This window comes from Anabrus simplex, chromosome 4 (genome assembly GCF_040414725.1).
Source record: "Anabrus simplex isolate iqAnaSimp1 chromosome 4, ASM4041472v1, whole genome shotgun sequence".
NCBI classification, from domain to species: Eukaryota; Metazoa; Arthropoda; class Insecta; order Orthoptera; family Tettigoniidae; genus Anabrus; species Anabrus simplex.
In genome coordinates, this window is record NC_090268.1 from 17215453 (window position 1) to 17287541 (window position 72089).

General features: G+C 40.6%; 2 non-coding genes across 2 annotated transcripts; both read left to right on the top strand.

Annotated features, from left to right (window-relative positions):
• The first annotated feature begins 3322 nt into the window (after positions 1-3322).
• Positions 3323-3394, top strand: TRNAP-AGG (transfer RNA proline (anticodon AGG)). The gene has a single exon. It is a non-coding gene; the product is annotated as a tRNA-Pro (tRNA).
• A 4992-nt stretch (positions 3395-8386) lies between these two features.
• TRNAG-UCC (transfer RNA glycine (anticodon UCC)) lies at positions 8387-8458 on the top strand. The gene has a single exon. It is a non-coding gene; the product is annotated as a tRNA-Gly (tRNA).
• The last annotated feature ends 63631 nt before the right edge of the window (positions 8459-72089 follow it).

A 72089-nucleotide genomic window follows, 5' to 3' on the forward strand; every position in this document is an offset into this window, starting at 1 on the left:
ACGCGGACTACCGATGACTACCCTGCATGTGTCAGCGGAAAATCTACTTGCTCAATACAGTCTCGGTTCAACATAGCCTCGATTGCAAAATAATATGTCAGCTCATCTGGCCAGAGTTACAAGCCACAGCATGACTATTTGAAACTAACAAATCTCACTTATTAATATACAGAATAATTGCAAACAAAATTCACTTCTCCTATGATTAAATAGTATAACATGCGTGATACCTAATTATTATAGTCTGAATGATGAAAAACAGAATATAAAATCTAATGAATTGGCTCAATTAATGATAATAATAATAATAATAATAATAATAATAAATGATGAATGAAATCTGTAACCCTGTTGTACGGTCAGAATGTACACAAAACAAAACAAAGAAATCCATTCAGTTTAGGAAACTTTAACATAACATATTACTTAGTTATTCAGTAGTGACTGTAGTGACCGACCAGCAAGTAACGGGATAGGAATATCAATTGCCACTAGCCTGTTACAAAAGTATCGCTCGCGCCTGCGCAGGAGTGCACGCTTAAAGCGAGCTGCTATGCTCGTTAATACACGTTAGCCAATCAGAAACTCCCTACCCTTCCCTTGGTTTCGCTGAGACTGTTACTTTAGTATTAGGGTCACCGGAGGAACATAATATTTCTGCAACAGCTTACTGTAAAGGATTAGGATACAGTATCCTGTTACGATATGTAACTCCCATCTCTAGTTATTACTATTGCGTGTACCAAGTGAGTTTCTCGTGCGGTTATGGACGCGCAGCAGTGAGCTTGCATTCGGGAGATAGTCGGTTCGAACCGCACTGTCGGCAGCTCTGAAGATGGTTTTTCCATGGTTTCCCAGTTTCACACCAAGAAAAACTGTTCCTTAATTAAGGCCACGGCCGCTTCCTTCCCACTCCTTGCCTTTTCCTATCCCATCGTCGCCATAAGACCTATCTGTGTCAGTGCGACGTAAAGTTCCTCAAAATAAAGAGTCTGCTACTCTCTCCATAACTACTGAGATGACTAACGTACGCCAATTTCTAAACACCACCGCTCAAACACAACAGGGCACTACGCGCAAACACGAAATAATTAACATCCGGGTATTTTGAGCTCCCACGTAAAAGCATCTAGCTACTCAAATACGTCTTTATTAGTATTCAAAATCACGAAGTAGGCCTAAGATCACAAGCAGACTTGAAATAATGATTTCACAATAAATTACTCCAAACTCGTAACCGCGATCACATACAGCCCGCGTTCACGGCCATATTGTCGCTAATCGAAACCTGCCTTAAGGTCTGAGTATTGTAGTGCTACAGTATTTCTCCATGGCTGATGTGCTGCGATGACGTTATGTGCTGTGCTGTGTAGGACTCCACTCGCCTAGGTCGGGTAATACCAACTCGTTAATTTCTCTACAGCCTATTGACATCTGTTTTCCACAACAGCCGTTGGTACACTTTCTAGCCAGGTGGCACTAGAATAACTTTCACGTGGCTTCCAAGCCAAGTTGAGATTGCGGGAAATGAACTTGCGGATGAAGCGGCACTCTTACCACCTACACCTTTAAACGCACCTGCTACGGATATTTGTTCTCAGCTACGTCGAACCAACCTGAGAATCGGAGTGGCTAGCTATCCGAACCCCCAACAACCTGAGACCAATTAAGAAGACAACTATCGTCTTATTTAATTTACTTTTTTCCACTTAATTTGTTCCGAGAGGATGGTTGCCTAGTTGTACTTCCTCTTAAAACAACCCCCACTGCCACCTCGGTCTAGAAAACCAAAAATAACCGCTGAGAGGATTCGTCGTCGTCCGCCTCTGTGGTGTAGTGGTTGGTGTGATTAGCTGCCTCTGGAGGCCCGTGTTCGATTCCCGGTTCTGCCACGAAATTTGAAAAGTGGTACTAGGGCTGGAATGGGGTCTACTCAGCCTTGGAAGGTCAACTGAGTAGGCGGGGATACGATTTCCTCCTCAATCATCCTTGAAATGGTTTTCCGTGGTTTCCCACTTCTCCTCCAGACAAATGCCGGAATGGTAGGCCTACCTTACTTAAAGCCACGGTCGCTTCCTTCCCTCTTCCTTGCCTTTTCCTTCCGATCTTCCCATCCCCCTGTTCAGCATAGCAGGTGAGGCCGTCTTGGCGAGGTACTGGTCCTCGTTCTCCGTTGTATCCCCAGACCGAAGGTCTCCCGCTCCAGGTTACCGCCCTTGAGGCGGTAGAGGTGGGATTCCTCGCTGAGTCCGAGAATGAAACCAACCCTGGATTGTAAACGGATTAAGAAGAAGAAAAAGGATTCGTCATGCTGACCACAGACAAAACCAACTTCCGGGCTGCCGACAGTGGGGTTCGAACCCACTATTTCTCTAATGCAAGTTGACAGTGAAACGACCCAAATAGCGCAGGCACTCTCTTGGTATTGTTAAGATTCACCGAAATTACGTATGTACCTCATCCATCTCTCTTATCAGAAACAACAACTTTCGTATCTCAGAACATAAGACAAGGCCAGTTTAAGTGAGATACAAATCTATACGGGGAAACTTCATTCATGATCTTGTGTGATGGCGGTGTAATGGTGAGCATAGTTGCCTTCCATGCAGGTGATCCGGGTCCGATTCCCGGCCATCGCATTCGTTTTTTTTTTGTTTTTTTTGCTAGGGGCTTTACGTCGCACCGACACAGATAGGTCTTATGGCGACGATGGGATAGGAAAGGCCTAGGAGTGGGAAGGAAGCGGCCGTGGCCTTAATTAAGGTACAGCCCCAGCATTTGCCTGGTGTGAAAATGGGAAACCACGGAAAACCATCTTCAGGGCTGCCGATAGTGGGATTCGAACCTACTATCTCCCGGATGCAAGCTCACAGCCGCGCGCCTCTACGCGCACGGCCAACTCGCCCGGTGCATTCGTTTTTGAAGGCACAGCTTTGTGATAGAATATCTGAAGCATTCAATATCTCTTATAAGAAATGGTTTGTGAATTGTTGTCGTAGTGAGAATGAGAAATGTTGTTTTGGCCATCACTGTACTATACTATGATTTTCCGTCGACCTGCTTAGTGATTCATTTACCACTAAAACACGTAGCGACCTCTGTACAAGGCCCCTGGAGGAGTGGAAGGCTTCCACTATTAGAATTTCGACACGAATTGAGGTAGAGTTGTTGGGCTGAGTGACTGAGAGGAAAGAGCGAAGGCTTTCTGAGCAATCCAAAGACAGAGGAGAATGGTGAAACGTGACGTTAGTCCGACCTACTTATTCTCCACGCGGCCAGCATGTTTGTTAAAAGTTAAGTATCCATATACCAAGAGGTAAGTGGCTCGTTGGTCTAGGGGTATGATTCTCGCTTAGGGTGCGAGAGGTCCCGGGTTCAAATCCCGGACGAGCCCTGATCTTTTAATGTTACAACTTACAATAACGTTTTACATTTTCCACGATATGTTCAGTTCCCCTGAAAGCTGTAAGTGTGACGTGCTTACGCCGGAGTGTGTGGCTGAAAAGGTAAGAGCTCTGTTCAAAATTGCGAGTTTATGGGTTACATATACAGCCCACATACGTAAGTTGTAGTGGGTAGTGTGACTACCTGCTAGCCCCGGAGGCCCGGGGTCGATTGCAGGCTCTGCCACGAAATTTGAAAAGTTCCGAGGTGACATATTATTATTATTTCCTCCTTAATCCGTTTACTCTCCAGGGTTGGTTTTTCCCTCGGACCCAGCGAGAGATCCCAACTCAAGGGCAGTGTCCTGGAGCGTGAGACTGTGGGTGGGGATACAACTGGGGAGGAGGACCAGTGTCGTCTGTGCTGAACAGGGGCCATGTTGAGCGATGGGAAGATTGGAAGGGATAGACACGGAAGAGGGTGGAGTGGAAAACCACGGAAAACCATTTCGAGGATGGCGAGGTGGGAATCGAACCCGTTCTACTCAGTTGAGCTCCCGAGGCTGAATGGACCCCACTCGTACCACTTTTCAAATTTCGTGGCAGAGCCAGGAATCGAACCCGGGCCTCCGGGGGTGGCAGATAATCACACTAACCACTACACGACAGAGGTGGACAGTTTTCTTGTTGTTTAAAATAAAATCATTGATATTTTCTTCGCATATTTTCTTCAGAGATAAAAGTCTGCAACAACTTAAGAAAAATGTTACGTTTTGTCTTCCCTGCTCTTCCGCTTTTTTGACATAATACAGTAACATTGAGAGAGCGTCCTTAAAAGACATCACTGCTCTCATTTCATGACCGACGAAAACATGCAAATGTTAATTCCAGTTTCTTCTTCTTCTTCTTCTTTTATGACCACATAGGATCACTTTAGTCAGTCCGTCGTTCAGGTCTCTTTGAAGGGATTGTTCGGGCTTTGCGGTCCTCCCAGTACTTCTTCAGACGCTCCGATCTTCGTGCCCTTTCCTCAGTTGAAAATGTGCGTGTTGTTGGTTTGTTTTGTGTAAGGGTAAAGCGGAGGTTTGTATTCTTGAGTTTTGTATTCAATTTTATCTTATTTTTGGTGTCTTCTGTTGTAAGGCCTATTTCCTTCAGATCCTCTCTTACTTCTCTGATCCATTTACATCCTGTTGTGGTATTTTTTGAGACGAGATTGTGTTGTACTAGTTGTTTCAGAAGTCTTGAGTCCTGCATCCTCATGATATGTCCAAAGAATCCCAGTCTCCTCTTACGCATAGTATCTGTAATGGGTTCTAGCTCTTTGTACACGACTTTGTTAGGTATTAACCGCCACTGTCCATCTTTCTGATATTTTTTGTTGATACAGGTTCTTCCAATCCTCCTTTCAATTTTCTGAAGTCTGTCAGTCTTTGATTGTTTATTCAGGTAAAAGAGTGTTTCTGCTGCATATGTAGCTTCCGGTTTTATAACTGTGTTGTAGTGTTTTATTTTTGAATTTATTGATAGACATTTCTTTTTGTAGATATCCCATGTTAATTTTTGTGCTTTAGCTAATCTATTTGTTCTTACTTGGATTGAGATTTTTTCATTTAAGTTATGTGTTATTACTTCTCCAAGATATTTAAACTGAGTTACTATTTTGATTTTATTACCATTTATGGTGACTTCTTTTAGCTGTGTTGGTTTTTGGGGCATAATTTCTGTTTTTTCAAATGATATTTTGAGGCCAATTTTATTTGCAATGTTTTGAAGTTCTGATATCTGGGTTTTTGCTTCTGTTATGTCCACTGCTAGTAATGCTAAATCGTCAGCAAAACCCAGGCAATTTGTTTTGATTTTTCGGCCAATCTTTATTTTGGGGGGACATTTTCTAAACCATTCCCTCATTACCATTTCTAGAGCACAGTTAAATAATAGTGGTGAGAGCCCATCTCCCTGCCGCAGTCCAGTTTTAATTTCAAATGTCTCTGATGTTTCACCCCTAAACTTCACTTTTGACTTGGTATTGGTGAGAGTCAATTTTATCATGTTTATTAATTTGGGGTGTAGTCCAAGGTGTCTTAAAATTTTAAACAGAGATTCTCTATGGATGCAATCATAAGCTTTCTTGAAATCTACAAATGTTATCACCATATCTCTGTTTCTTCTCCTGTTATAGTCCATTATCAACTTAAGACTCATGATCTGATCAGGACAGCTCCTCCAGGGTCTGAAACCTCCTTGATATTCTCCTAGTTCTTTCTCAAGTTGTAAACTTATCCTATTAAGGATGATTATTGAAAATATTTTGTATGTTATGTCTAGGAGAGAGATTCCCCTGTAGTTATTAGGGTCGGTTTTGTCCCCTTTTTTGTGCAGAGGATGAATGAGGGCTGTTGTCCAGTGTTCTGGTAGTTCTTCTTTAATCCAGATAGAGACAAGTTGTTGATGGAGGGCAACTTTTGCTGAGGTTCCTGCATATTTCCAGATTTCCGCAAAGGTCTGATCTTCTCCTGGCGCTTTGTAGTTTTTTAATTTATTCAGAGCTTGGTAGACTTCCTTTATTGTGGGGGGATTGATGTTTTCTGGTGATGTTTTTATCGGGGTGTTGGTGTCCAAATGAAGGAGTTCTGTAGGTTCCTCACAATTTAAAAGCTTGTTGAAATGTTTAGCCAGAATTTCTGCATTGTCTTTATTGTTATGGGCCAGCTTACCATCTTCATCCTTCATCAGTAGGGTCGGGGGTTCATATTTTTGGAGCTGCTTTCTGAAGGTTTTGTAGTAGTCCCTTGATTTAGTTTTACTGAACTGTTCTTCAATTAACTGCAGGGTGTCCTTATGATGTTGTCTTTTTATTCTTCTTAAGACTTGGGTAGTTTCTTTTCTCTGTTTTACTAGCTTTTGATAGGATATTTCTGTCTTTTGGGACTGATGTAATAGCCATGCCTGATGTCTTTTCTCCACTGTTTCATCACATTCACTGTTCCACCATTGGTGTTTTTTACGTGGTTTAATTGGAGCTAGGTCTTCTGCAATTTGTTTAAGGTTGTGTACTAAGTCTTCAAGTTTGTCTGTGATTTTTATTTTTTCAGTTGCTTTCTGGTAATTTTTGTTGTTGATTAGCTGGGTAGGATCTATTTTTCTTTTAGTTTTAAGGGCTTGCTTTTGTTGTCTCCTCTGGGGAGTGAGTTTAATTTTAATTTTAACTACGTAGTGATCTGAACCTGTGTCTATTCCTCGGAGGACTTTGACGTTATAGATCTCTTTGTGGTGGTATTTGTCCATGCAGACGTGGTCCAGTTGCCATTCTCCTTTAGTGTAGTCAGGGTGTTTCCATGTTTTGAGTTTTTGAGGTTTCCTCTTAAAACATGTAGATTTTGAGATTAAATTATGGTTTCTACACAGGTCAACTAGTCTCTCTCCATTTTTATTTGTTTTCTTGTGTGCTGGCCATTTTCCGATGATGTCACGGTATTTTCTTTCTCTGCCTAGTTGAGCGTTGAAGTCACCTATTAATAATTTTATATGGTGTTTGGGGATGTTATCTATGGTCTGGTCCAATAGGTCCCAAAATTCTCCTGTTTCCTCCTGGTCTTTTGAGGAGTTGTTTTTATCATTAGTGGGAGCATGGGCATTTATTATAGTATAGATTTTATTAGATGCCTTTAAGGTGAGCGTTGAGAGTCGTGGAGACTGTGATCTGAATTCTTGAACTGAGTTTATTATTTTAAGGCTGACCAAAAATCCTGTTCCAAATTGTGGGACATTCTTCATCACTCTCTTCCCGGGTATACCTTTATAAAGTCTGTACCCTTGAGATTCCAAGGCATCCTGGTCAGTGTTTCTAATTTCCTGTAATCCCATGATAAGAATTTTGTGTTGGTCCATTATGTCGGTGATCACTTTTAGTTTACCGGTTTGCATGAGTGAGTTTATGTTGTGTGTAGAGAAGTATGTTATCTGCTTTGGTTTGATTCTTGATTTTGTCTCATTCGTGTATGTAGTACTGGGGTATTTCCGTGCCTCCGACTTCACGGTATCTTTCAGGTGGCAGCCCACCGTATCCGAATGCTGCCTTCTCTGAACTCTTGGTTCAGCCGGTGGAGTATTCCTTAAAAGACCTTCCATGGTTGACTGTCAAGGTGTCACCTGTGTGGGACTAGGTCCCGAATTACAACTCTGGATGTGATCCAGTGAGGTTATAATGAGGCCGCTCCTCTGGAGTACAGACGCCTTGTGCAGCCGCCCCTAACCTGGAGAACAGACGCTGCATAATGGATTCCAGTGGCATTTCCTCCACTGTGGGGACCATCACCCCACCCAAAGGGGCTCATTCGCCCGAAGCCGTTGGCCCCCTTAGGGAGTCAGGTTATTTCCCGCCGCCCAACACTCGGCGTTGGCAATTTTACAGCTGGGTGCCAGACCAGCAAACCCTCCTCCTTTCTCATTCCGGACTTGGGACCGGACAATGGCGGAGTTTAATTCCAGTTTATTGTAAAAAAAAAAAAAAAAAAACTAGCAGAGCGTGGTTTCGATCCACGGACCTCTGGGTTATGGGCCCAGCACGCTTCCACTGCGCCACTCTGCTGCTCTTGTACCAAGCTATACTTCTCAGGTGATCCACTTGATACGTCGTTAATCTTGATTACAACGGGCGAGAAAGAGTCATGAACGTGTCTCCGACCTTCTCAGCGTAAGGTCACCGCGATAGGGAACACAGCTGTTACCTGATACTGTCCTATAAAAGTAGCGGTGGCTTGGTGGATCCCAAGCATTGGCAAAGAAATCATCTCTTCCCTACGAGGTTAAAGTTCCGAAATTCATTCGCTCGAATTACGCTGAGGAGCTATTGTATAGCTTTACGCACCTCTTTTGTCACAAACAACACTTCTCAGTACAACATTAATCTCTGATCATAAATCAAGATTAGTGAAATTAAAACACAAAGCTACATGTAAAAAACTTGAAGATGTTCAGTTGTCTGCTCATGAACGGCGTGTGCGATGGTGGTGTAATGGTGAGCATAGTTGCCTTCCAAGCAGTTGATCCGGGTTCGATTCCCGGCCATCGCATATATTTTTGAAGGTTCAGCTTTATAATCCTTTCCAACAGAACTTTTGAAATACCGAACGTGTATAATATCTGTTGTTTAATGAGTTGATTGAAAAATAATATATGCAATAAAAAAGCGCAAAGGCTATATTATAGAGTGAATACTGGGGGTTTTGCGATGGTTATTTCCATAAATGTGTTACATAATTTTTTGTACGAAAACGACCTAATCTAACTGATGCAGATGAAAATGACAGTCTTCCACATTTTGTTTGGGGCACCGCCTTCTGGAAAGTAGTCTATATAAGGTAAACGCATATTCTCAGAAGGCGGTGATCTCTTGCTGTCGAGGTTACAAGGAATGCATTGTTAATCACAAAAGCACATTTTTTGGTGGCGGTTTTACTGACGGAAACACCGTCCTCCGTAGCTCAGTTGGCCCATACCGAGGATCATTCTCGGTACTTTCTTGCTTGTAAATTCAAACAATAATAATGGCGTGTGGCCTCCAGAGAGTTCTTTAGAGTTGACCCGTAGATGGTGACCTGCGTGTACAGACACGCAGCCTCTGAGTCATCGAAATGAGCCAATTAAGGTTAAAACCTCTGTGGTGTAGTGGTTAGTGTGATTAGCTGCCACCCCCGGAGGCCAGGGTTCGATTCCCGGCTCTGCCACGAAATTTGAAAAGTGGTACGAGCGCTGGAGCGGGGTCCACTCAGCCTCGGGAGGTCAACTGAGTGGAGGTGGGTTCGATTCCAACCTCAGCCATCCTGGAAGTGGTTTTCCGTGGACTCTCACTTCTCCAGGCAAATGCCGGGATGGTACCTAACTTAAGGCTACGGCCGCTTCCTTCCCTCTTCCTTGTCTCTCCCTTCCAACCTACCCATCCCCCCACAAGGCCCCTGTTCAGCACAGCAGGTGAGGCAGCCTGGGCGAGGTACTGGTCATTCTCCCCAGTTGTATCCCCCGACCCAGTGTCTCAAACTCCAGGACACTGTCCTTGAGGGGATAGAGGTGGGATCCCTCGCTGAGTCCGAGGGAAAAAGCAACCCTGGAGGGTAAACAGACCAAAGGCCAGCACGCTAAATATTTAGCCATGGAGCCGGACAACAATAGTGAAAAACCAAGTTCGCTGCAGCTATTGTTGAATGGATATTTATGCCCGAGTGCACCAACCTCGGTAAAGAGAATACCGCGGTAAACTTCACAATTTTACCAGGGTAAAGTCGTATTTCTGTTGCACCAAGCTCGGTTTCGAGTTTACCGGCATTTTACCGCGGTATAATGTTTACCGCGCGTGAGCGAGCGGTTAACTAAGAAAACCGCGGTAAAGTTGTATTTGTGCTCTGTGGTTAAAGATTCCAAGATGGAGCTTAACAACTATAGGTTATATCTCCAGTATCTTAATCAGTTTGAAAGAAATGAAGGGAGAATTATAGAAGAGAGACGCGATTTATTTGAAGAATTAAGCGATGTTTCGTTCCAGAGAAGATTTAAATGGTGAACAATTGGAATGCCCGACTGGGAGAAACTGTCCTATGTCGCCTAGAAATCGTCTTTTAATAGCGCTGCGGTTCTATGCAACTGGAACATTTCAAGGAGTGATCGTTGACGTCTGTGATGTTGACAGAACAACTGTATGCCGCATAATACACAAGGTTTCTGATCTACTTGCGTCGTTATCGCCACAGTTCATTCAACTTTCACTTACGCAGCGAGAACAAAGAGAGGTTATGGAAGGGTTTCATACAATAGCTGGGTTCCTTGGTGTATTGCGTGCGCTGGACTGCACTCATGTGCGAATACAGTCTCCCGGAGGTGAAAATGGGGAGGTATTTAGAAATAGGAAAGGTTATTTCTCGCTAAACATGCAAACTGTGAGCGATTCGAACCTCACGATACGAGATATTGTAGCAAGATGGCGAGGGTCGACTCATGTTAACACAATATTTCACAATTCTCGGCTGAGAGCGCGTCTCGAGACGAGAGAAATAGCTAATGGCTATATTTTGGGTGATGGAGGTTACCCGTGTAAATCCTTCCTCCTTACACCTGTTCAGAATCCCCCCCAGCAGAACAACGATATAACAGAGCCCATATTGCCACAAGGAATGTTGTCGAGAGACAATATTGTGTGTGGAAAAGGAGGTCCCCTTCCATGTCTTTAGGACTTCGATGTAACATTCAAAACATGTCGAACATTACTTTCCATTTTAAGGAGTCGATAACTTGCTTGCGCTGTCACAAAATGTAAACACGAGGGACAAGTGACTGTCGAAACGATCACTGCCGGCTGGATAAACTAAAGACAAGTGACTATCGAAATGATCACTGCTTCCTGAATACTACTTCGAATTTCTTCCGAGGGGAATAATAGCGAGAAAATCAAGCGTCTAGAAACCGCGGTAACGAAACCGGGCGATAGTAATGGTGCACTGCTTTTACGACAATACCACGGTAAAAGTTTTACCACGGTTTCGTAAAGGCTGATAATTACCGAGCTTGGTGCACTCGGGCATTATTCTCTTTAAAAAACAGCGAGTACCATGAATCAATATCCTGTTTTTTTTTATTCCTGTAAACTTTGTATGTATGGTGTTAGTTCGCCAGTTCCTGGCGTATCTACCGGACGAAAACTTTATAGACCAATATTAATTCAGTTTTATGTTTATTGCATTCAGTCGTCACGACAGTGGTTTCAAAGAAAATAGTCGGTCAATTACAAATCCTGTCGAAACTAACCTAACCCTGTGACAATCAGTGGTTTTCGGTAGATTACAATGGTCTCCTCACAAGACAATACTGTCCAGGGGATGCTAGAGGCCTGCTCACCGTTTCGTGGCCCTCCCCTTTACTTGGCTCGATCCCAATGGTGTTACTAGCCGTACCTACCCAAACCAGCCCACTTGCCAGACGTAACGAAACCCAATGGTCTTGTTACTAGCCGGACCTACAGAAACCAGCCCACTAGGCGGACCTAGCCAATTCATACCAATGGTTTGGTAACGTATCTCATATTCTGTCATGTTCTTGTCACTAACCTTGCCATGGTTATGGTCTTCTTACGTCAAGCTCCCTTTCACAAACCAGTTATTAAAGTTTCACCCAATCTAGTCGTCCCTTTATTTGCTTGCTACGCTTGATCTATGTTCACAGCTTTAAAATTTCTCAGCTCCAAATTCGTTACGATCCTTACTTACCTATAACAGGGCGTTTATGTTAATACTTTCACAGTCTTTCCTCATTACGATAATATGCGGACTGTCCTATTTAAAAGTCTCAGGAGAAAAAATCTGAGGCTTAGGCATCAGTTTAAACAAATTACAAACCATCGATAACGAAATGAAAGAGATCAGTTATATTTGTTTATTGTCGCCCTGATACAGCCAAGTCTTGAATCAATGTGTGAAAATAGCAAAGTGCAGAAAACTATCTTCAGGGCTGCTGACAGTGGAAATGGAACTGCTATCTCCCAATTCCATCTCGATAGCTATGAGACGCACACTGCGTAGCGGTCTCGCTCTATAGATAAACCATGAAGGTCCAGAAGAAAAATACTTTCATTGGCATTCTTATTTATGTGTTCACCATCCTGGTAGGCTTAACATGAGTGACAGGGGTTTAACGTAATTTGGAAGGAACATTTTGCGTATGATATATCACTCGGTGGGCATTCATGAATTAACACCCCCATGGCTTACCACCCAATGACATCCGACCTCAGTCCCATGGAGCACATCTGGGATGGTCTCGAGAGGGATGTGCGCGCCTCGGTGTGAAGTGGTTATGGATCAGCATGGCTTCCCAACGTTTTCAGTGTCCACTTGCTATTCCGTATCGTCACAATCATCAGGGCGAAAGTTCCTCTGCATGCTACAAGCCAGGTATCACCGATTCGCAAGCTGCTTTACGTCGCACCGATGGGATAGGAAAGGGCTAGGAGTGGGAAGAAAGCTTCAGTGGCCTTAATTAAGGGTGTGAAAATGGAAAACCACGGAAAAACATCTTCAGCGCTGCCGACAGTTGGGTTCGAACCCACTATCTTCCTAACACTGGATACTGGACGCTCTTCAGCGACTGCAGCTATCGAGCTCGATATTGCTGACACAATTATTCGTCAGTATACTGTACGTATTAATCGAAGAAGATAAGTCTCCTTTAGTCATACCACCTCAATTGATAATCTGTTATGAGACTGTTCGAAATGTCGATTCATGCTACACCACCTCCATAACATATATATACTCAGTTAAAGGCTACAATCTCAGGAACTTAATTCTTATGAAGCGGAGTACTTGCTCAAAAAAGTTCAGTATAATTAATTATATTAAAAGCTCACGTTAGAGGCTGCGTGGCCGAGACGGTAAAGACGTGTTTGGATCGTCCACCCTGAAGGACGTGAGCTCGATTTCCCGTCTGGTAGTCGAAAAGATTAAGAAACGAGATTACCACTTCCGGAGGTGCACATGGCTCCGAGGTTTACTCAGCCTACACCAAAAATGAGTACCAGGTTAACTCCTGGGGGCAAAGACGGTCGTGCGTAGAGCTAACCACTCTACCACACCAAGTGCCAACGTTATGGATAGTGGAAGCCTTTACCTTCCACCCTTCCAATGGCCTTCATCATGGTTTGTATGGAAATGACTTTGCTTTTTGCTTTTTAAATACTAGTACTCTTGTTTATTACGTTCGTTTATTCATACCCCTGCTTTGTAATTCAGTGACCATGGAATGGCTCTTGATGTTGTAAATTAATTTATTTCTTTAATGCATAATTTGTTGTTATTATTACATATCCCTTAAAATAGAGCCTCCATGGCTCAGACGGTAGCGCGTCGGCCTCTCACCGCTGGATACCGTGGTTCAAATCCCGGTGACACCATGTGAGATTTGTGCTGGACAAAGCGGAGGCGGGACAGGTTTCTCCGGGTACTCCGGTTTTCCCTGTCATCTTTCATTCCAGCAACACTCTCCATTATCATTTCATAGCATGTATCACTCATTAATAAATCACCTTGGGAGTGGCGACCCCATTGTAATAACAGCCTATATATGTTTCATTCATTACATCCCCGACCCGGTCAATGACTGGAAAACAGGTTGTAGGTTTTCATTTTCATCCCTTAAAATGTAAATAAACTTTCTTTCTTAATCTGTTTACCCTCCAGGGTTGGGTTTTCCCTCGGACTCAGCGAGGGATCCCACCTCTACCACCTCAAGGGCAGTGTGCTGGAGCTTCAGACTCTTGGTCGGGGATACAACTGGGGAGGATGACCAGTGCCTCGCCCAGGCGGCCTCGCCTGCTATGCTGAACAGGGGCCTTGCGGGGGGATGGGAAGACTGGAAGGGATAGACAAGGAAGAGGGAAGGAAGCGGCCGTGGCCTTAAGTTAGGTACCATCCCGGCATTTGCCTGGAGAAGTGAGAGTCCACGGAAAACCACTTCCAGGATGGCTGAGGTTGGAATCGAACCCATCTCTACTCAGTTGACCTACCGAGGCTGAGTGGACCCCGTTCCAGCCCTTGTGCCACTTTTCAAATTTTGTGGCAGAGCCGGGAATCGAAACCGGGCCTCCAGGGGGTGGCAGCTAATCACACTAACCACTACACCACAGAGACGGACTGTAAATAAACTAATATTTAATATAGAAAATTATGCTTATCACTTTGGATTCGTTTATTTCATTGCATATTGTTACTGCTATGACAACATGACTTATTTATGATATAAATATAAAATTAAAGTATTTCTTCCTAAATATATTTGTTATACCTGCACCAATCAGACAACAGATTACGGAAGTATCTTTTTAGTAAGGTACATAATGTGCTTATATACATGTATAATTGAAGAACTGAATATCCATACACAGGTAAGTGGATTGCCTTATGGTAGAAGTCCAAACTGTGTAATTTGGGAGAGAGCAAGCCCATGTGGTAAGCCTATTACGCGTCATCATTTGTTAATCGGAAGATGTACAGTGAAGAAGTCAAATGTATAAGTGAACAGTCATTGAGTGAACGAGATGGGGAGGCCACAGTCGGTCATTAAGTCAACGGGAGTCTACGGGAAGGAGAGGACTCAGTGAGTCATTAGTCATTGGTCATTGAGAGAGTGAGGCTACAGTTGGTCGGTCACTTAGTTGAAGATACTGACGGGAAGGCTTACCACGAAGTCATAGAAGGACAGACTTTCCATGAAGTCATCACATGGATACTTAGTCGTCAGTGAAACAAAAAGGATACATCACCAAATTAGGCTTGATACATCTACAGCAAATGCCAATTCAAAAGAATACGTCGTAATTACACTCAAAGTGTTGAAGGTACAGTCAAGTGAACCAGTGAGGGATAAATTTCGTGTATAATTGTTTAATGTCCGGTCAAGAATAATTCAAATTCATGCCTAATTCCTTCAGTTGCAATGTCATAATTTTATATTCTCATCTGTTTTAATCGCAGCAGTACTCACTATTTTTATTGAAATTATTTCAAGAATATACTTTGTTCTATCAAATTAATTCGTTTTATCTAAACAGTAAAATTTCTTAACCTCAAATTTAATGGGGAAACCGAACGCCAATTTCCTTTTCCCAGAAATTATATGGTATGTTGTCACATGTAAGCTTATTACCCCACACCCTAGAGGTATTCAAGAATCTCATTCATTCTCTTTTTGCTGCACTGAGTTGTAGCTGGCGCGCTTCAAATAACGTAAGCAGGTAAGAACTAAGTGTGTGTACAAGGTCCGACGATAGTGTATTTTATTTAATGAATATTAATTTTCATAATTTTCAATTTAAATGCAGTTTTATATAATTTAATTTAGTAAAGGAGTTAGGAACAACTATACTGTGGCAACTACAGAATGTAGAGTAGGAAACTGAGGGAAGGAATGGATGTGATACATGTCAGCCAGGAACTGAATTGTACCTAATGTAACCTAGATAATATAACTCCGCTGAAGTCTAGAGCCATTAGGTACGTAGGCTTAAGGTATAGTATGGAACTACCTTGTCGCAGTACTCAATATTGATGTTTCGGTTTTTTCTTTCAAAATGCCATCTATCAACGCAACTCCAACATTCAGTTTAAATTATTCTTTCTTTGTTCAATTTCTAATCATCTGTTTTATATTAATATGCATCGAATGTACCATTTATTAACACAATTCTCAATAGTTATCTCAGGTTACTTCTTCTAATTTTGTATAGGCCCTACTGCATGTATCACAATAAACAATACCCTCTCCCTAATCTATGGTTTTCGAGATTAAAGGAGACGGATATCTTTGACTTTGACTTGACTTTGACTGACTCGCTGGCCGAAATTAAAGGTTGACCACTCCCAGATGAGGTAGAAACTTGTAGTTTGGCAAAGTGTTAACTATTAGCCTGTAATCTACGGAAAAGTTCCAAAAATTCAAAATTTTAATCTTCCTTTCCTAAATGGCGGACGCTATGTTGCAGTTATAGCTCTAGACAACCGCCGGAGAAATTAGTTTTTTTTGGCTGTTTTTCTTTACGTCGCACCGACACAGATATTCTTATGACGACGATGGGATAGGAAAGGCCTAGGAAGTGGCCGTGGCCTTAATTAAGGTACAGCCCCGGCATTTGCCTGGTGTGAAAATGGGAAACCACGGAAAGCCATCTTCAGGGCTGCCGACAGTGGGGCTCGAACCCGCTATCTCCCGATTACTGGATACTGGCCGCACTTAAGCGACTGCAGCTATCGAGCTCGGTCGGAGAAATTCTTAAAAAGAAGTTCCAGTGTTTTACCTTTTACCTCCAAAAATTATCGAAATGTGGAGGCAATTTTCATGACGGGGCAGATCATCGTTTCGAGGTATTTTGTGGCCGAACGGTAAGTCGTATCGCCAAATGGACACTACATTCGGAACCCATCATGAAGAGATCTACAACTTTGGTCCCGTGACTGTTAGTCGTATGTTGATTCCTTATGCCTTAGATAGAGCTGCATTTTCTGATTTTACGTCAATTTTGTACATTTTCCATAATTAATTTTACTGTTCTGCACACTTATAAGACTGATAGAATCATGAAATTCGTAAGGCTCATTGGAACGTCCGTGGGTGATGCGTGAGCGAAATGTATGATTCTAGCTGCCGTGAAAGAATGGAAAAACGAAAGGAATATGTAGACACTGTACTCAAATATCAGCCTAATATAAGATTCTAAACCAATGTACGGTGTCCCCGATGCAGATACGACAAAACGTCAAAGAACCAAAATGTAGATCGCCTGCCATTAGGCCTGTCCATTAGGCGAGGAAAATAATTTCTCATCTTATGAAGAACGTACGTAATTAGCATCAGGTCAAAACGTTTACGTCTACCTTTGCTATAAATCGGGAATATCATCATCATCATCATCATCATCTGTTTACCCTCCAGGTTCGGCTTTTCCCTCGGACTCAGCGAGGGATCCCACCTTTACCGCCTCAAGGGCAGTGTCCTGGAGCTTCAGACTCTTGGTCGGGGGATGTCCAGTACCTCGCCCAGGCTGCCTCACCTGCGATGGTGAACAGGGGCCTTATAGGGGGATGGGAAGATTGGAAGGGATAGGCAAGGATGAGGGAAGGAAGCGGCCATGGCCTTATGTTAGGTACCATCCCGGCATTCGCCTGGAGGTGAAGTGGGAAACCACGAAAAACCACTTCGAGGATGGCTGAGGTGGGAATCGAACCCACCTCTACTCAGTTGACCTCCCGAGGCTGAGTGGACCCCGTTCCAGCCCTCGTACCACTTTTCAAATTTTCGTGGCAGAGCCGGGAATCGAACCCGGACCTCCGGGAGTGGCAGCTAATCACGCTAACCACTACACCACAGAGGCGGACAATCGGGAATATACGAGAAAATATTATAGGACCAAACATTTAGGCGAATAAATGGGCCGTCTGGTAGCGCAATCCGTTTCTCGGTACGACGTACCATTTCGTCACAGTAATTTTCCAAATGACCACTTGTAACGTTGAGGAACTGGGGGTTTGGGAGCAGAGCCCCCAGAGAGCAAAAGCGAGTTTATCTGACTGATTGACTGACTGACTGATTCATCATCGCCGAGCCAAAACTATTGGACACAAAGAAATGAAATTTTGGGGATACATTTATATTAGAGTGTAGATGCTCACTAAGGGAGAATTTTTGGATATTCCATGGCTAAGGGGATGAAAAAGGGGGTGAATTGTTTTAATGAGTATATCCATATCTCAAAAACTTAAAAGTTTACAGACGTAAAAATTGGTATCTGTTATCCCCTTTAAAGAGACATTTTTTGTTTCCGGAAAATCCCCATAAAGGGGGAGGTGAAAAAAGGCGAAAATGGGGTTGAATTCCTTTTACGATGCTACTTATATCTCAAGAACTGAAGATGTTGCAGACATGAAAATTGGTATTTGGATTCTCTATTAAAAATAAAGAAACACGAATTTTATTTGGAAAATCCAATTATTGGAAGGGGAATGCGGTGTGAACAGGAGTGACAAAGGGGGTGAATTTTTAAAATGATTTCATCTACAGTATTTAGAATCTCCTGTAGAATTAAAAAATACAGACAATTTGTTTTCGGAAATTTCACTTAAGGGGAAGTAAAAATGTGGGTGAATTTTTAAAATGGGCATATCTATAGTACATCTCAAAAACTTAACATGTTACAGACGTGAAATTTGGTATTTGGAAAGTCCTTTGAAAATACGGGAAGATGCATTGTTTGTTTTCGGAAAAGACACTTAACGGGGTAAAAAAGACGTGAAGAAATGAGTTGAATTATTTTTGATGAGGTTACTTATATCTCAAAAACTGTCACAGATGTGAAAATTAGTATTTGGAACCTCCTTTAAGAATACAGAAAATATATTATTTTGTTTTCTCAAAATCCAGTTAGGAGGGGGTGGATAACGCGCAGATAAAGAAGTTAAATTATTTTTACGGGGATACTTATATATCAAAAGCTGAAGATGTTACAGACGTGGAAGTAGGTATTTGGAATCTCCTTGAAAAATAAAGAAACATTTTTTCATTGATGCTTTCACGGCCCGTACTTATAGACGTGATACTGTATAGGCTATTGGACTTATGCCGTGTCAAGGAAATAAGGTGACATACTTTACGTTTCGCAGAGAACTGTGCTCTGCGTCACCAGAAGAAAATATCGACTGTGCACGAGAAAGGCTTCTTAAACAATAAACATTTGAAATTTAGACGTTATAATAGAAGTAGAAATGGTACGTTCATTCGCCACCAGATGGCTCACCGGACGCGGCACCGCGCTAGCGTTCGAAGCGGAAGCTGACCGAACCATCAGAATCAGGGTCACATAACATGTGTACGTAACATGGCATTGACACAAGCCTGGAATGAAACGTCTGGCGATGAGGAACGTACGAATTTGGAAAACACCGACACGAAATAACTACTACACTGTAGATAATAATTATTATTTCGATATTTTGATATACACATTACTACAACCACATTCCTGAAAAGTGGGGTGTCTTAAACGATCCAATTTATTTAATAAGTCTTTGCAGTGTGATAATCGAAAGTTCCAGAAATTACTTAGTGCCTTTCCTTTCTTTTGCGCGAACGTTTCCTTCTCTCTTCAATAACCAGTAAAGGAGAGAGATTATTGGAAATATTTTCAGCTTGCAGGCTGGTTATATCTTCAAACTTATCCGGAACTACATAGGAACACTAATGTGCCAAGCTACGTGAACGGAAATTAGGTCAGCTTTCACGCTCACTGCGGAATTGAGAATAATAATGTTATTAGTTCTACTAACTACTTCTAACTACTTTTCATATACGCCAAGGTGCCAGAATTTCGTCCTGCAAGAGTTATTTTATGTACCAGTAGATCTAGACATGAAACTGGCTTATTTGAGCACCTTCAAATACCGCCGAACTCGAACCCACCAACCTGAGCACCACCGTCTGAGCTAGTCATACATTCTCTCCTTCACTCGTTTAAATTAATTTTAAACATTATCTGCCTTTATTCTGATGTACAAAGCAAAGCAAAGTCACCTCCGTACAGGCCATAAAGGCCCTTGGAGGAGTGGAAGGTAACGGTTTCTACCATTGTTAACCTCGGCACGTGATGGGGTAGTGGGGTTAGCTCTACGCCCGGCCGCCTTTGCTCCCAGGAATTAACCTGGTACTCATTTTTGGTGTAGGCTGAGTGAACCTCAGGGCCATATGGGTCTCCGGAAGTGGAAATCTCGTTTCTTAAATTTTACGACTTCCTGACGGGGATTCGAACCCACCTGGCTCCATAGCTAAATGGTTAGCGTGCTGGCCTTTGGTCGCAGGGTCCCAGGTTTGATTCCGGGCAGGGTCGGGATTTCTCATTATAATTGGTTAATTTCGTTAAGTACCGTCTTCATCATCATTTTATTCTCATCACGATGCGCAGGTAGCCTACGGGAGTCAATTCAAAAGACCTACACCTAGCAAGCCGAACTTGTCCTCGGACACTCCCGGCACTAACAGCTATACGCCATTTCATTACTATAAGTGTATTCTTAAAGGGTGGGGGGGAGGGAGGGAGAGAGAAAGAGAGAGAATCTAGGTTGTATAATTTATTGCAATTTCCATAAGTTCAATTACTTACCTATCACATAGGACATAACTGTCCTTCCTTTTAATAGGCTAATAACGCTATTAGCCTTAGATCCCAATAAGTACTTTCGCGGTTTTTGGAGACGCCGAGGTACCGGAATTTTGTCCTGCAGGAGTTCTTTTGCGTGCCAGTAAATGTATCGACACGAGGCTGACATATTTGAGCACCTTCAAACACCACCGGACTGAGCCACGATCGAACCTACCAAGTTGAGGTCGGAACGCCAATGCATTAACCGTCTGAGTCACTGAGCCCAGCGTCCTTCCTTTTGCTTGGATGTTGTCTTCTTCTTTCTGCAATAAGAAGTAGGGGTTGGGGGGGGGGGTGTAATTTTAAACACATTTTCAGCTTGCAAGTTGGTGTATCTTGAGTTTAGCACATTAGGCAGTCAAACAGTCAAACAACATCACCAGATTTATATCTATATGTTGGCTTAAACCAAGGGGCTGCCTGGCCGAGGCGGTAACGGCGTGCTCGGTTCGCCCGGAAGGACGTGGGTTCGAATTTCCGTCAGGAAGTCGTAAAATTTAAGAAACAAGATTTCCACTTCCGGAGGTGCATATGGTCCTGAGGTTCACTCAGCCTACACCAAAAATGAATACCAGGTTAATTCCTGGGGGCAAAGGCGGTCGGGCGTAGAGCTAACCATTCTACACCATCACGTGCCGAGGTTAACAATGGTGGAAGCCTTTACCTTCCACTCCTCCAAGGGCCTTCATGGCCTGTACGGAGGTGACTTTGCTTTGCTTTGACTTTGCTTTTGGCTTAAACCACATGAAGACAGGTTGTAAGGCAAGAATGGGATAGGAAACAAGGCTAGGACTTAAATGTTAGTAAGCGGTCGTTGCCTTAATAAAGGTACAGCCACAGCGTTAGCGCGAAAGAAAAGAAGAAAAAAACAACTTCAGATCTACCGACTGTGAAGTTCTAATCCATCATCTGCCGAAAGCAAGCTCACAGCAATGTGATCGAACTGCACAGCCAGTTCACTCAGTTTCTTATGACTGATAAGACATTTTGTCATATCTCGGCCAATTATACCATAGTGTACCATTACGCTATTCCGAAAGTAAAGTTTCAGTCAGATCGGAGTAAACGCAAATATCCGCAGCAACGAAGTTAAATAGAATGAACAACTTCATAGTAAGTCAAGGAAGTCCAGATGGACACAATAGCGGAATAGGTTTCATCATGATGGCAGTGTCAACAAGACAAAAAACATCAGATTTGGCTTGTTGAGGAGAGCCAACACTGAGATAAGACGGACATTTTCATCAGATAATCTCATCGAAGATCAGAGTCTCAATTAATCTTATATGACTCCAAGAAAAGAGATTATTGCAAGAAAAGAACACATCAGCGAGAATACGATAGTAATTTATCGCGAAAAAAAGCCAAGAAATACGTATAAAACGCGTTATCTACATATTAAATGCTAGGCAATATTAAATAACCAACCTGCCATAGAACGCCGACAGGATTTTTTTTTTTTTGTTGCTAGTTGCTTTACGTCGCACCGACACAGATAGGTCTTATGGCGACGATGAGACAGGAAAGGGCTAGGAGTTGGAAGGAAGCGGCCGTGGCCTTAATTAAGGTACAGCCCCAGCATTTGCCTGGTGTGAAAATGGGAAACCGACAGGATTTAGAAGAATAAATACTCGAGAAGCTACGCTAAGGAAATAACACTGCGAATTCTATTCAATAAACCAGCAGAATTCACACATTTGTAAGGCCCAACAAAGAAATTAGACATATACGCAAGAATCTTGAAAAGAAACATAATCTTGTTTAACTAGAAGGCTTTGGACATTAGCCATGTATCAGCTGACTACAGATATGTTTTTGATTTGCATGAACGAGCAAGACGAGATGGCATATCTTTAGCCCTCTCGTGCATGAAAGCCTCATATGAGGTCTGAAATTAATTGATATTTGAATTGTCATGCTAAGTCTCCATGCCAACAGAAGTTTTCTGTCACGTTTCCATTGCTACACATAGACCTCAAGTAAGGTCACTTTATAGTTTCATGAGCGTGGGGCAGATTGAAGCACTGTAAGGACCCAGAACTTGTATCTCTGCTGTGATATTCTTTGAAGTTGTGTTGTTATTGCATCTGTGAATGTTCAGTGACGTGTGTTGCTCGGCAGATATCAACTAGGAAGTAAGTAAAATTATTTTTAGGTTTGTAAAGCATGTGATATCATTAATACATAACATTATAACAACTATCTTTATTGTGGATCATGTTATTTGTGCTTGAATGTGAGACCTCACATGAGTGCAGGATGGATTCTAACCTTACATTTTACTCCTGTCATACAGTTCAGTTTATCGCTCCTTTGTGGAGCATATCTTGCTAATATTGACTTGTTAACCTGAAATTCTCTTGATTGCATGATAATTGCATCCTGGAACACTTGTTATTTTGTTTATATATACTGTACGTAAACATGGATGGAGATCCTGGTCCATCACGTTCTTCCAGCTCAGTAAACCCTGGTAATGATTCACAGGAGGAACAACATAAGAAACAAAGGTAGTAACGCCCTTATTGGTACCAAATATATATATAAAATTTGTTTAGGATTAAAAGTAGCCTACTTTTGTGATATCTATAATAGCATAAACCAAAATTGGCCCAGATGTGTATAAGTTATAATATTGATTTACTGGTGTGGATGATAGTTATATTTTATACTTTTTTTTAGAATGTAGGCTTGAGGGATGTGCTATCAACAGTGAGATCCATAACATGCTGTACACGTAAAGCTCAGAAGATGATTTTTCTGGATCAGAGGATGAACTCTGGGTCCCGTCTGAGAATGTGGAGCCACAGCCATCAGACGGTGAAGATGATTCACCCAATAGTGTAAATGATTCTCAGGAGCTATCACCACAACCACCATCACTTGCGACCGATACAATAAATGGTCTTAAGATAAATCCACGGACACTTGTGTGGTTTGGTGAGAAGGAAAATGGTCTTGAATGGTCTTGTGGGCAACATTCCCCAATTTCAGGGCACACATACATCAAATATTGAAGGCAGGATGCCTATAGATTATTTTTTATCCATGTTCCCTGAAGAGTTCATGCAGGAAAGAGTTGATGCTAGTAATCTGTATGCCACCCAAAAGGGTAGAGACAATTTTAGACTTACAGTCCCAGAGTTGAAAGTGTATTTCGGTATCAACTAGGCCTATATGATTACCTATTTACGATATGCAAGACTAAGACAGTACTGGAGTCCGACACATGGTACAAGACTTTCTTCTATTGCTGACAACATGCTGGACTTAGCAACAAGAAGACTGTGTTTCATCATTCAGGGAGAAGAATCAAGGAAGATATGACTCCCCTATACATACAGTATGTACATCCCTTAGATATAAAGATGCATCTGTGCAGTACAAATTGATTTGGAATGACAATTATTTGTCTGTGCTATTTATGTATTATTATTATTATTATTATTATTATTATTATTATTATTATTACTATAATATGGCTAAACCATGTTTTCTAGATACCTGTTGCATTGCATCTATTTGTACTGCTAGTAATCAAAAAGATGTCATTGGTACACTTAAGCCTCATATGAGGCCTCTCATTTTTGGACAGTTGTAACAGTCAATTTGTTGAAATTTGTGTTAGATGGTATTATTTATTGTATTTCATGACTAGAAACATGAGAATTAATTTTTTTTAAATCCTTTTTAAAATTCGTGCATGAGAGGGTTAAAAGATGGAAGATGATCTGACCCGAGGCATGACCAGCCAAGACCGTGGAAGACAACTGGTTAGCCAGCTGCCAGCCACAGGAGCCGTTTCCAACAGCGGAGAATGAAACAAACCTAGGCCAGTCCAGAAGCAGAGCAAGGAAGATACGTTTCCAGTACAAATTTACGTAGTATGATGGAGAATAATTTTATTAGGTTATATGTAGTCAAAATATAGTTGTAGGACAGTTTTGGATCCTCAAAATTAACATATTAGATTCTCGCGAGGGACTTCATGATAATTCGATTTAAAAGGAAGTACGAGTACATAGTCATCTATGAATACATGCAGATCCCAACAGAAAAGAGAGAATAAGTCGTAGCTAAAAACGAAGTTCATGTCAGAAGATAATGTTATAACTTCATTTAGAATCCAAGTGATAGTTTTGAGATGAACGTAGGGAACATATTCAGAGTATGCAAATATGTAATACAGTGGTATTATAAAAGTGGTTATGAGGTACTGGAATGTAAACAAGTAAGATGAATGTTATGACGAGTTATATTGATCCAGAGCTAAAGATTACTTGTGCTTCGAGGGAATCTGCTATTAGGAAGAGATAATGATAATAAGAAGATGTATGAGTTGAAATGGATGCTTTATGAAAATACGAAGTTGATATATGAAATAAGAAATGAACGATGATTTAAATAAGAGTATATTATACGTTGAGATTGAAAGAAGAAAGGTAATATTTAATGTAAGGAATATAAGTATCGAGGCAAACTAGGATCACATGTGTTGCTAATTGAGTAAAATTCTGTGTAATCAAGAGGTCACGTAGGTACTACTATAATTGCAACATATCCTAACCTCATATAAGAAAAGATAATAGGTCATGATTATTAAATAATATCCATAAAATGAATAAATATTGTTATACTTGGACATGAAAGTAGAACTTCATATATACGGTATAGATAGCTGCATTCATTTAAGTTGATCTTGGCGTAATTTGAGTAATGACGGATCATTGCTGCTGAATGTGAGAACGTATATGGGCTTATATTATTATATGTCTTCGTAAATAAGTTTTCCTAACTGAAAGTGATATATGCGAGATCTTATAGTCTTACTTAGAACTAATTAAGGTTGTATATAACATGCTTGATTCTATGATTACATTAATGTAGATAGGAATGTGAATTTGAAGCATATTCTTGAATAGTAAGGTCGTTTTTAGTTATTCTAATTTATGGCTGAGACAAACAAGAAACTTGTCGGAGTTTCGAAGGCTTAAGAGAACCATGAAAGAATTAATGAGATAATGCATTAATCAGGCTAGAATTCAGAAGTTGTATTCAGATGTAAAGCTAACAAAAATTAATGTTGTTGAGCTGTTGTAAGAACAAGTTAGAATATTACAAATGACAACGGATGTTAATGGAAAGGAATGTGATTTCAATGCAACCAGTTTTCCCATAACGAGATTATATTTATTTAGAATTTAATTTAAGGAAGATTGTAAATAAGATTTTAGCCAATTTCATTAGTGATGAAGTGAAGCATACAGACCAAATCTCATCATTATAGAAATAAATTCATCAATCTAGAGATACAGAAATCAATCTATTTCATATTTTAATTATACTTTTTTTTTTTTTTTTTTGCTTTTCCAAGATTCATATACTTTTTACTTAATAAATAATGGCAGTTAAAAATGACTCGAGGTCTTATTTTTAGATTTCTGCTATAGTTTAAAGTATCTTAGAATTAAGGTATTAAGTTGTTGGATGATCATGTCGACTCATTAACGCGTCGGATGGAGACGTCCATCAGGCACTTACATAATAAGACTCGGCGAATCAACTTTCCTTAGAACCCACGTAAAACAACGTATACATTCAAATATCCTGAGAAGCTGGCTGGGATTCTGTTTACGTGCACCGACCTGGACGCGGGAAGGGCGTAATAGATAGAGCTGAAAGTTTTTATCCATGTCAAATTTCGTACGCTTTTCACAAGTTGAAAAATGTTGTCAATTTAGCAGACAGTTACAGTCTTTTACTAGGCAGGCGTTTCAACGGTGAATCGACCTAGAATTTTGGTTCTTTGACGTTTTGGCGTATCTCCATCGACTGCACCTTAGATTGCTTTAGAAACTTAGATTAGGCCGAAATTGCAGTTCAGTTTCCGCAAATTCCTTTCGTTTTCCTATACATATACGGCAGTTTGGTTTACGTATGGCCAAAGCACGTGGCAACGGGTCTGCCCAATTTCCTGATTCTACCTATCTTATAACTGTTTCAAGAAGTAAAATAATATATGGAAAATAAAATTGAACCAAAATCGGAAAATGAAGCTCAGTCTAAGTTAGAAAAGTCGAGATACGACAAAAAGTCATAGGACCAAATTTGTAGATCTCTTCATTCCGAGGACCGAAGGTGCTATCCATTTCTGAATATGAATTACTTTTTAGGCACAAAATACATCGAAATGAAGGTCTGCACCGGCATGAAAATTCCCTCAATATTTCGATATTTTTCGGAGGTGCAAAGTAAACTTTTTTTTTTTTGCTTTACGTCGCACCGACACAGATAGGTCTTATGGCGACGATGGGATAGGAAAGGCCTAGGAATGGGAAGGAAGCAGCCGTGGCCTTAATTAAGGTACAGCCCCAGCATTTGCCTGCTGTGAAAATAGGAAACCACGGCAAACCATCTTCAGGGCTGCCAACAGTGGGGTTCGAACTCACTATCTCCCGATTACTGGATACTGGCCGCACTTAAGCGACTATAGCTATCGAGCTCGGTAAAAGTAAGCATTTTGGAATTTCTCCGTCGGTTACAGGGTAAAAGTCATAATTTTTCCAAATTTCAATTTTCTAGCGCACCCGAAATTTGATTCCACCATTTTGTTTCGGCCAGTAGGTGGGGGGTATAAAAAATTGAAATTTTTGGAATTCTTCCTTGGGTTGCAGCCTAACCGCTATCAGATAAGATTGTCGAATTTCAAGTTCCTAGCTCATCTGGAAGTGGGTAAACATTAATGTCAGTGAGTTGGTGAGTCAGTCAGTCAGCCTTCTAGCTTTATGTAATACTAGCTGATGTACCCGTGCTTCACTATGGAATTCTACATTGTATACAGAATTCTAGGTTAGGTAGTGTACACGTTGTGAGCAAGATTGTATTAAATTGTGTAGCTCTTAACGTTACCCTAGAAACGCGACAGGGAAGTCACCAAACGTATTTCCTCATGAAGACTGGGTTAGGGAATATTCATTGTAATGGTAGGCCCGCTTGCCTACCATCAGTCACAATCGGTTTGGGGAGTTCTCATTTCATTGGCAGACACTCACTCTCCACCTGCCTTTTTACATCCTCAGAAAGACTGTTTTAGTGGTTTCCCCAACTAAAATGAAAATAGGTTATTACAATGAGTCAGTAGGGATGGCGCGATTGAAAGCAATGCTTTTATATGAAATACTCGATCATATGAAAAACCACACATTTTCTCACTTTTAACGAACAGTACTACGCTGCTGATCTAAAAGTCCAAAGTTCCAGAGCTGGAATGACCAAGCCACAGACAGCCGTGATCCGCGAACACTCTTCGTCTTTTTTCAGGAGGGGGGATATTGGAGAGTCGCAGGGCAAAAACTAGGTCCTTTTACTAATCTATCTCCTAGGAGTACCCGATGAGTCGGAAAATCTCAATTCACTACACTGGCGACGGAAAAATCCATCTGACTTGGAGGCAAAGTTTTGCTCCAAGCCAGAGGAGAAACCCCCTCTTCACTGCTAATTTGGAATAAAATGAATGTAGAATTTAATAAAAGTTAAGAGGAAGAAGCTTTTCTTAATAAAAGGCTCTTTTTAGGGTTGAATTTCGGCTTATTTAGTGAATTGTGGTGCTATAATTTGGAATAAGCCTAAATTGTAATTCTAGATCAGGTCATACTACTACTACTACTACTACTACTACTACTACTACATACTACTACTACTACTAAGTGAGCTTCTGCCTTAAGTGCGCACACTGTTCACTCAAAACCGCGTAAGAGTAGGAATCGAATAGCTGAATTACTATGCTGAACCAGTGTGTTACGTACCAGCAGTATCAGAAAATGTATGAACCAGAGGAATGGCATGCTAAAGAATGAAGTTCCCTAACTCCCCAGCTATTTCCCGCCAATATTCAGTCAGGTACACCTGCAGTAATCTCATCTATCGGAACTGAATGGTAGCATAAGAGACCAAGAAAATCACAACACAAATGTAATGTTATTGTTGATCAATATTATGCGCTTTCGATATTGTAGGCCTTCACATTTAGTTTTCTTCCGACTCTGAAATACCAGTCATATCATCGATGGTACGGTAAAACTGAATAAAACATAAATGATTGGAAATTGTATTCTCTATAACTTTTGTTATGTAGTACTTTTCGATAGGACCAATAACATAGGTATTTAAAAATTAAATTTTAGGCGCCTTCCCCTAAACTACAATTCAACCAGAGTGAATATAACTTTTTATAGCTTAGACTGTTGTTTCTTATTCGCCGACTCTATATACCGATTTTCATCAAAGTCTGTTAACCCATTTTCTCGTGGCTCGGCGTTGATATGGACTTAGCAACAAGAATACAATTCATGAATATCCGTGTTAACATAGCCGGTACGGTAACAATGTGTAAGACATACTGGTATATAACTTTAGTTATGTAGTATTTACCGACAGGACCACAAATAATATAAATATTTGATAATTAAATTTTAGGCCTTCCCCTAAACTACCATTTCCCTCAGCGTGAATAAAATTATTTATAGACTAGATTGTAGAGGCTCATCCCCCGATTCTACATTCCGTTTTCATTAAATTCTCTTCAGCCGTTTTCTCGTGATACGTGTACATACTGTACATACAGATAGACATTTTTTTTTTTTTTTTGCTAGTTGCTTTACGTCGCACCGACACAGATGGGTCGTATGGCGACGATGGGACAGGGAAGGGCTAGGAGTGGGAAGGAAGCGGCCGTGGCCTTAATTAAGGTACAGCCCCAGCATTTGCCTGGTGTGAAAATGGGAAACCACGGAAAACCATTTTCAGGGCTGCCGACAGTGGGGTTCGAACCTACTATCTCCCGAATACTGGATACTGGCCGCACTTAAGCGACTGCATACAGATAGACAGACAGACAGAAATTACGGAGAATAAAAAGGCCATTTCCTTGTTATTGTGCACATGACTGATACAGAAATACCATTCTTTTCAAATTCTGAGCATTGTACAGACAAAACTCTTATTTTATATACAGTAAATAGATTATTATTATTATTATTATTATTACCTACACATGGCAGATCCCGCCCACCCTCATCGGAGGGTCTGCCTATCATGGGGTGCACCCGCCTAGAAACAGCCACACGAAATTATTATTATTATTATTATTATTATTATTATTATTATTATTATTATTATTATTATTATTATTATTATTATTATGCCCGACTCGTTGGCTGAATGATCAGCGTACTGGCCTTCGGTTCTGAGGGTCCCGGGTTCGATTCCCGGCCGGGTCGGGGATTTTAACCTTCATTGGTTAATTCCAATGGCCCCGGGGCTGGGTGTTTGTGCTAACCCCAACATCTCCGCAACTTACACACCACACATAACACTATCCTCTACCACAATAACACGCAGTTACCTACACATGGCAGATGCCGTCCAACCTCATCGGAGGGTCTGCCTTACAAGGGCTGCACTCGGCTAGAAACAGCCACACGAAATTATTATTATTATTAATAATGTTATTATTATTAATGTTATTATTATTATTATTATTATTATCATTATTATTATTATTATTATTATTATTATTATTATTATTATTATTATTATTAATCTGTTTACCCTCCAGAATCGGTTTTTCCCTCGGGCGCAGCGAGGGATCCCACCTCTACCGCCTCAAGGGCAGTGTCCTGGAGCTTCAGATTAGGGTCGGGGATACAACTGGGGAGAATGACCAGTACCTCGCCCAGGCTGCCTCACCTGCTATGCTGAACAGGGGCCTTGTGGAGGGATGGGACGAGTGGATGGGACAGGCAAGGAAGAGGGAAGGAAGCGGCCGTGGCCTTAAATTAGGTACCATCCCGGCATTTGCATGGAGGAGAAGTGGGAAACCACGGAAAACCACTTCCAGGATGGCTGAGGTGGAAATCAAACCCACCTCTACTCAGTTGACCTCCCGAGGCTGAGTGCACCCCATTCCAGTCCACGTACCACTTTTCAAATTTCGTGGCAGAGCCGAAAATCGAACCCGGACCCCCGGGGATGGCAGCTAACACGCTAGCCACTACACCACAGAGGCGGACATTATTGTTATTATTATGATACGTAAACTAACGGGAGGAATATTTTCAGTTAATGATTTCCCATGGAGCTATCTTTGGAGGAAGATAACGTGTATTAAGATTGACTTAGGATGCGGCGCGAGATATCACAGTGCTGACGTCATGCTCTAGAATATTGACAAGGGAAACAGAACGGGCTGGCCTCTGGCGAGCAACCTGACTGCTTTGTTATGGGCGCGTAGCTGTGAGCTTGCATTCGGAAGGCAGCCCATCTTACGTGGTTTACCATTTTCGCACAAGACCGTCGTTAAAGCCACGGCCGCTACCTTCCCATTTCTATCCCTTTCCTATTTTTGCCTCGCCGAAAACGTTCGATGTGTTAGTGCGACATTAAACCACTAGCAGAAACACAAACAAACAAACATCCACAGCTGTAGCCCTCCAGGCAAGCAACTCAATGTTAAAAACATCCTAGGGATATGAGCTACGAACGTTACGCAAACAAAATATAATAAATAGCGAAAGGATTTTAAGGTGCTAAATTTTTTTAAAAAAAAATATAGTTGTGTATGTTTAGTCCTCAGCCCGAAGGCTGGTTGGATCTTCAACAGCTCTGCCATCAGCTGTCATAGATGGCCTAGGCATCACTGAAGAGGCGTACTAGGGAAATGAGGAGTGAGGTAGTTTCCCGTTGCTTTCCTCACCGAGCCAGAAGTTGCTATTACATATCAGTCTGCCAAGCCCACTGAAATGCATGCACCAACCGACCCTATGAGCAATATTTTCACACCATTCATAGCAGGGACTGGCTGCAGAAGGAATGGCATTACTAGCATCACTCATACCTCAGTCACTTTCATTTTGTCAAAGCCAAGGATAAAGCTGAGACAGATCAATGAAAGTAACAAAATTGCTCTAGCCCATACCAGAAGACATAGTGCACTGTAAACACTAGTCCCGCCAGCAAGCGAGATGAACACATTTGTTGCATCTTTTGCACCTTTTTTTGTAAGGTTACTATTTTTACCACCTTTTCCCTTCTATTTCATATTTCAGAGCTTTATCAATCAATCAATCAATCAATCAATCAATCAATCAATCAATCAATCAATCAATCAATCAATCAATCAATCAATACTGATCTGCATGTAGGGCAGTCGCCCAGGTGGCAAATTCCCTATCTGTTGTATTCGTAGCCTTTCCTTAAATGATTGCAAAGAAATAGGGAACATGCATAATTTTCAAAAATATTTTTTTTGAAAAGTACACCAATGAAATAGTACGTAAACGTATTACAATGTGGTGAGTTGCCTTGTTTTCTACCATTTAAAAAATGTTCAAAAATGCCTTTCCGCAAGGCGAGTGAAACGGCCTCTGACGTAAGCGGCGCGCTGTGACGTCACGATCCAGTACCGCATGCAGCTCTACCAGCCATTGTGCATCAGCCATTATAAAAGCCAATTGTTTATTATTCGTGATCGCGAATAACTTCAAAATGACAGAAGAAATGTTCAAAACAGCACAGTCAGACAATCTATCATGTGTAGATGTCATCATTCATGAAAAATAGTGCCTTTTGTGGCCGCAGAAATTCGCGGATAAAAAGCAAGTTTGTATGTGGCATCTTTTATACACGTGCAATGTATTGTAACTCATAGTATTAGCATAACAACGAACCTGGATAGAAATCACATCACTTTCAACATTTCCTTCTAGACTGATTCCCATATTAAAGAATAACATTACATTTTCGGGCTTTCAGCATTAGTAAAGTAAGAAATCGGATTTCAGCACTAACATAAACATATAGTGTAACCGTACAACAGGGTTACAGATTCCATTCAGTATTTATTATTATTATTATGATTATTATTATTATTATTATTATTAACCCGATTCATTAGATTTTATATATTCTGTTTCTCATCATTTAGACTGTAATAATTAGGTATCACGTATATTATTGTATTTAATCATAGGTTAAGTGAAATTTATTTGTAATTATTCTGTATTGTAGTAAGTGAGATTTGTTGGTTTCATATTGTCATGCTGTGACTTGTAACTCTGGCTGGATGAGCTGGCATAGTATTTTGCAATCGAGGCTATGTTTAACTGTGCAAGTAGATTTTCCGGTGACGCATTCACTTTAGTCATTCTCAAGCCGCTTGGGTACGCTTAGACAACACTTGACTGATGACATCAGTGCGTGGGCACGTGATTGCGACCAAGTGTCAGTATTCGCCAGCTACTGTATGTTGAAGTGGAAGGGATGAACAGTGAGTAGGGAGATGAGTCGTCATCGCGAGGTGATATATAAGTTGATGCTATGGTGGGGAGAGGGACTCAGTTCATATCTACTCAGTTCATAGTACTCAGTTCATATCGTTCAGATCATAGGTAACAGTCAGATGTATCAAATGGAAGAAGTGGTCTTAGTGTGATGATCAGAGCTAAGAGTTGTGTTTTCAAGAGGTCTGGTAATAATCGAGGAGGTCTACAAGTGGTGGTTGTAACCGAGCAGAGACGGGTACTATGCTGATAAAGAAACATCATCTTCTTGTGAGGATGGACTTCACAAGATGTTTCAATAATATTTTCCAATTATTTATAATATATTGAGTGGACGTAATTACATTGGAGCTCCCTACACGCGTACATGGTATGTAGGCCAACTCCTTGTTATATAAGAAGATAACAGCAGACGGCTCCCGACTTCAGCTCAGAGGTTTTCCCAAGAATTTCAAGTTCAACAGCGGTGTATGCCGACATCAGGTAATTAAAGCATCAGACATGTTATGCATTCATAACATGAAGAAGAGTGTAATCAGCGGCGATATCACATCGCACTTCAAGTTCATGCCAATAGCTTTTTTTGTTTAGATTAAATTTTCCTTTTCTTAGTACCGCAAATCTCACGATATATTTCTTTTGTTAAATTAAAAGACGTCAATGATTGTTCATTGTGACGTAAATTATAGTCATAAACTCAGTTTTATTTTAATTAAATAAGTGATTCCAGTTCCATGTACAATCCTCAATTGTGGAAATGCAACAGTAATTTAATATTGTCCTGATCCATATCCCTGTATATTGCCAGTCAGATATGTGAGTTTATCACCTCACGCCTTGAGATAATTGATATAAGAGGTATGCTCTACCGAATTTTGTTGTTTTTCTTAAAAAAGCAACTGGCGCTCAAACAAATGTTATTTATATTGTGTGGAAGATATGAAGGTATAAGAGTAGTGGTTGGAGTAGCCACAACGTGTCGCCAGCAACGTGGGACTCGAAAGGTTCAGAAAAAGTGTTTCTGAATGGCAATATACATGGATCAGTTCTTTTAATGAGTACGCACATGTTAAATTCACCGAGTAATGTTAGGAAGGTCATTTTGTTGAAGTTTGTATTTAAGGGGTAATGTCAAAGGAAGTGCAAGGGGAAATAGCTTTGAGATCGCGAAAAATTAGTAGGAAACCGAAGATGGACAAGGATAGCAATATGCAGTCAGGTGATGAGGCTGAGGTTATTGTGTCCAAGGAAATCCAAGGTGGTAACATAAATAGGAAGTTGGTGACTAAGGTGGGACCTACTGAAAGTCAGAAAATAGTAGAAACTGAGGAAAACGCTGTCACGCAAGATCAAAGTAAAGGGGTGATTGACCTGGGTTTATTTAATTTGCTGATGTCCAAAATGACTGAGCAGAATAATATCATTAGTGAAAAAATTGAAGCTCAGAGTAATGCCATAAATAGTATTAATAAGAAGATTGATGATGTTAGTAATAAGATAGATCATAAGGTGTCAGAAATAAGTAAGCAAATTAATAATTTAGAAAGTAAGGTAAATAGGGAGTGTAGTGACATCAGAGCTGAGATGGAATTGGGTCGGAGCAATCTCCATACGGAAATAGAGCAAATTAGTGAGACATGCATCAAACAGATTGATGAATTAGGCGCCAAGATCAAGTCTAATAAAGGAGAAATCAATGAGTTAGTAGAAGAAAGGTTTGAAAAGATAACCAATACAGTGGGGCAAGAAACTAGGAAATGTATTAGTAGGGTAGAACATGTGGAAAGAAAACTTGGAGAAGTAGGTGATCTAGAGAGTGAACAAAAATCATTATCACAGAAGGTGAGAGAATCGGAAGAAAAGTTGCAGGAGGAATTAAGAAAAATTCAAGAAAAGGCTGAGGAAACAGTGGAAGAAAAATTTCTGAGTTGCCAGAGAGTACTCCAGCAAGAAGTGCGTGATAGTAAGAATGTACGTGAGATAATTGTAAATAATGGTTTAATCACCAGAGATCATGATTTACCTTAGTTTTCTGGGAAAGAATTCAACCCGATGGAATTTATGAGAGTAGTAGAGAAAAAATTTGCTGTTCAATTAAGAGACAATATTATTAGCTGGGAAACTGTATTGGAGATCTTATCTAATGCTTTCGTAGGAGAAACTAAGTCTTGGTTTCAAGTATATAAAAGCTCGATGTCTAGTCTAACTGAATTTAAGGAGAAATTTATGGCTAAATTTTGGAGTGAAGGTGTTCAGAGTAGAGAGAGAGAGAGAGTAATGTTTGGCAGGTATAATTCTAACGAGGGTGTTAGAATGACTGAATACTTTTTGGCTCATGTTTTGGTGTGGAGAAATTTAGAATGTATTGGACCTGAGGCTGATATAGTTAGACTTATGGCTAAGCACTATCCCGATAGAATAAGAGAAGCTGTTTGTATGCAAAGAGTGGAGACTATTAAGGAAATGGAGATTTTGTTGGAAAGTTTTGATGCTTTAGGTAGTAGCTTGAATAATAGTAGGACACTAAATAGGAATGTAGAAGGAAGGGGTAACCAATCTAATAATCAGGACAGGCCTATGAATAATCGTAACTACAGAAGAGAATATCAGGAGAGACCTAATAATAATTTCCACAGGGAGAGAAATTATCAAAATAGTTCGGAAAATTTCAGGACTGGGAGGCGTGATTATGGTAATCAACCAGAAGCTGGGAGGCGGGAGAATACAGGCCATAATAATAATAATAATAATGACGCTAGAGGAAATAGGCAACAGGGGAGGCCGACTGAGGTGTGTAACCAACAAGTCGTAACCGAACCAAGTACTTTAAACGCGCAACGGACTGTATAAACAGGTCACTGAGACAGTCCGTAAATGGTGAGTTCACATATAAGGCAGATAAGAATGTTAATGTCGATCAGCCTATAGTTGTAAGTGAACATGATTGTGACCTAAGTAGCAATAATTCAAATGTTTTAAGTGACGACTTAATCGTAGCCAATAAATTTTATAAGTGTAATTTAAATTTAGATATAAGGCAAGATTTGTTAAGTGATCTTATATTATGTAATGAGGATAATTTAAGTAGTGTTACTGTTACACCGACGATTGAACTGCTGATATGGGGCAGAAAAGTTAAGATTTTGTTGGACTCTGGTAGTGAGAAGTCATGTGTAAATTTCAAGCTGCATGAGGAAGTTTTGAGAGAGAAGTATGAGGTAGCGGAAATTCCAGTGAGGAATACGTTCATCGTAACAGCTGTTGGGAACAAGTCTCAAAGAGTGAATAAACAAATAGCTGTCCCCATTATCATAAGTGGAGAATGTATTTTCCAACCATGCTTAGTTGTGCCTAATTTAGTTTATGCCGTTATTTTAGGTACTGACTGGTTAACGTGTCACAAGGCTAAATTAAATTTTGATCTGTGTAATGTCAATCTTATTTGGGGAAAGAGTAGCAGGGAAGTCAGTTTACCATATGATGTTTTGTCAGAAATTAGTGCGAATAAAGTGTGTTCTAGTACGGAGGGGCCTTGTGAAATTCCTAATATTAGGAAAAATATTGATGTCTGCCATGTGTCTATACAGAGAGATTCTAGAGATGAATTGTATGAGACAGTGGAGAAATGTAATTTAGCGGAGAGTCAGAGGGACGAATTGTGTGAATTATTGATATCACAGAGTGATGTTTTTAGTGACCGGCCTGGTAGAACACATCTTTACGAACACAAATTTAATGTTCTTGATAACTCAACTTTTGTAGGACCGAAATATCCCATTCCGTTAAAATACGCTAGCGCTGTTGAAGAGCAGATTGACATTATGCTAGATTATAATATAATTGAACCATCATGTAGTCCTAATTTAAATCCACTTGTTATTATATATAAGAAGGATAACATGGTAAGATTGTGCATGATAATTTTTGTAAGACTAAATTGGATGAATTTGAGCTTGGTGACAAGGTTTTACTCAGAGTGCCACTCCCATCATCAGCAGAAGCTGGTCAATTTTCTAAGTTTTTCTTGTTATATCAGGGATACTTCACCGTAGTGAAACGGATTGGGAAATGTGCTTATTCATTAGAAGACAAGGAAGGAAATATCGTAGGCACATACAATATAAGAAATCTTAAGAAATATATCATGTGAGTTTGTTGATTAATTTTCATTATTATGTTAATTCACCATGTTTTATAAAGCTGGCATTGCGAACAGGACTTCAGTGAAATTAGCGTGTGTTGTGATAATAAGTGAAGCACGGCAGTGCAATAAACTCCAGTCCTTGGAGATAGTGTATATAATGAAATGTCTTCGAGAATTACTTTTGAACACTCAATGAACGTTTGAAACGACAGAAGTGAGAAAGAAATGTAATCTCTGTATGTAAATAATACTGTATAATCAAAGTGAAAATGATAATTGATCAATGTTTTATATGTGTAACAACGAACATCCAGATGGATGATACTATGTACCCAATTTGTAAAGGGCATTTTTATACATGTATATATTGGTGTACTCGATTTCATGTGATTATGTATATATTTCATGAATCAATCGATTCAATTAATCGATTATTTCATGAGGGAGGCGTTCTGTAACCGTACAACAGGGTTACAGATTCCATTCAGTATTTATTATTATTATTATGATTATTATTATTATTATTATTATTATTATTATTATTAACCCGATTCATTAGATTTTATATATTCTGTTTCTCATCATTTAGACTGTAATAATTAGGTATCACGTATATTATTGTATTTAATCATAGGTTAAGTGAAATTTATTTGTAATTATTCTGTATTGTAGTAAGTGAGATTTGTTGGTTTCATATTGTCATGCTGTGGCTTGTAAAGCCGCTTGGGTACGCTTAGACAACACTTGACTGATGACATCAGTGCGTGGGCACGTGATTGCGACCAAGTGTCAGTATTCGCCAGCTACTGTATGTTGAAGTGGAAGGGATGAACAGTGAGTAGGGAGATGAGTCGTCATCGCGAGGTGATATATAAGTTGATGCTATGGTGGGGAGAGGGACTCAGTTCATATCTACTCAGTTCATAGTACTCAGTTCATATCGTTCAGATCATAGGTAACAGTCAGATGTATCAAATGGAAGAAGTGGTCTTAGTGTGATGATCAGAGCTAAGAGTTGTGTTTTCAAGAGGTCTGGTAATAATCGAGGAGGTCTACAAGTGGTGGTTGTATCCGAGCAGAGACGGGTACTATGCTGATAAAGAAACATCATCTTCTTGTGAGGATGGACTTCACAAGATGTTTCAATAATATTTTCCAATTATTTATAATATATTGAGTGGACGTAATTACATTGGAGCTCCCTACACGCGTACATGGTATGTAGGCCAACTCCTTGTTATATAAGAAGATAACAGCAGACGGCTCCCGACTTCAGCTCAGAGGTTTTCCCAAGAATTTCAAGTTCAACAGCGGTGTATGCCGACATCAGGTAATTAAAGCATCAGACATGTTATGCATTCATAACATGAAGAAGAGTGTAATCAGCGGCGATATCACATCGCACTTCAAGTTCATGCCAATAGCTTTTTTTGTTTAGATTAAATTTTCCTTTTCTTAGTACCGCAAATCTCACGATATATTTCTTTTGTTAAATTAAAAGACGTCAATGATTGTTCATTGTGACGTAAATTATAGTCATAAACTCAGTTTTATTTTAATTAAATAAGTGATTCCAGTTCCATGTACAAACCTCAATTGTGGAAATGCAACAGTAATTTAATATTGTCCTGATCCATATCCCTGTATATTGCCAGATATGTGAGTTTATCACCTCACGCCTCGAGATAATTGATATAAGAGGTATGCTCTACCGAATTTTGTTGTTTTTCTTAAAAAAGCAACTGGCGCTCAAACAAATGTTATTTATATTGTGTGGAAGATATGAAGGTATAAGAGTAGTGGTTGGAGTAGCCACAATAGGTAGCGTTATATTACTAGTCCGCCTCTGTGGTGTAGTGATTAATGTGATTAGCTGCCACCCCCGGAGGCCCGGTTTCGATTCCCGGCTCTGCCATATAAGTTGAAAACAAATAGCACGAGGGGTGGATCGGTGTCTACTCAGCCTCGGGAGGTCAACTGAGTAGAGGGGTTTCGAATCCCACCTCAGCCATCCTCGAAGTGGTTTCTCGTATTTTCCCACTTCTCCTCCAGGCACCTAAGGCCACGGCCGTTTCCTTCCCTCTTCCTTGTCTATCCCTTCCGATCTTCCCATCCTCCAACAAGGCCCCTATTGAGCATAGCAGGTGAGGCCGCCTGGGCGAAGTAATGGCCATCCTCACCAGTTGTATCATCATACCCAAAGTCTCACGCTCCAGGACACTGCCCTTGAAGCGGTAGAGGTGAAATCCCTCGCTGAGTCCGAGAGAAAACCAACCCTGAAGGATAAACTGATTAAGAAAGAAAGAAAGAAAGAAGGAAAGAAAGAAAGATCATAGTACTGTAGATCTAGACTATAATCTATCATTCCCGAAAAAATATATATTTACGATTGGGGCAACTGGCCTACCCACTTCCGGGGCCCATGGAAGAGAAACATTAAATATCTTGGTGGAAGGAAAAAGTTAAACATGATAAAGATAAATATGACTTCATCTAGTTTTTTTCGATCCTGGTATTTGAGCACCTTCAAAAAGTCGGGCTGAGGGGTTCAGATGGTTGAGGAGCTAGCCTTCTGACCCCAACTTGGCAGGTTCGATCCTGGTTCAGTTCGATGGTAGTTGAAGGTGCTCAAATACGTCAGCCTCGTGTCGGTAGATTTACTGGCACGTAAAAGAACTCCTGCAGGACTAAATTCCTGCACATCGGCGTCTCCGGAAACCGTAGAAGTAGTTAGCGGGCGTAAAGCCAATAACATTAATTACATTTGGCTTTTAACAAGCTGAGCATATCACGCAAGAAAAGTGTTTGGTGACATTTTAGTCGTTCAATACAGGAATGTTCTTGGGTACTGTGACTTTTACTTTTTTTTTTTTGCTATTTGCTTTATATCGCACCGTCACAGATAGGTCTTATGGCGACGATGGGACAGGAAAGGCCTAGGAATGGGAAGGAAGCTGCCGTGGCCTTAATTAAGGTACAGCCCAAGCATTTGCCTGGTGTGAAAATGGGAAACCACGGAAAGCCATCTTCAGGGCTGCCGACAGTGGGGTTCGAACCCATTATCTCCCAGATGCGAGCTCACAACTGCGTGCTCCTAACCGCACGGCCAAATCGCCCGGTATTTTTACCCTTCGGTTTATTGACTTGGCTTGTATAACCTAATACTTAGGCTAAGTTGGATAATATTGTAAACACCAACATCACTATTTTCACCTGTGTGCAATTATGTTATTTATTTCACTAATATTATGATAATTATTATAATTGAGCGTTGTTAACTTATAAGACCCCAACAGACAAGCATTGGTTTTGTGTAGAGATATACATTTGTTAAATTCACGCTATTTTCTTTTAGGACGTACACGCCTATTTTTTGTTGTATTATAGAGTATTTACCTATAGCCTAAATTTCTTTACAAATGTAAGCTCTTCAATAAAAATATAAATAACTGTCGCATGCCAAGATAAATTGGTATACTTAGAGCTGTCAATATGGTTCATAATCCCTTTGATTTATTACCTTGACATGGATCACCTAAAACATAGGTTAGGTTTGGAGAATACTTTAATAAGCAGCATTAATTAATGCACTGTTTATTACTTTCATATTCCAAGATGTAAATGAAGCATTTAATTAAAGCATCAAACATTAAAATTCAAAGTGTTACCACTAGAACAGCTGACATGAAATTGAAAATTCAAACAAATTCAACTTACGTTAAAATGATCTTTAAAAAAATAAACTGTAGACTTTTCCTATATATCACCAGCATTACTCCGGCTCGCCAAAATCCATTTCTCCCTAGTTTTAGCGTCTTTGGAACATTTATAAATAATTCGTTTGGGATGGTATGCGATGTGCTATAGGACATCGAAACTATACACCATTTATAAGTTTTCTGCCTCACTGTCTGCACAGGATTCATTTTAAGTCTAAAATATACCACTCAGATTATTACCCAATGTATTGTACCCCATACTGGGTCATTTAGGGCAATATTACATAATTTGGTTTCACAAACATATGTATAGATGGAATTGTTGGATGAGAACCTTCAGAAGTCACTTACCAGGTTTGAAGTCTCGTCCTCCCTACTTTCATTGCGCCACCGGCTGAACTCATGAAGCATACGGGCGATGGAATGTTCGAAAAGAAAATAGGCACTACATAAAATATAATGAAAGTAGGATTCTCTATAATGTGAGAGGTATACACTACTATTAAATGAGAAGAATCTGCGTTCAAATATATTTTTCTAAACATTTTATTATACTGATAAAAACCACACGAGATGATGCCATATTTCAACATATGAGCAAAGAAACAATCAAGACTGATGCAAAAATTATAAACATGGTATGCCTTCATGTTCTTGTAGTTTATTCACAGTCTTAGTTGGTCCTTGGCATACCTCAAGTCATTTGATTAATACACACTGATACGTGATTTTATTTATTTATAACAATGATATTAATTGGCATCTAATATTTTAATAAGCTAATCAAAAATGGATATTAATTGGCATCCATTCTGTTGATTAATTAATTATCATAAATCGACATAAATTAATCACATCTTTAATTAATTATTAATCATCATGATTTGGAATGAAATCACCAGTACATCTACTTTACACACGAGATTGCATCGCCGCATATCAAACATATGGTCCATTTGACCATGACAATTATATATTTACACTGAACACATACGTGTCTCCTGGGTTTACCTAAGAAATTATATTTAAAGAAAAATCAGCCAACGCTGGAATCGAACCCATCACCATAAAACACATTGGGGAACAATAAAACACGTAAACACATTACATAAAAAATTTCAAACATATTTCACACAATACTTCTTGAAGATACGGCTCAATCAAGCCATAGTATCAGCATAAATTCTTCGTTCCTACATGAATTGAACTCAGGTCCTCCTGCTTCCAAGGTAAAAAATTTAAAATTCCGATCACGAGCTAATTTAATGCATAAACATAGGAAGGGATCTATCCTTCGCAAAATCAGAAAATTATCCGCATTACTCATAACGTATCATTAGAATGGAATTGAGACTGCTCTGGTGAATGAAAGGATCCCGCCAGTAAACATTAAGCTTTGCTGGAAACTACAGAGTCTTCCTCGACCCTAAGTCTGCACGTATCATAAAACTGTCCACCATGACAATAGCTGTGTGACCAGCTCTCTGGCTACAAACACATCGAAATCGTCGTTCTTTCTTTCTTTCTTTTTCTCTTTCTTTCCTTTATATATCATCTCGGCTCGTTATCAAGTACGCATTCATTTGAGAGCCACTACTTCTTATTATTCATTATTTGGCTATATATTTAGCCCAGTTCAATATATCACAACAGCCATAATTATTATTATCCTTTATCATTCCAACAACATAACATGTTACAGCTTCACCCTTCCATATCATACCACCGCATCTCAAATCCGTTCCATTAATTTACGGAGAAGACTCCATTCTTACAGGTTATTTAATTCTTCTCGCATATCTATATAATTTACATAATACCTCGGTGTGGGACATCTTCAATGATCATCTATTATCATACGGGATTTATAATACCTAAATCACCTTGAAGCAAACATATAGTTTATATTCAAACTACTATTAAAATCTTTACCAGATAATAACATTACGAAGAAATATACGTTTCGCTAAATCGCTATTCTTCCCAAATATGTGCTTCATCTACACTAAGAACTTAAGGGGATCTATATAATAATTCATGCAAATAAACCTGCTAACTATTAATGATTATTCTTAAATCATTTAGAAATTCTAACTAAAATAATAAATCTTTCCCAGTCTCAACCGTATAGTGTTCCCTACATTAAAATGATTAATTATAACATTCTAATATTTACAAAATAAAAATTGCTACTGGCATGCAAATCTCGTGGTAAAATATATTCAAATGATGTGTACTTATCAAATGATGGGTATGGTTTGCCGTCATCTCGAGGTACATCTTAGGTTTTCACTCCTTCGTGATGAGCGGTCTTTTCTTTGATAGTCCTTAGTTCCTCTCCATACTACCACGATCCAAGTCTCGAACTGTGATCTTCTTAGTTGAGTCTCTGGACGCTCCCTGTAGAAATGACTGCAGGCACTTAGACGCGATTCTTGTAGGCTCCAAATCTTGGGGTTCGACGATCACTCACAAACATACAGGCAAAATGGGAAATCAGTTATTAATGTCCGCCTTTGTGGTGTAGTGGTTAGCGTGATTAGCTGCCACCCCCGGAGGCCCGGGTTCGATTCCCGGCTCTGCCACGAAATTTGAAAAGTGGTACGAGGGCTGGAACGGGGTCCACTCAGCCTCGGGAGGTCAACTGAGTAGAGGTGGGTTCGATTCCCACCTCAGCCATCCTCGAAGTGGTTTTCCGTGGTTTCCCACTTCTCCTCCAGGCGAATGCCGGGGTGGTACCTAACTTAAGGCCACGGCCGCTTCCTTCCCTCTTCCTTGCCTATCCCTTCCAATCTTCCCATCCCTCCACAAGGCCCCTGTTCAGCATAGCAGGTGAGGCCGCCTGGGCGAGGTACTGGCCATACTCCCCAGTTGTATCCCAGACCAAGAGTCTGAAGCTCCAGGACACTGCCCTTGAGGCGGTAGAGGTGGGATCCCTCGCTAAGTTCGAGGGAAAAACCGAACCTGGAGGGTAAACAGATGATGATGATGATGATGATGATGATTTATTAAACACTGTTTATGTACTTTCAAAAGGGATCTAGTGCTGACACGATACACTGATAATTTTAAATAGATCAATGCAAATAGTGGCAAGTTTGTAGAAATCACTGTTCATTTCCCCATTAATCACATAGTCTATCACCACGAGTGTCCATGGAGTACGCAAACGCTAATTTTGTCAGGAACAGTTATTTAATTTTATTGAACGTCACTCACTCTTAAATGCTTTGGATCGGTCATTAGTAATTACTTGATGTAATTAGCTGTCTCACCACTTCTAAATAACCTGACGCGTTTTCCCTTTCGCTGACGATTGCACCATGAGCCGCAACTGACTGTCGTTGATATGTGTAGTATTGAATATCGAGATAAGGCTTCTATTGATAAATATTGTACTTTTTCTTGTACCACACGGCTTATTTCGCGATATTGATCGCACTGATGTGTTTTTCTTCTATGGCACAACACTTCATAAACTGACATCCAAATTCACTCCTAACGTGTTAATACTGCAGCTACACGAATGACAATGAGATACTGTATCTAGGTCCTGGCTCTACTTATAGCCTCCGGACAAAATGATCAGAAGGGGAGGTAAATTATTCCCCTGCTGAATTTGAGGTCCGGTAATCGGAATCTTTCAGCAACGTGATTGTGACCAGTAACACGGCACTTATTCAAGTCTTCCATGAGAAAACAAACTAATCCACTGCTGCCAATCCTCACGAAACGCGGGATGCAAGCTAAGACCCAATTTGAATCAAAATTACTGGTCTCAAATATTACACATCAATATAATTGTTTATTATTTTTCTTTTTAAAATATAAATAATAGGACAAACAAGGTAATAGATTATTATTTAATTTTATTGCGTGCAACCGTAGAGATTTGGCTGGCGCATGTCAGGTTTTTGTGAGGACACCTTTAGTGCTACGGACTCTGCCCACGTGAAAGCCTCTTCCGCACCCTTCCTCCCGCCGAAATCGGCCATTGCGCGCTTCCCCCTTACATCTCAACCCCCTTACGCAGACGATATCGTCGAACGGAAGCTGGATAGTCCGTGCCTTATCTTCAACATGAAACATTTACTAGTGAACTGCGCGCTGAAAGTCAGTCACCTACGTTTGATATCGCCGAACACTCTTCCTTATTGATGAGAATTTACAGCTTTACAATGTAATGTATTTCTTTTAGCATTATTCGAGTCCAATATTTACCTTGAAATGTCGAGAGAAAATAAAAGAACCTTTTCGTTCTCTAGGGAGGACACCGTCACGGCAGTCTTTAAGGATCGGCCACTACTGCTACAGGCTTCTCAGTTTTGCTGATCACTACCTCCGAAAACAGTTTTCGCCGGTCGTTGTCACAGGGCACTATTTACAGTATTTACCCAGCTGTGTTGGACATGTAGCCTACCTTCCGTGGACACTTCAGTCGGCCTTTCTTCCATTAACCTCACTCTGTACTTCAATATTTTGCGCCTTTTTTTTTTTTTTTTTTTTTTTTTTTTTGCATGTAGGTCTTTCATAAGTTTAACTAACAAATTCCTTGTATAGTACTTACAGATTCAAATATCGTCCGCTTCAGTTCTTTGTATTTCCGCTCAAGCCCGTTGCACTCGCTATAGTACAGTATCACTGTCTCCGTGTCCGACTCGTTGGCTGAATGGTCGGCGTACTGGCCTTCGGTTCAGAGGGTCCCGGGTTCGATTCCCGGCCTTGTCGGGGATTTTAACCTTCATCTTCGCTGTTCTATTGAAATCTTTAACGTTGACCGCATGTTTACTCAGATATATGTCAGACTGAGTCGTTATCGACTGCATTATTAAGTAAAAAGTCCTCAATTAGTGAAGGGCCGTGATGAGTGGCGTTCCAAGATTATCGTAGCGGATCCTGAACTGAAGCGGGATAATTGTTAACAAGAAGAAACTGCTGACCGAACGACTCGGCCGTGTGGTTAGGGTTACGTAGCTGTGAGCTCGCATTCGAGATATGGTAGGTTCGAATCCCACCGTCGGTAGCCCTCAAGATGGTTTTCGATGTTCACACTTGGCAAATGCTACTTCGGTACCGTTAACTGGAACTGTGAATCTGAATATGAGACCGGTTAGAATGCGAACAGATTCCAAGAGACATTTCGAGAGCGATGCTGATAGCATCTAAGGTCTCTGGGAATGCTTTTAATAATGTTGTTTTACGTTCCAAGATTTCCGAAGACACCGAGGAGCCGAATATTTTGTGCCGCAAGAGTTCATTTAGTCCGCTTCTGTGGTGTAGTGGTTAGCGTGATTAGCTGCCACCCCCGGAGGCCCGGGTTCGATTCCCGGCTCTGCCACGAAATTTGAAAAGTGGTATGAGGGCTGGAACGGGGTCCACTCAGCCTCGGGAGGTCAACTGAGTAGAGGTGGGTTCGATTCCCACCTCAGCCATCCTCGAAGTGGTTTTCCGTGGTTTCCCACTTCTCCTCCAGGCGAATGACGGGATGATCCCTAACGTAAGGCCACGGCCGCTTCCTTCCCTCTTCCTTGCCTACCCCTTCCAATCTTCCCATCCCCCCACAAGGCCCCTGTTCAGCATAGCAGGTGAGGCCGCCTGGGCGAGGTACTAATCATTCTCCCCAGTTGTATCCCCGACCAAGAGTCTGAAGCTCCAGGACACTGCCCTTGAGGCGGTAGAGGTGGGATCCCTCGCTGTGTCCGAGGGAAAAGCCGACCCTGGAGGGTAAACAGATGATGATTATGATGAAGAGTTCATTTATGTAAAGGTATTTCTACCGACACGAAATTTGCAGATTTTCAGCTTTCCACGAGCGACAGCTTTTCACCTATCATCGAACTGAGACAGAATCAAACCCAGTGCATTGGTGAGGTTATCTATCTGTGTTCCTAAAACTGGAAAACTGCTGGACATATTTCAAACAAACTACGTATTTGTAATCCACTTATTCAAGATTGTGTTATCAGGTAGCATATGACGTCAAGGTATCACTTGCAGTCAGGGTTTATAGGAAGATTATTCCCAAATATATTCGTTAAATTAGGTCTTTCAAAAGACTGTACATAACAAGGGTTAATTTTAATTTCGTGTGGCTATTTCTAGCCGAGTGCAGCCCTTGTGAGGCAGACCCTCCAATGAGGGTGGGCGGCATCTGGCATGTGTAGGTAACTGCGTGTTATTGTGGTGGAGGATAGTGTTATGTGTGGTGTGTGAGTTGCAGGGATGTTGGGGACAGCACAAACACCCAGCCCGCGGGCCATTGGAATTAACCAATGAAGGTTAAAATCTCCGACGCGGCCGGGAATCGAACCCGGGACCCTCTGAACCGAAGGCCATACGCTGACCATTCAGCCAACGAGTCGGACATAACAAGGGTTAAAAATATGTTACATACGATGGATATTAATGGACATGTTTACGAATGGGATTTTTAGTCCAAGTCCCGTGGAATACTTGTACCCTACTTCAAGGTGGGTTAACGGGAAGAACCTAAGAGCCATTTTACTCTTTTCGATAGAACAGATAATAAGAGAGGTTAGCCCGCCTGGTCGCCATGATCGTTAAGGCGTTGACACCGAGGTTAGCCGGTTCGAGTCCCGTTGGTCGCAAACATTTTCACCGTCAGAATGTTGACCGGCAGGGTAGGGGAGGTGGTGGAATACTATTTATAATCACTAGATTGCGTGCCAAAAGCCTGGATTAAATTCCAAACCTCTCCACAGTGCTCATATGGAGTGAGGGCACATGACGCTGTTGATGGTGATTCGCCTGTCGGATGGAGACGTTAAGCCTTCAGCAGACCCCTTGGTACTATTCGACATGAGTAGGCTATGTGCCGGCACCGGGTTTCACCCTCTCCCTCCCTACTATCATATATCACGTTATTCATTTCATCTCATTAACTCCTCTGATGAGGTTGACGTCAGGAAGGGCATCCGGTCATAAAAACCCGCCACGACAGATTCATCTCACCTCACATCTGACCCCGTAGACAAACGGGACAAGGGTTGGACAAAGAAAGAAAAGAATGAGATAATAAGGGAAGGTATCATCAACGATTGGTTTCATGAGTGTTCAGTCGCAGCGCCACTCCATTGGTCAATATGTAACCGAGAAGCAGGGAGAATTTCGCACAACTTCGGACCAGGAACTGTTACACTCTGTAACTGTGCTCATTTTATCTCGACTTTGTTGAGCTTCCAGCATACATTCATGAAGGAAACACGTAGCACCGAGCTAGGTATATGATTCACAAAAACAATTAGAGAAAATCACGTAAACTGCCAAGCAACTCCAGGTATGGGAACTGCGTCACAAATCAGCCTTTCATCAACTTAATGTAATCCTAAGCACAGCGGAAATAAATAGCAAGGTTCCACTGAATCGAGGTCATTTACTCGTCATTTTAAGGACATTAACAAGGAAATGAAAAAATGAAAACGATCGAGCGCTGTAATTCCACCTACGGCCTCTGAACAAACGCAACAAGTAAAGTGGAACACAATACCCCAAAGCATTTTTTCTAGTCACTTTCAAGAAAGCAAGAAAAAACGGCGTCAAAAACTCAAACGTATTACAGTAAGGAAACTTACTGAAGCGCTTCCTGAGAAACGTGAATTCGCACGACATCCCACGTCCGCATCTGTGGTGTAGTGATTAATGTGATTAGCTGCCACACCGGCAGGCTCGGGTTCGATTCCTGGCTCTGCCATGAAATTTAAAAAGTGGTTCGAGGGCTGGAACGGGGTCCGCTCAGCCTCGGGAGATCAACTGAGTAGAGATGGGTTCGATTCCCACCTCAGCCATCCTGGAAGTGGTTTTCCGTGGTTTCCCACTTTTCCTCCAGGCAAATGCCGGGATGGTACCTAACTTAAGGACACGGCCGCTTCCTTCCCTCTTCCTTGTCTATCCCTTCCAATCTTCCCCATCCCCCGCAAGGCCCCTGTTCAGCATAGCAGGTGAGGCAGCCTGGGCGAGGTACTGGTCCTTCTCCCCAGTTGTATCCCCGACCAAGAGTCTGAAGCTCCAGGACACTGCCCTTGACGCGGTAGAGGTGGGATCCCTCGCTGTGTCCGAGGGAAAAACCGAACCTGGAGGGTAAACAGATGATGACGATGACTTTAAAGCTTATCGTTTATTTCTTTAATTATGATTTAATTATGATTTTTCTGAAAATCATATAATTCGGGTAGACACGGCGAAAAGACCAAAATTAACTGATGATGCTGGGTATTATCTGCGCACTTTTTATCGATAGATTTGTGTACGGGTTTGAGGAGTAAGGAGGGAGCAATTCCGGTTCCAGTAGTACTGCCAACTGAATGGAAATGAAATCAGAATTGAATCGATAATATGATCGATCGATATGAATTTTGTTAAACCTTTGTTATCTTAAGCCAACAACTGTGTCACACACTCATTATATAACATTTCTCGATGCGAATTTTATTCCTAGAGTGAATTCTATAGTTTGGCTTTGCTGCGTAAATAACAACAGTACTAGTACGTAAAGGATACGCCAGATGTCGCACAGCGATGCATAAGCGATTCATAGTTTGTGTTCAAAGGTTGCCAGTACGAATCTCGAAGATTGCCGAGGTCGACCAATTCAGTACTAGGGTGTAAATCTATCCAGAAAAGTTACGCAGATAATAATCATCATAATGTCACAACACAGCGGAAAGCATAGGGATGTTTTGAAAATGAAAGTTGAAGAACCTGGCCACTTTCGGTGACAAGCGTGGGTACGTGGTGTAGAATTAACTAATTTTGTGCCTAATATTTTGGGAAATACGTTTTAACGATTATTGGTAAATAATTAACAACATGTGCTCGAACAAGCATAAAACAATGACATTATTTTTAGAGAGAAGAATTTGCCTAGTGACTACCATCGTACAGTCCAGTTGAGTAGCCTTCATTCGAATATTTTTAATATGCAACATATGTTGAGTGTATATATATCCTGTATTTGTATGTAAATTCTTTTGATAATGTTTCTTCAATTTTGTGTGTTTATAGGCTTATTATTGCAATTCTTTTGCTATATTATGATAAGAAGTATCGTATCAGTAGTATAGGAATTCCACGCGACAACGAAGACTTAGCACTAAGTGTGTGACGTCACAACTCTTGGTAGCAGACTTCCGTATCAAGATGGCTATGGCTTGGCCTAGCTCAACGAGCTAGAATAACATAGAGAGGCGGAAGCGCTGCCTGGCTGTAGTTTATTGAACGAACGTCCGCCATGTTTTCAGTGGTCACGTAAGCAAGGGGGCACGCCCCTCGAATGACGAAAAATGTTGTAAATACTACCTTAGAATCACTAGTGCAAAATTAAAGACTGTTAGCTGAAAGCTTATAACATTAATGATCATAGAGTGCGAATAGTGCGAGGCCAACATCACGATCAACTGATTGTAGGGCAGTTCGAAAAGGAAGAATCGCCACATAGTGGGATACGAACAACAGCGTTACCCTGCGTGTGCGTTTTGGTTAAGTGTAACTGACAATAACAACCGTGTACATATATGAGTACTTATGACCCCAAATCCTGAATAGGTTACAACCTCATTCTGATCATATTTTAAAATATATTGCATCCCCTTGAGAACCACTATAATTGTTTAATGTCATTTTTTATATTGTAGGGGACATACCATTTCCCATTACCGTATCATACTCGAAACCTATCACTCACACCATATAAGACTTCTGAAGCGTCAAGTCACATCCTTAAGGTTCAAATTCAACACAAATCCGTGTGACGCTTGGCTATCAACAGTCTGCTTTCTAGTGAGCATGAACACGTACCTGTCAGAAAATTATTCCTTCGTAGCAAAAAAATAATGTTTGATTGATTGATGCTTGTTGTTTAAAGGGCCTAACTTCTAGGTCACCGGCCCCTAATGTTACGAAATGAGACGAAATGAAATGACACATTAAAAATCCAAAATCCTCCACTGACCACAATTCAAAACGTGAGGACGAAGAATGAATGGATGGATGGGTATGAATTTAAAACGATCATTGGAACCGAACCACAGTGCCTCACATGCACAAAAGCTGGCGTAGAACAATGATATTACTGACCAAGGGACTGCTTCTATAGCACGATACTGAATCGATGATGCTTGTAGACGAAAGGAATCCAAAATCCAACGCATCGGCCCCTCATAATGGTACGTATCGCTAGAAAAGTAGAACTAAGGTATTTGTCATGTTGTGGTACTAATCAAGAGTAGCGTAGACTCGCGGTGTTCCACACATTATGGTACTACTCAAGGGTAATGAAATTCACACATGTATTACAGACCTACTGTGTTTCGCACATTTCGGCGCCATTGGCAGGCAACGCAAACGTACGGTGTTCATCACCTAAGTGTACTAACCACAGGGACTCGTGGTGTTCCTCATATAGTGGGTACTAATCATCTAATCATAGGCAAGCCAGAACCATGGGTTCCGTCATCCCATGGTGTCGCTCATATAGTGCTACTAATCACAGGTGCTGTAAAAGCCTTCGCGCCCTTGTTTGCTAGTAATCACAAACCTATTTGGTACCTAACATAGTGGTACTACGCGCAAGTAAAAGCGACCCATGGTGTTCCCTGCATGGTGGTACTAATCACAAGGAGTTTCATGGTTCTAATATAATCATCCCTTGGTCGCCCCTTTAAGTCGCCTCTTACGACAGGCAGGGGATACCGTGAGTGTATTCTTCGTCTGCGTCCTCCACCCACAGGAGGTGCAAAAAATGAGTCGTGACCGTGACAGGATCTGAAACCGTAACCTTCATATAATCCCTTACAAATTACCATGCGAAGAACGGGTAGAGATGCTAGTACATTATAAAATAACAATTTATTATAGTCCACCTCTGCGGTGCAGTGGATAGTGTGATTAGCTGCCATGCCCGGAGGACCGGGTTCGATATTCGGCTCTGCTACGAGAAAAGTGATGAGGGCTAGAACGGGATCCACTCATCCTCGGGAGGTCAACTGAGTAGAAGGGGGGGTCCATTCCCACCTCAGTAATACCCGAAGAGGTTTTCCGTCGTTTTCCACTTCTCCTCCAGTCAAATGGCGGGATGGTACCTAACTTAAGGCCACGGCCACTTCCTTTGCTCTTCCATGTCCATCCCTTCCAAACTTCCCATACCCCCACAAGGTCCATGTTCAGCACAGCAGATGAGGCCAGCTGGGCGATGTACTGGTCCTCCCCTCTAGTTGTATCCCAACGCGAAGTCTCACTCTCCAGGACAGTGCACTTGAGGAGGTAGAGGTGGGATTCCTCGCCGAGTCCCGAGGGAAAACTAACCCTGGATGTGTTGTGAGGACGGCTGGTTCTTCATTTCTGGATCTCCTGGAGTGTCTGGAGCAAACGACACCAATTTCTTTTCCACATTTATCCCGCGCAGCTAATCAATGTGTCTTTTGAAAATGAAATCGTTGTCCAGTTTGACTAGGTGATCGAGAAGGGCATAGTTTCGGATGACACATCCTGCTTTCCATGAAACTTTATTATTGGAGAAGTAGCGAGCCATTACAGGGTCTCCCACGCTTAATTGTCGAACCATCTGTTATGGACATTTGTGATTTTTCAACATGTACAGGTATAAAGGCATCCAGTGTGACAGTTCAGACGGTGATTTACCGCAAGCCAGTGGCGTTGCTCTATAACGGAAATGTATTTCACGTATTTCACAGAGGGAAGACGAGGGACAGGGAACTGTTGGTGAGATGTGTGGAAGTAGGAGGAAGGGAAAAGGTAGGAAAGGAAAACGTAGAGTAGAGGATAGGAAAAGACAGGTGGAAAAGGGTCATGGGAAGGAGAAAAGGGAGGAGCAAGTAGCTTCTGCAGCTATCAGGAAAGATAGGGCTGACCAGGAGGGGAGGGGATCAAATGAGTAGGGTAGGGTTGAGGCTCTGGTCATGGGGGATTCCATCGTTAGACACGTGGGGAAAGTGTGTGGAGGAAATGGTACCAGGGTAGAGTGTTATCCAGGAATTAGGTTGAGGCAGATGTTGAGGAAAGTAGAAGAGAGGGAGGAGGGGAAGGAGAAGGTGGTAGTGTTTCACGTTGGTACCAACAACGTAAGGCAAGCTGATATAAGTACCAACATAGTTGGAGATGTGTGGGATCTGGTAATGCAGCACGGGTGAAGTTTAAGAAAGCGGAGATTGTTATTAGTGGAATACTGTGTAGAAGGGATACCGACTGGAGGGTGATTGGGGATTTAAATGAGACTATGGAGTGGGTATGTGGGAAACTGGGAGTGAAATTTCTAGATCCTAATTGGTGGGTAGGAGATAGGAATCTGCGCTCAGATGGCCTTCATTTAAACCGCAGTGGTACGTATAAGTTAGGAAATTTGTTTGGAAGGGTAATAGGGAGGTACATTCAGGGAAACGGGATGGCCTAGGGAGCGGTGATAAGGGAACAGGGAACTGGAAATCAAGTAGGGATGACATAAACTTGTTACTGTTGAACTGTAGAAGTGTTGTAAAGAAAGGAATAGAATTAAGTAATTTAATAGATATATATTTACCAGATATTGTAATAGGAGTTGAATCATGGCTGAGAAATGATATAATGGATGCAGAAATTTTCTCACGCCACTGGAGAGTGTATCGTGGAGATAGGATAGGAATGGTGGGAGGGGGAGTGTTCATTCTGGTGAAAGAAGAATTTGTAAGCTACGAAAAATTTAAAGATGAGACACATGAAATTCTAGGTGTAAGGCTCATTTCTAAAGATAATAGGCAACTTGATATATTTGGAGTGTACAGATCGGGAAAGGGTAGCACTGACGCGGATTCGGAATTATTTGATAGGATAGTCAGCTATGTGGGAAACGACATGGAAAGAAATGTGATTGTAGCGGGAGATCTGAATTTGCCAGATGTCAATTGGGAAGGAAATGCGAACGACAGGAAGCATGACCAACAAATGGCAAATAAGTTAATATGGGAAGGACAGCTGATTCAGAAAGTGATGGAACCAACCAGAGGGAAAAATATCCTGGATGTCGTGCTGATAAAACCAGATGAGCTCTATAGGGAAACTGAAGTAATAGATGGTATTAGTGATCATGACGCTGTTTTTGTGGTAGTTAAAAATAAATGTGATAGAAAGGAAGGTCTTAAAAGGAGGACTGTTAGGCAGTACCATATGGCTGATAAAGCAGTCATGAGGCAGTTTCTAAAAAGTAATTGTGATCGGTGGAAAACGGTAAATAAAAATGTAAACAGACTCTGGGATGGGTTTAAAGAAATTGTTGAGGAATGCGAAAACAGGTTTGTACCATTAAGGGTGGTAAGGAATGGTAAAGACCCACCTTATTATAATAGAGAAATAAAGAGACTAAGAAGGAGGTGCAGACTGGAAAGAAATAGAGTTAGAAATGGCTGTGGAAGTAAGGAGAAATTGAAAGAACTTACTAGAAAATTGAATCTAGCAAAGAAGGCAGCTAAGGATAACATGATGGCAAGCATGATTGGCAGTCATACGAATTTTAGTGAAAAATGGAGGGGTATGTATAGGTATTTTAAGGCAGAAACAGGTTCCAAGAAGGACATTCCAGGAATAATTAATGAACCAGGGGAGTGTGTATATGAGGATCTTCAAAAGGCAGAAGTATTCAGTCAGCAGTATGTAAAGATTGTTGGTTACAAGGAAAATATCGATATAAAGGAGGAGACTAAGGCCAAAGAAGTAATAAAATTTACATATGATAACAATGACATTTACAATAAGATACAAAAGTTGAAAACTAGAAAAGCGGCTGGAATTGATCAGATTTCTGGGGATATACTAAAGACAATGGGTTGGGATATAGTACCATATCTGAAGTACTTATTTGATTATTGTTTGGCCGAAGGAGCTATACCAGATGAATGGAGAGTTGCTATAGTAGCCCCTGTGTATAAAGGAAAGGGTGATAGACATAAAGCTGAAAATTACAGGCCAGTAAGTTTGACATGCATTGTATGGAAGCTTTGGGAAGGCATTCTTTCTGATTATATTAGACATGTTTGCGAAATTAATAACTGGTTCGATAGAAGGCAATTCGGTTTTAGGAAAGGTTATTCCACTGAAGCTCAACTTGTAGGATTCCAGCAAGATATAGCAGATATCTTGGATTCTGGAGGTCAAATGGACTGTATTGCGATTGACCTGTCTAAAGCATTTGATAGGGTGGATCATGGGATACTACTGGCAAAAATGAGTGCAATTGGACTAGACAAAAGAGTGACTGAATGGGTTGCTATATTTCTAGAAAATAGATCTCAGAGAATTAGGGTAGGTGAAGCTTTATCTGACCCTGTAATAATTAAGAGGGGAATTCCTCTAGGCAGTATTATCGGACCTTTATGTTTTCTTATATATATAAATGATATGAGTAAAGGAGTGGAATCGGAGGTAAGGCTTTTTGCGGATGATGTTATTCCCTATAGAGTGATAAATAAGTTACAAGATTGTGAGCAACTGCAACGTGACCTCGAAAATATTGTGAGATGGACAGCAGGCAATGGTATAATGATAAACGGGGTTAAAAGTCAGGTTGTGAGTTTCACAAATAGGAAGAGTCCTCTCAGTTTTAATTACTGCGTTGATGGTGTGAAAGTTCCTTTTGGGGATCATTGTAAGTAGCTAGGTGTTAATATAAGGAAAGATCTTCATTGGGGTAATCACATAAATGGGATTGTAAATAAAGGGTACAGATCTCTGCACATGGTTATGAGGGTGTTTAGGGGTTGTAGTAAGGATGTAAAGGAGAGGGCATATAAGTCTCTGGTAAGACCCCAACTAGAGTATGGTTCCAGTGTATGGGACCCTCACCAGGATTACCTGATTCAAGAACTGGAAAAAATCCAAAGAAAAGCAGCTCGATTTGTTCTGGGTGATTTCCGACAAAAGAGTAGCGTTACAAAAATGTTGCAATGTTTGGGTTGGGAAGAATTGAGGGAAAGAAGAAGAGCTGCTCGACTAAGTGGTATGTTCCGAGCTGTCAGCGGAGAGTTGGCGTGGAATGACATTAGTAGACGAATAAGTTTGAATGGCGTTTATAAAAGTAGGAAAGATCACAATATGAAGATAAAGTTGGAATTCAAGAGGACAAACTGGGGCAAATATTAATTTATAGGAAGGGGAGTTAGGGATTGGAATAACTTACCAAGGGAAATGTTCAATAAATTTCCAATTTCTTTGAAATCATTTCGGAAAAGGCTAGGAAAGCAACAGATAGGGAATCTGCCACCTGGGCGACTGCCCTAAATGCAGATCAGTATTGATTGATTGATTGATTGATTGATTGATACTTTCTGGCGAATTGACAAAGTTTCATCAGCCATAGCAGCTAGTAGCAGGATGACCTGGCACGATGAACTTTTGGAAGATACCCGCAGCTTTACAAAAGTTCTGAAAGTTTTCGCTTTGCCTGAGACAATTACATCCGGGAAACCATTTCTTGAGGACACTTCCTATAGCAGGTGCTGGTGATGATGTGCATGTCAGAATTTCATCCCATATGGATTTGGCCTCGATCATAACCAAGTAGTAGTGGTTTTGCTGTGCACTCGCTGCTTTCTGGTTCCATCCATGGGTGCAAAGGTGCCTTCGGTGGACTTTCCTTCACAGATGCACAAGTTGGACAAGCTCGAACAAGTCGTTCAATGTCGGTGTCAATAGACGTAGCGTCGAGCCTGTTGCTTCATTTTGTTCATTTCAAGGTGGGTACGATGGAGCGGCTCTTCCTATCACTGTCGAATGTGTGAACACAGCAGCTCTGGTGCAGCGTATCCAGGACCTGTTGGCCGGGTGTTGCGAGTGCTAACACCAAGAATCACGTTCATATTGCTCCCGAGTCACATGGGTATAGCGGGAAACGAATTAGCGGATAAGGCTGCCAAGGAGGCTGTTACATTGCCCCCGTTTCCTCACAAGGTTCCAGTAAGTGATATTCGCTCTCAGCTGAGACATTTGGTGATGTCCCATTGGAAGATAGAGTGACAGGCCACCACTCTCCCAAATAAGCTAAGAGCGATAAAAGGAACTACGAAGGTATGGCTTCGGGCTTCTCGGAGGGAAGCGGTAGTATTATGTCGTCTTCGGATAGGCCACGGTTTAGCTACGCACTCTTACTTACTAAAGGGAGAAATCCCCCCGGTGTGTACTTGCGGCGGTCATCTTACCGCGTGGTGCGTGGGCCTGGACGATCTGCGCCGTAGTCTAAAACTCCCTCATGTCACGAGAATACGAGCAGTGAGCAGACCTCGTCATCTTTGAGGAACAGTGGCCTGTTTTATCGTATACAAAATTGTATTTTCAACTCGTTTTAAAGTTTTATTTTATTGTTACAGTATCGGTAACCGTTTTATTCCATTGACTTGTTTTAGTTGGTCTCTGTGTATTTTGGTGTGTTATTATAACTTCTAATTTGAACTATATATGTGATTGCAATCCTTATTCTACCGTAATCTATCATTTTATCAGAAAATAAGGCATTAGAATTAGATCCATTGGTTATTTTAAATTCATAGTCATTTTTCGAAATTATTTTCAACGTGGACACATTTTAAAATGTTAAATTATTTAATTTCGTTCCACCTCGCACCATAAGAGGTCGATGACCTAGATATTAGGCCCCTTTAAACAACAAGCATCAGCACATATTTGATAATTTTTTGCATGAAGGAAATATACCAAATGCATGTAGAGTTGTTATAGTAGCCCCTGTGTACAAAGGAAAGGGTGATGGTCATAAAGCTGAAAATTACAGGCCAGTCAGTCTGACATGCATTGCATGTAAGCCTTGGGAAAGCATTCTTTCTGATTATATTAGACATGTTTGCGAAATTAATAACAGGTTCGATAGAAGGTAGTTTGGGCTTAGGAAAGGTTATCCATCGAAGCTCAACTTGTAGGAGTCCGGCAAGATATAGCAGATATCTTGAATTCAGAAGGTCAAATGGACTGTATCGCGATTGACCTGTCTAAGGCATTTGATGAGGTAGATCATGGGAGACTACTGGCAAAAATGAGTGCAGTTGGACTAAAAAAATGTGACTGAAAGGGTTGCTATATTTCTAGAGAATAGATCTCAGAAAATTAGAGTAGGTGAAGCTTTATCTGATCCTGTAATAATTAAGAGGGGAATTCCTCAAGGCAGTATTATTGGACCTTTATGTTTTCTTATATATATATATATATGATATTAGTAAAGAAGTGGATTCATAGATAAGGCTTTTTGTAGATGTTATTCTGTATAGGGTAATAAATAAGTTGCAGGATTGTGAGCAACTGCAACATGACCTCGATAATGTTGTGAGATGGACAGCAGTCATTGGTATGATAATAAAACGGGGTTAAAAGTTAGGTTGTGAGTTTCACAAATAGGGAAAGTCCCCTCAGGTTTAATTACTGCGTTGATGGCGGTGAACATTCCTTATGAATATCACTGTAATTACCTAGGTGTTAATTTAAGGAAAGACCTGCATTGGGGTAATCACATAAATGGGATTGTAAATAAAGAGTACAGATCTCGGCGCCTGGTTATGAGGGTGTTTAGGGGTTGTAAGGATGTAAAGGAGAGGGCATATAAGTCTCTGGTAAGACCCCAACGAGAGTATGGTTCCATTGTACGGGATCCTCACCAGGATTACTTGATTCAAGAACTGGAAACAATCCAGCCCATTAAATGTTCTGGGTGATTTCCGACAAGAGTAGCGTTGCAAAAATGTTGCAAAGTTTGGGCTGGGAAAAGAGACGAGTTGCTCGACTAAGAGGTATGTTCTGAGCTGTCAGTGGAGAGATGGAGTGGAATGACATTATTAGGCGAATACTTTTGCGTGGTATCTTTAAAAAGTAGGAAAGATCACAAAATGAAGATAAAGTTGGAATTCAAGAGGACCAATTGTGGCAAATATTCGTTTTTAGGAAGGGGAATTCGGGATTTGAACAACTTACGAAGGGAGATGTTCAATATATTTCAAATTTCTATGAAATCTTTCAAGAAAAGACTAGGAAAACAACAGATATGGAATCTGCCACCTGGGCGACTGCCCTAAATGCAAAGCAGTAGTGACTGATTGATTCCACATTACTAGATGATGTGTCCTTTGAGATTTCGTCCCTGATCGTTTCATAAGTCAAACCTGGTGTCATGAGTAGCGGTGATTAAGAGGAGGGGCAAGGGGGGGCAACAGTCCTCCCAATTTTTGGAGAACATAGCAGGTGTCTACACAATTGCATTTTCAAAATTACAGTATATTTCCAGTACATTCATTATAACTATCAGTAACATTCCGGTACCTAATGCTATGACTTTTTAAAGTTATTTAAGAAGAATTACAACCTTGATAATTTCAGTTTACAATTTTTTTGCCAACAAAAGCATATTTTGTTTTTAATAAACTCAGTTAGCCCCATTTTTTAAAATTCAAACGGTTCTTTGACATTTTCCACAGATCCTTCCAATTCTTCTCACAGCCCTCCACTTCAGCCACTGCTTTTAACTTTCTTTAATTAGAAAATTTAAACAACTCTTGTTTGGGAAAAAAATTACAATCCCAATAAATACAAAATTGCTTGTGAGACTATTAAAACAATTATAACACAAAAGTTGATAAATTGCCAGTTTTATATAAATGAAAAAAATCGTATTTATAGCTTCATACTATATAACTGTTCGTTTTCAATTTACAATGCTATATTACACACACACACACACACACACACACACACACACACACACACACACACACACACACACACACACAAAGTATACTTGAAAAGTTTTATCTAACATCACTGTTTCTAAGTAACAATGCACTTTTGGCTATTTGGATCACTTCGTTTACACTTACATCCAATAAACACAGCCAAAGAAAGAGTAGTACATAACACGCACTGTGGAAGTAAACCGTTCTTGAATAGATTCTGTACAAGGATTATTCTAAGTTAAGACTTGTTCTAGATAATAAGTCACAAGAAAGACATATATATGAAATCAACCACTTTTATATGCATTACAAAAAAAAGCATAAAATAAGTTACTCTATATACAGTAGTTTCTATGCTTTATATTACATATAATGTGCAAAACGTTGTGTGCTATGCTATATAGTTTATACATTTTTTTTAAAAAAATGTGAATTTTTATTGTACCGGGAGGTCCACCTCAACCCTGTTCATTCGAAAGAAGCTCCAATAAAGAACTCTCTCTCCATCGAACAAAACGTGAAATTGTTACTACATGAAGTTGCGACATTAATCAGAAGATGTCGCTACTGAAGTATTGAATAACTGTGTTATTGTGAAGTTGCCTAAACTGACTCGATTTATTTGCTTCTGGTTTGTTTACTTCAAGAAGTTTGGACATTTCCCCATAGATGTCATTACCAAAACTGAGGTCATGCACTCTGGTGCAAGGTAAAAGAATTTGTTATTGACGGAAATTTTGTGTTTATGGGTTTTCTCAATTAAATTAACTTTCAGTTCTTTTATGTCTTAAAGTTTGCAACACTTCTTTCTCATTCCACCAGTTTTGAATCTCGCCAATAGGAATTTTCTGTAATTATTTTTCAGGCTTCTTGTTTGTTCTTTGGGTGTAACTTTTGATTAAGCCAATAAAATTGAGAGGGTGTGTCCGGATTAGTCCAGAATCCTCTAGAACCGTCCCCTCGTGTATATAAACCGCGGCTTTTCTGGCTACCTTGTCGATTGATCACCGAATTTCTGAGTGTGTGTGTTAAGACAGGAGACGGAGCGCCTCATTCTTCGTCAGGCAGTCCAGCAGCCAAGTTAATGTCCACCAGGCTTATTTTTCTGAAGCTACCTCCGGAGACATACACGAGGGGAAGGTTCAGATTTCTAATTATGTAAACTCCTGATTTCCAAAATGTAAACCTTCTTTCGGCTAATGTAAACTTTCATTAATTCTTAAAACTGTAAATCGGGGACAGAGAGTGCGTTACCCTCTTGAGTTCCTCTTCAATTCAATTTGAGGTGACTATGATCTTGTAACTTTTCTCCTTTGGTAAGATGTTAAAATTAACCTTCATTCTAGTCACCTCAGTATCTTGGTATTAGCCTCTGTATCATCGGGCCGAGACCCCAATTAGGGTTTCATTTTAAAGTTTCTAGGAGACCAAGTGTACGCCTCCTGCCATTTTGTGTTCGGCCCAGTAATTTAACCTGTTCTTCTTTCCAGGCCCAGAGATTGTAAGGGTGTGTGTAAGGTTGTCCTAAGCGAGCTGTAAGTGATTAGTTAAAGTTGGAGAGCATGTAAGGTCTTTTCTGTGTTCAACTGAAATATTGAGGTGCGCCTCTGGAAGGCTGTAGAGTGGTTGGAGCAAAGTGCTCTTAAATTGGAATATTCCAGTTCTTGTCTAAACATTGAGATTGTGCAAAATTTTGTAAACTGAATCTGGTATCTCAGAATTTGTAAACTAATGGCTTGAAGCCCCAAATCTGTAAAATTCCCTAATCTTCGGTTTTCCAATTCTTGTTTTCTAGATTAATATTTGTATCTGTCACTTTATTATTTCACTATGTGAAAAGTTGTTAAGTTTGTTTTTTGAAAAGAAATAAATCCTATGTTAAAGTTTTAAATTAATTTTTTATATTGTAGTTAGACCCATTCTACCCAGCACCTTCTTTCACCTCTGCGTTCCACAGATATATCCGTAACAAGTGGTCGCAGAGCGTGGTTGAATGGGTCTAAATTAAGTCCTTTTGACTGCTAAAGGTAGGATCTGTTTCGAACTCTAAGAATGTTTTCGGTCGCTGGGAATTTTTCCAAATTAGTAACTGTTCTGTTAACATGTCTGGTCCTCGCGAAGTCCTCGCTCCTGGGTACTTGCGCAAGGAGGAATTAATCTATTAACTTCTTATTAGAAATGTCCAATCTGGAGGCACGGTTGTGACAGATATTGCCAAAATTAAAGAGTCATTAGAACTACCAATGTTTGGGGAAAAAGAAATTGATGAGGCTCTATCCACCATCACTGACAATACCACAAGCTAGCATCTGTAGTGAGCTTTTTTGAAGTAAGCGATCCATCTGCTAACCAACCTAAGAGAGTACAGACTAGACTGTTTCATTTTTATAACAGGGCTAGGGACCTATTGTCTCTAAAGTTGAAAGAGGACCATGCTAAGGAGGCTAGCAATTTGGTAGAACATCTATCGGAAATGTCAAATAGAGTTAGTCAATTGTTGACTGGGGCAGCTGCTCCCAAAACGGACCAATTCCCTTGCCTACTGAGGAGGATTCTTCTAAAGCTGTAGAAAGTAGGAAATTGGTAGGAACTTAACAAACTTTTGCCCCAGTGGAAGCTGGGTCTGGTCATCCTAGACAAATTCTACCTTTCGTTTTGAATAATGCTGTGTTTGAGACCTCTCAACCCTCTATGCCGTCACCTATTGTGTCACCTGGTTTCAGTAGTCTGCCTCATCCATTGGCCATGTTGCTTAATGGAATTTCTAAATTTTCAGTGAACTCTACTAACGAAGTCATTTCATTCCTCATATTCTTAGTTGAATTTTAAGATCACGCACTAGTGTTTTCCCTCTCTCATTCTCAAATTCATCAAATCATGTAGCCATATTCCGTGGGGTAGTTAAGGCCATAGCCGAACGATCATCCATAGAAGACTTCCATGCCCACCTCCTGGCGTATTTCATTCCGGCTAGAGCAATGCCATCATTGATTCAAAAGTTCTATTTTAGGGTACAATATCTGGATGAGAATCTTGGCGATTTCATCCAAGTAATCAAGTTTTATACCCGGGTGTTCGCCCTTCATTTTTCTGAAGATCAGATCGTGCAAACTATTGTCGAAGGCATCTCTCCGCCTTATAGGTCTTACCTATGTTTTTCCTCTCGTCCTCAAACCTTTTCAGAGTTAGAGGCTATGGCTGTTTCAGCCGAAGGAGTAAGGTATGCCGACAACTTACGAGTCGCTAAGGAGCCCCCTTCGTCTTGTAATAGTTTTCGGCCTCCACCTCGCCGAACTTTCACCACCCGCAAATGTTATGCTTGTGGTTCGACGGAACATCTGCGCAATAAATGCCCATTGATAAAATCGAGTGGGGCACAGAATGGAGCAGAGTAGTTAAATACAGGGATTCGGCCGCCGCCACCGCCACCGGGCTCCCAGGGGCCCGCTCCACCACCGCCACACGGGAGGCCTTCCAGGGGCCCGCTCCTCCTCACGCGGGAAATTTGAATTGGTAAACAAAGCCACGTGCTTTTTCACAGCTATCATCGACAACAACGCATCGCTAACCTCAGTGCTGCCATCTTAACGGGCCTAAACCTCAATGCTGCCAACTTAACGTCACTAGCGCGCAATTTGAATCGGTAAACAAATCTACGTGCTTTTTGACAGCCACGTGCTTTTTGAGAGCTATCATCGACAACAACGCATCGCTAACCTCAGTGCTGCCATCTTGACGGGCCTAAACTTCAATGCTGCCAACTTAACTTTACTAGCGCGAGATTTAAATCGGTAAACAAAGCCACGTGCTCTTTTGACAGCTGCCATCCGCCATCTTTAATAAAGAGAGCACCGTGCTGCTATAATGCGGGCAATTTCATCAGCTGTCATCCGCCATCTTTAATCAACAGAACACCGTGCTGCCCTCTTTATGGCTACTACCTTAAGCACGTAGTAGCGGGCAATTTGTAAAGTTCCGTTAGCTGTCATCCGCCATCTTTAATCAAGAAAGCACCGTGCTACACTCTTTAGCTACTTAGGTTTGAAATGTGGTGGCGGCAAATTCCATGTGACAGCTGTCATCCGCCATCTTTAATCAAGAGAGCACCGTGCTGCACTCTTTAGCTACATACCTTTGAAATGTGGTGGCGGTAAATTCCACGTGCTTTACAAACTCACGTGCTTTTTTGACAGCTGTCATCCGCCATCTTGCATCACAAACCTCAGTGCTACACTCTTTAGCTACTAGCTGAATTAGTAAACAAAGCCACGTGATTTTTTCAGCCATCTTGCATCGCTAACCTCTGTGCTGCACTCTTTAGTTGAAATGTGGTGGCGGCAATTTGAAAAATTCCACGTGCTCTTATTTGGAAACAAACCCACGTGCTTTATCTTGACAGCTGTCATCCGCCATCTTTAATCAACAGAGCACCGTGCTGCTATCTGTATAGTAGTACTGGGTAGTTTCTACGTAACAGCTGTCATCCGCCATCTTGCATCGCTAACCATAGTGCTGCCCTCTTTAGCTACTTACCTTTAACATGTGGTGGCGGACTATTTGAAAAATTCTATTTGATAAGCTGTTATCCGCCATCTTGCATCGCAAAGCTCAGTGCTGCCCTCTTTAGCTACTTACCTTTGAAATGTGGTGGCGGACAGTTTGAAAACACTCTTACGACGATTCTACGTCTGCACATCGGAGATGATTTAACGTATTTCACTTCGCATCTGAGTAGTATACTACTCAAAAGTTACTCTCATTGGGACCTGTTAACTCAATGACGAGAGGTAAAGTCAACGGGAGACCGGTTTTGACTGGTATAGGGCAGGAGAGCTGTTGTTATGAATTTAGTTACGCTACTGTTCCATAATACGCAAGAATACAATTGTATTCTCTCAATGAATATAACCCATGGTGGTTTTGCTTTTAAAATTAGGACTCATTACGACTTTATGTAAGGAGTACAGTAGGAAGTGTTAAAGGCAGGAAAAGCAGAAGTAAGACTGGAATCCACAAGAGATGACGCCGCCGGTACGATAGATCCGTCAATCATCAGCTTCTACATAACAGAGTCTATAAATGGTGAGCTAATGGCATAAATTACTGCAAGTCTACGCGTTACAATTCATGTTCCTAGAGTTCATTTCATTCAATTTTTCTTTTGCTTCCGTAAGTTCTGATTTCGTTAATACGCCGTTACGTGACGTTTTTCATCTTAATAAATAGCTGTTTTAATTTGTATTTTCTGAAATTATTATTAATGATCCTTAAATTCCAAGTTAGTGTACTTAATGGATAGTGTTCCGTCACCCCACCCCTGGGAGTTTTTAGAGTCTCATTACGTATTATTATTATTATTATTATTATTATTATTATTATTATTATTATTATTATTATTATTATTATTATTATTATTATTATTATTATTATTGGTTATCAACTTTCGTTTTCAAGCCATAAGCTTGAAGGCTGGTGCCCATGGGATATTGTTTATGGAGAAACAATGATATATTGCTTATTTTTATTAACATTAAGGTGACCTGACACGTTATAATTTTGTCACACATCTGTGGGCAGAGCGGGTACATCACATATTGTCGCCGCAAGTGTGGGGCTCGTAAATCATTAAGCACTCGTATAGAACGGCTAGAATCAGTATTTTGGGGGTAACTGTTGTGTATCCACAGTATATTTTTCTTGTGTGTTCGATTTTGGGGGTAGCATGGCTGAGCAAGAAGAGAAAGACATGACGCTGCGTAGTGGGCACGTGCTGAAGGGTAGTACTTTAAGTAATTCTAAAGAAGAGGTAGATAAGTGTGTAGAGGTAGAAACAGATGTTAGGAGCGAAGATAGCGAAGGAAATAAGAGTAGGAATGACGAAATTACGTTAGATTCAGACGATAGTACGATGGGGGTGAAGCGGAGGTTAGCCCTAACAATGAGAGTAATAATAATCAGTTACTTGAAATGATGCAGTTAATATTAAGTAAAATAGAGGATAGTAAATCTGAAATAAAAAATGAAATGGAACAAAATAAATCTCAAGTAAAAAAGGAATTGGAACAAATTAAAACAGATGTGGAATAAACTAAACCAGAAATTAAAAATGAAGTAGAACAAACTAAATCAGAAATTAAAAATGAAGTAGAACAAACTAAACGAGAATTAAGTAAGGCAATGAATGAACACAAGGTCGAAGCTAAAAAAAAGATGGACGAACACAGCAAACAGTTACAAGAATTATTTAAACAAAATGAAAGTTTTAAGAAGCAGATACAGGAGCAGAAAGAGACTACTAAGCAAAACAAACAAGAGGTAGAAAAGAAATTTGTAGAGCAGAGGAGTGAGTTGTAGGGATTAATGGAAAATAAAGCAACAACACCAGAAAGAGTCAGAGACACAGGTGACAAGTATTAATGATAAAGTGGAGACCCAAAAGGAAGAAACAAGAGAATTTAAGGAGCAGGTACAAAACAATATCGATACCGTTAAGTGTATAATAGAAGACAACACTAGGGAACAAAGAGAAAAGTTTGCGATGGTAGAAGGCAATACAGTGGAAATTAAGACGATGAAAGGAAAACAGAACACTGTAGTGAATTAAATTGAAAGAAGAGATAAAGATGTAGAGAACCGCATAGGATGGCAGAAGCACGCATACGACGAGAAGTAAGAGAAAGGCAAGGTAACACCGAGAGGCAGAGTAATGGAGGGATTTACAGTAAGGAAATCGAATTACCGAAGTTCAATGGGAAACAAACTAACCCACTAGAATTTCTGAAAATAGTTGAAAAACGGTTTGGGAAACGGATTGAGGAAGGGTTTATGGACTTGGAAGGGGCGATCGACATTATTGGTCATGCTTTTGTGGGAGAGACGCTTTCCTGGTTTTCAGTCTATAAAAATAACATGAACAGTCTGAAGGAATTTAAGACGAAGTTCACGGACAAATATTGGAATGAAAACGTTCAAAGCCGTGAAAGAGAAAGGGTAGTATTTGGGAAGTTCAAACATAATGAAGGCGTCTCTATGACTGGGTATTTCTTGTCACATGTTATGATTTGCCAGAATTTAGACGGAGATTTTCCGTACAGGGTACGCGAAGCAGCGTGTATGAAAAGTATTAAATCTATTCAGGAAATAGAGCAGTTACTAGGGAGTTTTGATGCAGTAGGAAACATCGGGCATAGAACAGGAAACTCGCATAATTTTGTTCCTCATAGTGAACCAAGGGACAATAGGAGACAGCAAAGCTATGAGAATCGTAATCAGTTTCAGCCAAGGAATAACGGTAGGGGTGGAGCACCTGAAAATAGAACGGGAAATGCCCAACAAGTCATAGGACAATTTACTAACGAGCCAAGTGTAGGTACACCATCGCAACCTTTACACTAAATGCAGGCTGTAATGATGGGTCAGAATTCCAGCCTTACCAGGAAGTAGTTAGAAACAGTGTTATGAAACTATTGCCATATGACCTAGATGTTAAGGAAGATCTTATGTGTGAACCAAATCATAATTATTTAGATTCGGGTGGAAGTGGTTAATTCTGTGGTTCAATTAGAAGTATGGGGGCGTATGTTAATGCGTTAATTGATACAGGAAGTAAGAAATCATGTATTAGCTCAGAATGGTATGACTCTTCGGTTAAACAGGGTATTACGATGGAAGAGATGCCTGTTAAGTCAACATTCATTATTACAGCTGTGGGTAAAAAGTCGAAACAAATCCGCAAGCAAGTCGCGGTGACGATTTGTATAGAGTGTTTAATTTCAGTACAGGTATGTTTGGTTATTCCTCACCTGGTATTTGATCTCATCTTGGGATGTGACTGGTTGAGTTTGAAATCAGCTCAGTTAGATTACAAAGATGCAACGGTAAATCTGAAGTGGGATAATAAGTATGTCAAACTCGAACTGAAAAATGAAATTCAGAATAAAACGAATGTTTGTGCTATGTGGAGTGTTATTGAGGTTTCTAGATCTGAGGAGAAACCCAGTGTGGGGTTTAATTTATGCCAATTGTGGTTGAAAGAGGATCAGAAGGATGCCTTTGTTGAAGCTGCGAGTAACAGTAAATTAGAGGAAGTCCAGAGGGACGAATTGTTGGCAGTGTTACGTGAACACGCTGAGATTTTTTCTCAGAAACCCCGTAAAACACATGTTTATGAACATACTTTTTCGGTGCTGGATGACAGTCCTTTCAGCGGGCCACGGAATGCTGTAGCACACAATTATGCCAAGACAGTTGTCGATCAGATACAAGCGATATTAGCCGATGGGATAATTGAAGTGTCTAATAGCCAGTATTTAAATTCTTTTATCGTTGTGCCTAAGACTGATGGTAGCGTTAGACTGTGTATTGACGCGAGAGATATGAATAGACGTATTTGTGCTGATCAGTTAAAATCGCAGACAATTGAAGAGTTAATTCAGGGTTTTCAGGGTAAAAAATGGTTTTCATCTGTTGATTTAAGAAGTAGTTCTTGGCAGATTCCTTTGAGAGTAGAGGACAGGCCTCTACAGCATTTAGTCATAAGTACAGCTTGTATCAGTTTCAGCGCGTTCCCTACGGGACGAAGATAAGTTCTGCAGCTTTAATTAGAGCATTAAATATTGCATTAGATGATGGTACAGGGGATTTCGCCACGGTTTATATCGATGATCTGGCTGGAGTTTTATATCCAGGACCTTATGGTATACATAAGAAACTAGGACCTTGTGCTTATAAATTATCTGACGGCGATTGCATTTTACTGGGTTCGTACAACATTAGGAGTCTACGTATATATATTACGAGTCCGGGAGATTTTCCGTAGAGCTGGAATATAGGTCAGTGGGCCAGGCCACTGTTATCTCTTATATAATGTACCTGTCGTGGCGAGGAGTGACCGCTCTCTGGAAGGTGGAGTTTCCCAAGTTTTGTTTTACTTTCTACACTATGTGTGTGTATACGATTGACACGAGTTCATTACCAAGGTTACGTCTGTTCTCTTTATGTAATGCCAGGTATGGGTAATCTAGTAATTTATTTAATATAACGAGGATCATTAATATTGCAGATTAAGATTTGTAGATTCCCCGTAGACAGTAAGAAGTCGTCATAAAGACTTGCAATAATTTTACGCTAGGCTAAAACCACGTGAATGTGTTAGCATGTGTGAAGTGATAGTCATACAACAAGAACGTACAAAACACTTGAAAGGGGAATACGATGCATTTTGTTTGTGTAAATTTTGTTCAGACCTAAATTGTATTGTCAAGTGTTGCATACACTGGATTCATAAAATCAGCAAGAGAGTGAATGTAAAGCTGCTTTAAAAACAAGTGAAACGTAAGTGGCAAAGTGTAGGTGTGAGCCCTCAACGAAGTGCTACTTGTTTCAGGCTCAGAGGGGCAAATGTGATGTTTGGGACATCACAGCATGTATTAAATTATTGAACTATATAATTAATTAATAAGATGTATATATTTAATCACTGGTAGGCCATTTTTAAAATTATATATATGTGTAGGGTTTTAATCATCCATTTCACTTCATCATTTCATTTCTTTGTACCGCGGCTATAACGTATTCTGAACGAACAACTTATTGTGTAAAGTATTTCAGCATCATTCATATTAATAGCTTGCAGTAAATTTTCCAATAGCTGTAGTGAGGTGACCGAGTCAGCAGGCTAATTTCAGACCATTACCAGGAAATGTACGTCATCAAGGTTACGAGAGACCTTACCCTCTCCACCTTATGAAGAGACAGTTGAAACATTATGAACGCCTACTTTTCGAAGTTCGCTACCTGACGCTTTATTTCAGCGAGAAAGTACAGCCTATGTGAATGAACGTAATGAAGCAAGATGATGGATTCACAGCAATATATAGGAGAAGGGATAAGACATAAAATCTTACTGGACCATGTGATATGGTTGATGGAGGAAGATTTTGACGGCTATATACTCGGCGACAAGAGCTGGAGAGGACATTCAGATTCAGATTCACACAAGCACTCGTACTCTTGGAAGACACTCTTACGACGATTCTACGTCTGCACATCGGAGAAGATTTAACGTATTTCACTGCACTCCGTAAGTTCAGATTTAGCTAATACGCCGTTACGTGACGTTTTTCATCTTAATAAATAGCTGTTTTAATTTGTATTTTCTGAAATTATTATTAATGATCCTTAAATTCCAAGTTAGTGTACTTAATGGATAGTGTTCCGTCACCCCACCCCTGGGAGTTTTTAGAGTCTCATTACGTATTATTATTATTATTATTATTATTATTATTATTATTATTATTATTATTATTATTATTATTATTATTATTAGTTATCAACTTTCGTTTTCAAGCCATAAGCTTAATGGCTGGCGCCCATGGGATATTGTTTATGAGATATCATTTATTTATATTAATATTGAAGTGACCCGCCACGTTACAATTTTGTCACACATCTGTGGGCAGAGCGAGTACATCACAAGGTGTAACACTGACCATCTGCATACATTTTAACTTTAGTGTCTGCTTGTCTGAGTTCTTATAACTGAAAAACTACTGGATCTATTTCTACTAACTTTCATATTTAGAATCCACTTGTCCTTAGATAGGTTTTAGAGCCAATATAATTTATTACACCTCCAGAAAATACACGTGACCAACCTTAATGGAAAACTATCAGCTTTAATAAAAATCCATTTTAAAACATTTTTCTCATGTGTACCTCTTCGACAGGAGGATTAATAAGGGAGATATCATTAACGGACGATTTTCCAGTCAGGTCACAGCTTACTTAGCCCAAAGTGGTTGCGTATACGCATATCTTATATATATATAAAGCCGCAAGGCTCACTCACTGACATCTTATATATATAAAATTGGATGTTGGTATATTTGACATTAATAGACTCAAAAACTACTGGACCGATTTCGCTGAAATTTTCACAATTTGTTCTTATTGCATCTGAAAGGGATTATGAAGTGGTTTGAACGAAATCGGTAAGGGAGTTTTATTATCATGAGTAATTTTATGTAATTTTATTAAAATGCAAAGCCGCACCAAGATTTGATGGACTTGATGGACAGATTGTCGCTAGGCGACAGCAGCTTACGCTATATCATGATAGTCCGCTAAATGAAATAGCGTTTGGCTTTTAGTGCCGGGAGTGCCCGAGGTCATGTTCGGCTCGCCACGTGCAGGTCTTGTGATTTGACGCTCGTAGGCGACCTGCGCGTCGTGATGAGGATAATATTTGCTGTATATAGGAGGATGAAAGCACGCCGCATTGAATTACAAAGTACTTTTCTTTATAGGAGGTGCATTCTTATCCCTATTATTTTGAAATAGCAATCCAACATGCCGTGATCGAGATGTACTTTCATGTCATAGTACCAACATTGATAGGTCTGTCCATTTTGAAGAATGTAGCTGTATATTAGACGTGTAAAATATGTAAGAAACTGTTAAAAATATAGAATATCAACAATGGAATGACAAGAGTTATCACCCCCTCCTAATGAAGAGCAACTGGGGGTTCCCAACGAGCAAAGGCTAGTCTATGTAATCTATAGGTGGGTATGTATGTATTGAATCTCCTCCTATACCACTCGAGCGATTTCAACCAAACTTGGTACACTTATTAGTATCAGGAAACAAACCGCGTGGGAGAAAGACACCACAAGCACCCTTAAACGATGGGGGGGGGGGGTGCTTGGGGGACGAGTTACAAAAATAATCGAAAATAGTGTTGAATTCATAGTTTTCAGGGTCGCTGAGATAAATAATGACACTTCGGACTTTAAAGTCCAATTTCAGTCCCCTTCGGGGCGGGAGCGGCGAGGAGTGAGAAATAATAATAATAATAATAATAATAATAAGAAGAAGAAGAAGAAGAAGAAGAAGAAGAAGAAGAATAGAAAATAGAGCCGAAGTCATCATTTTCAGGGTGGCTGAGATGAATAGTGGCACTCCGGAATTTGTTGAAGTCCAAGTTCGTCACCCTTTGGGGTGGTAGGGACGAGGGGGGAATGATATATAAAAATAATCGGAAATAATGTCGAATCCATAGTTTTCGGGGTCGCTGAGATGAATAGTGACACTCGGGATTTTTTAAAGGCCATATTCAGCACCCTTAGCGGGGGAGGGGGCGGCGAGGGGGAGTGAGTTATAAACATATTAATAGTAGAAAATAGAAGTCGAATCCATAGTTTCGGGTCGCTGAGATGAATAGTGACACTCCGAAATTTTTGAAAGTCCAAGTTCATCACTAAGTGGGGGGCGAGGGGGAATGATATAAAAATAATCGGAAGTGACGAATCCATAGTTTTCTAGGTCGCTGAGATGAATAGTGACACCCGCGATTTTTTAAGTCATTTGGGATAGGGGACGAGGGGAGAGTGAGATATAAAAATAATCGGAAATAGTATCGAATCCATATTTTTCGGGGTTGCTGAGATGTATAGTGACACTCCGGATTTTTTAAAGTTCATATTAAGCACCCTTATGGGAGGGGACGAGGCGGGAGTGAGATATAATAATTATAGTAATAGAAAATATAAGTCGAATCCATAGTTTTCTGGGCCGCTGAGATGAATAGTGGCACTCTGGAATTTTTTAAATTCAAAGTTCATCACCCTTTGGGGTGGGGGCGAGGGTAATGAGATATAAAATTAATCGGAAATAGTGACGAATCTATAGTTTTCGGCGTTGCTGAGATGTATAGTGACACTCCGGATTTTTAAAAGTCCATGTTCCGCATTAAGAGATAAGAATTTCGTAGTGTTCCCTATTGAAGTGAGTTCAGCGACCTTGGGGGAGGGGGAGTGAGACATAAAATTAATCGAAAATAGTGTCGAATCCATACTTTTCAGGATGGCTGAAATGAATAGTGACACTCCAGATGTCGTTTAATTACTAGTTGAGCTCTAGTAAGTAGGGTTATGAGAAGGGGTGAAGAAAAGTAAATGTGGAAATGACCGAGATTTTGAGTGTTTGTATGCATGTTCCACCTTACAGTAGGTGTCAACTAAACTTGGTACAATACTAAATTTATTTAATAAAT